This window comes from Gymnogyps californianus, chromosome 15 (assembly GCF_018139145.2).
Source record: "Gymnogyps californianus isolate 813 chromosome 15, ASM1813914v2, whole genome shotgun sequence".
Taxonomy (NCBI): domain Eukaryota; kingdom Metazoa; phylum Chordata; class Aves; order Accipitriformes; family Cathartidae; genus Gymnogyps; species Gymnogyps californianus.
In genome coordinates, this window is record NC_059485.1 from 1146228 (window position 1) to 1216068 (window position 69841).

The following is a 69841-nucleotide window of genomic DNA, read 5'->3' on the forward strand; positions in this document are numbered from 1 at the left end:
TTAATTAGAGGGATCAAAGGCCCCTTCTCTATATCCTCTTGAGCCCTCCTTTCCCAGCCCCGGCCAGGCCTGGCTGGCTGTGCATGGCAGCTATCACAAGATACAGACGCCAAGTTTCAGGAGATGGAGAGCCAAAATGGAGCACTTTTCCTCTGCAAACTCCCTGCACGGTTGTGCTAATCACTCAGGAGACGGTGCTGAGTTTGTGGAATTGACTGATGATGGGACCGTGGTGGTTGACTTTATCCCTTGGATACTGCCTTTCTTTGAGTCATCTTAGTTCTGAGTCACCAGCAGCCATTAATCCCTTAGAGATAACGGCCTCATCCAGCTCTTTCTATGCAGGTACTTTTCCCTCTGCGCTTACACTTCCAAAAAGGCAATAAATACGTGCGAGCTGAGGCCCTGGTGAGAGCACTCCAGGACACGCTGTGGGGTCACTCGTCACGCCAGCACTCGTGTCACCTTGTGGAGCCAGCACCTCCAGAGCCAGGGCTCTTGGCCACCCCTGCTCAGCGGGCTCGGGGGCTCCTGCCCCCCCTGGAACCACTGCTTGTGTGAGATTACCCTGCAGGTAAGCCCTGCCTGTCCCTGCTCCCCGCCGGAGGCACGGCTCTCCTCTCTCCCCAGCACAGCTCTGCACCACCAGAAGCAGGACCGCACCGCGCGGACCCACGAGCCTCCCCTGCGATTGATACACCCCCCTCCGTAAGGGCAAGCTGAAATCAAGCATTATTTCTACCCTTCATTTTAAAACCTTCTACCCATCCTTTGGTAAATTGTTCCCAGATTAATTTCACCCTTTGTTAAAATGCGTGTTTTATTTCCAGCTTAAATCTGTCTCAGTTAAACAACTTGTCATGCCATCCATTATCCAAAATTTCCACACACAGGTACCTGGAGACCACAATCAAGGGATGTTTTAACCCCCTCTTTGACAAGATACATAGGCTCACCTCTTTAATCTCTCTCTGTGGCAGATTTTCAGACCTTGAGCAGCTCTCGTAGCTCCCGCCAGGACTCTGCAGTTTCTTAACACTTTGCTGGGAGTACAGGCACCAGCACTGGCCACAGGACATTACTGGTCACACTGGTGCCGTACAGAGATAATATGCTCTCCGTGGATATTGCTTTGGTATTTCCCTGGTGGTACCCAGGAATGACGTCAGCCGCAGCATCACACCGGCAGCTGGTCCCTGCCCTGTGCCCTAGGGCCTTGCACAGAGCCACCCCTTCCCAGGACGGGCTCTCCTTTGCCCAGCCCCTCTCTCCTGGCGACGTGCCCTCACCCCTCCGCTGCACCGGCTGCAGAGCACAGCCGGCGAGGCAGCCCCAGCACGGGTGCAGGGGGAACTGACCCCCGGGAAACGCTCTTCAGTGCCCTCTTTTTTTTTCTTTTTAGTAGCTGCAGTTATACATGAAGCATCTGCTGTTTCCAGAAGAAAGCATCTCTCTTTCCAATCTCACCCGAGACCCAGACGCAGGAGAAAAGGCTGCAGCCTCTGTTGCAATAAGGCACATCCGAGCATCGAGCGCAGTCTGATCTGATCCCAGCCCATCTGCGCTCCCCTCAGCACCCCAGCGATGCTGCTGTGCCGGTCCCCAGCCTTTCCGACCAGCCTGGAGGGTGGGAAATCCTCCCTTGCTGGGGCTGCCCTGCAACGGGCTGCCTGGAGCTCAGCTGGGCTGCGTTGGCCTCACCCAGTTCTCAGGGATGGCTTTCTCCTCTATTATCCAGGGAGTGGAAGCCACATTTGTATGCAGAGTTTAACAGCTACTGGGCAATTAAATTGAATTCTAATTATTGTATATCACATATTAGCAATTTCTACCATGCTAATATTAATTGCTAACAAGATGATAAGACGTATCAGGCAGTCATGATGGAGCATGTGTTTGCTTGCTTGGGAGGGATGTGTGGAAGCAGGGTGTCTGGAGTGAGATGCAGAAATCGCTGCAGACATGGATATTCGGCGGCTGGAAGCCGTTGCCTGGCCTGGGAGCGCCGGGGTTTGGCATAAGCCTTCAGCCTTCCCAGGGCTGGAGTTCAAAGCAGGCTGAAATTTCCTGTTCTCAGGCTTGACTTCCTCAAGAAGCAGGAACATTTGCAAGGTCGCACTGCATGCAACCACGGACGGGTTATGTTGAAGATGTGCACAGGCCCTCCTGCCTGTCTCCGGGTGTTTGAGTGTATCTTGTTGCATTTATGGAAAGTTCAGTCGAAGAAGCCAATGACCAGCTGGTTCTCGAGATGCAGCTCCCTCATCCCTGTCCAGAGCCGCTCTCCCAAGCCCCCACACAGATGTTCTTCCAGACAGCGAGAGGGAGGTGGCAGGATGGGTACGGGGCAGCAGACCGAGCTGTTTGTCCCAGTGCCATCACGCCTGTCACATTCAAGGCAGTCGCTGTAGCAACCTGCACCTCTGCCAGGCTGGTATCACAATTAAAACACCACTGGTGCCTGTGGGGATGGACACTGGTGGCTGTGGAGATGGATACAGACGTCCAGCTTCAGCCGAGCGGTGGGGCTGATGTTCTGGTTTAGCAGGACCTGCTCTGAGCTTGCCAGAGATGCTCTAGCAGGCTCCGGGCTGCCAGCAAGTCCTCGCCCTGTCACAGCCAACATGTCAAACAACCTTACATCACACAGGGAAAACCAAAGAGATGAAAGCCGAGGCAGCTGGAACAGCCTCCGTGGATAAGCACATCCCTTTGGAGAGTTACTCAAGGACGGAATGAGCCCCAGCAGCTGTGAAATTAACCCAAACAGAAGTCTTGAAAGGGCCTGTGGGAACACAGAGCTGTTGGCTTGGAAGGAAACCCTTCCCAAGGAGACGGGCTCGGCGGCGGCTGCTGCTGTGAGTGCCGGTCGCTCGGTGCCCCTGGCAGCGGCCGGCCCCGGGGCTGGGCTCGTGCGGGCTTCAGGGAGGAAAGCCGGCCAGCCGGGAGCACGGGGATGTCCCCGACGGCCGGAGCAGCAGCTGTGATAAAATCCTCCGCATGTTTCTGTGTCAGGAGGGAGGAGCTGCTCTGGAGGCAGAGGGAGAGGGCTGTTGTGCAGGGGAGGCTGCCAGCACACGTGCGGAGCTCGGTGGGCAGAAGAAGGGCATGGGCTCCTCCGAGCATCCCCCCCAGGACTTGCATTTCCCCGTCACTCAGCCTGGGCCCCTCCTGCCTCGGGGTGTGGGCAGCTGCCCGGAGGGAGCTGCCTAGAGCAGGCTCTGTTCACCTGGAACAATAATGATTTAGTATTAGTTTCCTTTCAATGAGGTAATTTTGTCCCAAGGGTTATTTATCTGTCTATTGGGAAAAAAAAAGCCCTGTGTGAGTCAGACAGTCTGCACTACAAACCCGTGATAAATTACATTTGGACATATGCTAAATGACATTTACCAATAAATTTATGCAGATTTCTCCTGTAATCCTTCTCCTCCATCAAAAGTAGTAATACTTTCTCTAATGCAAATGCAGTGCTAGAGCCTCGCCACATCAAACAGGAGCTGTGCTGAATTGTTAAGAATTCTAAATTATAATCTTCATTGTGCTCATGAATAATCATTTCCTATAGATGATTATTTAACAATGCCTTGGAAGAGCCTGACGGCTCACGTCTGAGCCTCCTTCGAGGTACGGCTGTTCCGGCTGCCCAGGTCCATCAGCTCTGACGAACCTTGCAATCAGATTTCATGCTCATTTCCCTTCTTGCTTCATGCAGTACTTGTGTAGCATAAGATTTAATGGGCTCCACTAATGAGCCCAGAGAGGGAGCAGAGCAGCGTGCTCGGCGCTGCTGCAGCAGATTTGCAGTCGCGCTGGGTCCTGGGCCGACCTCTTCTCTCCATCCAGCCGTGGCTGCAGCCCCCGCTATCAAAACCTTCCCTCCCAAACCCAGTCCGGCTTGCGAGGCTCCGTGCAGGCTCCATCATGGGACCACACGGTAATTAAGACCGGGAGGGCCCAACACCCGGCTCAAACCATAACCATGGCACGCACCCACGTTCTTGACCAAAACTTCTGACTTTTTCTGAAGGCTCTGCAAAAACGCGGCAGCGACTGCTTCTTCAGCTGCTAATTCAGTTGTGTGCTGTCAGTTGCGTTATGAGGAAAGGCTCCCGCTCTCCGGTCCTATCTTGGAGCTGCTTTTCTGGAGAGGGCAGGAGGAAGCAGGTGGAAAGGCCGGGGCACCGGACAAGGTCTGGAGGCTCGGTGACACCTCAGGCACCCAGGGCTGAAAGCAATTACCCTGTAAAGCTACAGGGTGTCTGCAGGTTGGACAGACCAGAGATCGCAGCGAAAACCGCAGGGTGCCGGTGGGTGGCACGCTGGAAGTGCAAAGCCCTTTGCCACTTCTTATCAGTGGGGTTTATGGTTTTAATCATTTTTGAAGATGATTACATTCTGAGCAGCAATGATCTAAGCTAATGAGCAGCCTGCCACTTTGCGGCTCGGCAGGAAAAGTCATATTGCTGGAGTTGTGGTTTTTTCCCTTCAATCCCAAACGCAGACATTATGGAAATAAATGATTTCTTTTCACAGTTGTTTAATATAATTTTCCCTGTGCTGCGTTTTATGAGATGCTGCAGCTCATTAAAATAACGATCAGACCTAGGAATAGGACACAGGCGATGAACAGCAGCTCCAGCAAGTCCTGTGTATGTCATGTAGGTTTTACAGAAAGGCTTTGGCTCTCCTGGAGCTCAGCGCTTCTGTTACCAGAGCACTCCCGGCCCTGGGAAGTGGGACGTCGGGCTGGGCACTAAGGCATCCCTGTGTCTGCAGGCAGCGACAGCATGGGGACCCGGGGGAGCAGCCCCCGACCCGGAGCGGGGTTTGTGCGGGACCAGCCACCTCGCACGCGCTGGTGCGTGTGGCTGTGACTCCTCCGTCCTGCTTGTCAGCCCACAGCTCACCCCCCCTGCCTTGAGGTCTGACCCCAGTGAGCGGATGACTTGGCTCTTGGAGAGTGAAAGAACAGAATAAGCTGCTGATCTGTAATTCTGGTGGTGGAAGGAACCAGGACTCTCATGTTTCTTTGGTCTCCTTCTTGTCTTGTTTCCCTGAGAAACTGTTCTTTGTGGGAGAGTTCAAGGACCCACAGGCAGCAACGTGCTGGACGGAGGTGTGTGCCCATACCCTGGGAACAAGCGCTAACAGAGCAACTAGAATAAAACCTTGAAAAACATCCAGGCTGCAGCACAGCAGTTAGAGGCACCCATCTCAGGCAATAAACATTAATTGCAGGCCACCGAATTAACCGGGGCTGGGCCGGTTATCTGCAGCCTCTTGATCTCTGCCAGTTTTGTCTCGGCGTGTGAAGGCAAATTGTTCCAGTTGCAGAGGTTGATAACCACAATCAATACAGCCTTCCCGTGCGGCAGCTTTTCATTGCTTTGAACCCCAGCATCTCAGCCAAGCCCCCAGCACCTCTCCGACGCGTGTCCCGGGAAGCTGCTGTCGTGCCCCTCAGGTGCCGGCGCTCCCGGCTCACGCTGTGACTCCAGCCAGAGGGGACCCGGGGGGGCGAGCACATGCAGGGCAGCGCTGCAGCGGAACCCAGCTATCGCCCATCAGGACGGGCGCCAGGGGAGGCTCTGCCACCTCGGACAAGCCGGTTTTCTCATCTGAGCCGGCACAATAGTAAGTCTTCCCAAATTTGCCTTTGTCACTGAACAAACAGCCTAAATACACCCAGTCTGGGAAATCAATCCCATGCTTTAGGAGCGAGTAAGGTAAGGGCATGAAAGGATTTGCAAAAAGCACCCTCCCCCTCCCATTGCAGGCAAAGCAAGACTCCTGCCTGCTCTGCACGGCTCCCTGCCTGCTCGCTGCCCCGACGTGTGGCCGCTTCGCTATGCCTGTATTGCTGCTGGCACCGTCGTGGCCTGTCGTTGCTGCCCTGGCATCCAGGGGGTCTCAGTTAACCCAGGGCGAGAGGCAGCTCCAGCATCTCAGAAAGTCCCCTGCTGCCCGAATCAGCAGTGAGGAACGGGGAGAAAAGCAGCGTTTCTCCCCCGGTATGGCGCGGCTGCAGCAGAGGATGCTGAAGGGACCGGCTGGGTCATGGGCAGCAGCGCTCCTTGCACTGCAAGGGACAGGCGGAGTGGCCGCAGCCTCGCCGGAGAGCACTCACTCCCCCTTTCCTTCCCAGGCTAAGAAAAACTGCCCAAAAGGCGCCTTTCTGAGCCCAGCAGCACAGGCTGCAGATCCAACCTGCTGCTCAAAGTCTGTCCCCATTTTAGGAGAACTGGGACTTCTGCCTTCCTTGGTGTCTAAAAAGATCACGCTTTATAAAATGCATTTCATCCCTCCTTTTAGGGTGTTTAACCAGCGCCAAGGGTGATCCTGTGTCCCCCAGGCAGCTTGAGGGTTTGCAGCTTGGTTTTGGGCTGTGAGACACTTAAAGACCTCACGATAGCAAGAGAAAGAGTTCCTGCAGGGTTTCCATGATCTGAGAGGTTAAAAGGCACTTGAACCCCGAGGTGAGAGCCTCTGGGATGCACTCTGAGAGTGATTTATACCTTCTCCACCTGCCCAGAGCCAGCTTGCTTCCCTTCTTCTGCTTCTCAGACCTTCCTGCCGCAGGGCAAGCCACAAAGCATGGGCGGGCTTAGGGGCCCGTGATTTTACAACTTCCCAAATCAGGAGATATTTTCATATTACCTGCTCTGCAAGGTAAGTTCCTACCTGCTGTAACTGGATGAAAAATAAGCTTGGAAATGCGCAAAAACACCCCAGGAGGGCTGGGGGGCGGAAAGGGAGAGCCCAGCAGGTATTTGCAGTTTCTCAAAGGAGTTTGCAAGTTTGGAGGCTTGGCTTCCACCATTCCCACTCCCACGGGGTCGGGGGGGGGGCATGCTGCTGCGCAGGGGGAAGCGAACCCCCAAGGGCTGGGGCCGAGATGGCTGCGGGGTGGAGGGGAGCGGGCAGTGGGCTCCATCCCGGCCCCACGGGCAGCGGGATGCGGGGACAGGGGGATGCCAGTCCCCGCTGCTGCGTGGTGAGGCAGCCGGTGGCTGCCTGGGGGCTGGTTTCCATGCCCCTGCCAGCCACGAACGAGGAGTCCCAGTAAAGCTGAGCTCTCCCGGAGCTGAGCTCCTCGGCTGCGGCGTGCTGGGCCCTGGTATCAAATTTACACCTTTCAGCCTTCTCCTGCTGCTCCCGGGGCGTGGGGTGAGCAGCCAGGGCTGCGCTGGCCAGGGCTGCCGTCATCCCCCCGGTGCCCTCAGCACCCGCAGGGCACCGTGGAAAGCCAATGGCAAACCTCAACAGCAGCAACAGCAGAATTAAAAAAAAAAAAAAAAAAGGCAACAACAAAGAAAAAAAACCTGTGAAAGCAGCAAGACGAATCGCCGGCATGGGGGAGCAGTGCTGCAGTGAATTTGCAGAGGAGCAGAGCTCGTACAAATCAAAGCAGCCCTCGAAGCACTTTGAACTGGCCAAGTTCACATCGCTGGAGTTCAGCCAAGCCCTGCTCCCCTGGGAGCTAGGACGAGCACCGTACCTAGCCAGCCTAGCCCTGAAGATCTCCCACTGCAGATTTACTGCTGCTCATGCAAGAAACCATCCCCAGCGTCCCCAGAGCTCCCAGAGCACCCATGGGGCGGGTATCCCCCAGCACTGAGCCTGCCACCCAGGGCCGAGCTGCTGGGACACGCCGGCCGCCCTCGGGGGCAGCTCCAGTGGCCTCTCGCCTCTGGAGGAGCGTTTGGAGATGTCCCCAGACTCACAGAGGTGGAAGCGAACATCTGAGGGACAACAGGGCCGAGCCGGGGCACATCCCAGCATCATGCCGGTGATTGATGGATTATTTCTTCCTTGTGCAGTATCTGTAGAAGCCCAGGCCGCCTCAGCCAGGAGCCGTCCCGGCTGCCCAGGTTGTGCCTGGCAGTGGCTTGACCCTGGGAGGAGCTGCATCGCCTGACGCTGTCCTGCATCCTCCGGGCACAGCGGCTGGGCGAGGGCTTTCATGCTATGAAGTTCATGGGGCTGCTCCGGGCGCTCCAGCCTCCCACGAGCTGCTCTGACACGCTGGGACATGGTGTCGCACCGTCCTGCCACTGTCCCGGGGCCCCAGTACCGCCTGGAGAGCCACGGCTAGCATCTCTCCAGTGACAACCCATGCTACTGCTGTCTTCAAAAAGGAAGTTTCTAAAGATGCAGGCTATGAAGTCTTGGCCTTTGTATAAACATTTTAATTACAAGTTTCTGGGACTTCTTTCCTAAGATAAACACATTTTAATTGCAGATTGCTTCTGCTGTCTTTAACCATTCCCTAATACTGCGAGCAGCTGTTGTTTTTAATGTTTAATGAAATTGTCTCTGGGATGGGCTGGGATGCGGCGGCAGCCCCGCTCTGCCGGCGCAGGGGGTGGGCTCCTCTGCACGCAGCGGGGAGCCGGGTGACACCAGAGTGCCCTGAGATTGCACTGGGTGAACCCCAGTGACAGTCCGGGACGCAGGAGAGGGGCAGCTCCTTCATCCTGCAGAGCCACCCATTGCCAGGGAGGGACCCTGGCACAAGACACCTGGCTCTTAGTGCAGGGTAGCTGTGACACGTCCCACTGCCAAAAGGGACAGGGTCACCTGCAGCAAGCCGTATCCCACCCAGCGGGGCTCAGGGACTCCTCTGCTTGCAAAACCCGCTGGCAGCATTTCTTCCCCACCTTGCAGAGCGGGAGCTCGCACACCCCGTGCTCCTCCAGCACTGGGAAGGTCTTTCCAACCTGCTGTGCGTATGGAGACAGGGATGGAGCGCTGCTGGAGACCTGCCCAGCCTGTGGCGGAGGGGCTGGCTCCAGCCCCGGCACCCAGCGGGGTGCTGGGGGGCTCCGGGCAGTTTGTGGGCTCAGCCATGGCCACCCACGGGAGAGGGGCTGGGCTCAGCCGCCTCCCCGGTCACTTCCCACCGAGTGGCATCACAGTGGCAAGCAGCCACGAGCCGAGGCACCACATCCCCTGTGCCACCGCTGCCCGTCCCCGGAGCCACCCGGCAACAAGGAAATGCAATTAGCTGTTAACGTGCGGCATTTCACTGGCCGCCACTTGTAGGTCAGGTCTCTGCGGTGCAAGGCTCAGCCTGCCAGATCCAGGCCTTAATCCTCACGTCTTGCAACCATCAGATTAGCACAGAAAATTGCTCTGGCAGTGACAAGGGCTGCGCTGGCTCGGGAGGGGGGAGCCACGAGGGCTGGGGGCTGTCAGACACTGAATTTCATTTTTAAGCACTAAACCTCTCGGGGCTGAGCAGCCTGCGCAGGAGAGATGCCCCTGGCATGGGCAGGGTGCTCCTCCCTGCCTGCGCCAGCACTGGTGCCATGGGTGCCTGTCCCCATACCCGTCCCCATTCCGTCCCCTCCTGTCCTCTCCCGGCCAGCACCGCGGCTGCTCATCCCCTTGCCGAGCCGCTCCAGCCATGCCCCCGACCTGCATCCCACCGGTACCCAGCCCCTCTGCCCCCAAACCCCAGACGCCTGAAGGGTGGGGGGCTGCAGGCGCGTGGGGTTAATGCCACTGCTTTGCCCCAGAGCTCGCTCCGTCTGCCCTGGGCAACTTCCCCGCTGCCTTCAACGCCGGCCCCAGCCCCTTCGCACCAGCCACAGGCTTTGCACACACTGGGGTGACACCAAACCTCGCCCCAAATCCCTGGGGCTGCAGGGTGCTGTGGCAGGGACGGGAGCCCTGCGGCTGGAGAGGGACACATTGGGGCTGTTCCTGTGACAAGGACAGGGGACGTCACTGTGGTCAGAGCTACGGACAGCAAAGGACAGGAGGAAGGTGCTGCCTTTGCAGTGCTGCCCAGGCAGTGAGGACTCTGACAGCAATAAAAAGTAATTAGCTGGCTGCATATTGCTGACAAGGGGCAGGAAATAGAGGCTAATTAAGACCAGGAAGCAAAAGGAAATCACCTACCTGCTTTGAGCTCCAGGCTGCACAAGAAAAAATGCCCCCCGTTAAAAAAGAAAGAAAGGTAAAAAAAAATGAGCCTGCAGTTTTAAAATATTTGCTATTTACTTGGAGGTTAGAGAACGCTCATCAGCCTTTTCAATTATTTTTGCTGATTTGCTGCTAGGTTAACTGGCTTGAAATTCTCTGTGAAGATATATGATGCATTTAAAGAGCCTCTGAAAAGCTTGTCTCTGCTCCCCGGGGCTCTGGGGAGAGCGCGCTCCTCATTCATCCCGGCTGGCGATAGCGCTGCTCATTGTGCTCCCGCTTTCTCCCTGATTTTATAGGTTCAAATAGCAACCCTTTACCTGCTGCCGATTTCTTGCTTTTCTGTTTGCTGTAAGCCTGGGTGAGTTAAACTGGCAATTTCTGCTCAGCCGCGTCCCCGATACCAACAGTGCTTGCAGAGCTCGCAGCGGAGCGGGGTGACCTGGGACGAGGGGCTCTCCCACTCCTGGCACTGGCTCCACGGGGGCACCCAAGGGGCTGGTCCCAAGGGGATGCAGCAAAGCTCCATCCCACCTCAGCCCGCGGGGCAGGAGCAGGTCCCGCAGCCCCGGCTGGGTTCACTTGGTCCAGCCCCGCCAGCTGCCCCAGCCCCACGGTGCTGCTGCGGTCAGCGCTGCCCCGATTATCCCTCGCACCCTGATGCTGCTGTGCTACGGGCTCCTTGGAGAGCCCCTTGCAGTGTCAGGGGTGGTGGTGCCAGGCCAGGGGGGGCACCCATAGGGGCACCTTAGGACAGGGTGCTTCGGCTGCTTGGACAGCCCATCCGCAGGCTGTCCCAGGAGTCTGGGAAACGCTCCTGTCCCACGGACCGTGGCCGTGCTGGCAGCTGTCAGCGTGGCACAGGGCAAACACAGCCCTGCTCCCCGCACTGCAGGCAGCTTCCCACATCCCTCGCCCCCCAAGCGATGGGCCACCCCGCAGCCCTCCGGAGCAACACCCTCGGGCCACCCCGACCCCTTATCCCGGCTGCTGCCTTGTCCCGGGAACAGGCTGTGAGGCTGGAAACTGCCCATCAGCGACGGGCGTGCATCTGCCCGGCCGCTCCCGGGGGACAGCCCTCCTCGGGGCCCAGAGCTGCTGGGACAAGCATTTAGCGGGACAGTCATTAATGTAACCCGCATCTGCCCAGCTACTGCCCTTCTCCCCAGCCGGAGTCAGGCATTTCCCCACACCATCCCGGTGCTGCCTGCCCGTCTCCGGGGCTCTCACAGGCTGCGGGATCGCTGCTCAGCTCCCATTCAGCCGCAGAATTTATATGTGAGTGCCGGGATCTCCTGCCAAGTTTCATTACTACATATGCTCTTTTTTAAGGCTGGTAATAAAACACAGCGGTCATAGTTTACATCGATATGCAGGGGACATCCCCGTCACACAGAACTGGGCTCCTGGGGAGGCTCTTCTCGGCTGTTGTATCTGTTCCTCCGTGCTGTTAACGAGTCACTGCAGCTGGAGCCGGCGGGATTGCTCCAGCCCCGCAGGCTGCCGACGCGTGCAGAGGGACGTGCAGCGCTTACACACTCGGCAGTGCAGCACTGGCTCCCCGGGCTGCCACCGAAGCACTGTGCTCCCTTAGGGAATGGGCCACGGGTACTCACCACCCTCCCCGGGCCTTGGCGAGGAGTAGGCGAGGCTTTAAAGTCTCATTGGGGTATTTACTACTGTTTTTAATTGGTGAAAATGGATGAGTCTAAATACAGAGCTCCGATGGCATTTATTGCAAGCCTACTAACTACACAAGGATTGCTAGGAGTCACTGGGACAGAGCCAGTGATTAAAGGATAATCACCACTTTCACGTTTATAAACTGTGCCCTTGATTTGGAAGAGGAATATTTTTAGGTTGGAAGTTGGTGCTGCAAACTCCTGTGCTGCTCCTGCGAAGGGAGCATCCTGCAGCAATTACCCCTTTGCCAACGCACAGGAGGGGCTTGGAGCAGGGAGCCCGCCCGGCGGCTGCTCCACGAGGTGCTGGTGGCTGCTGCTGTGGCACCGGGCGCTCGGGCTGCTCTCGCTGGACATCTGGGAGGCTCTGGAGTCAGACATCCTGACCCCCACGGCTTCGCTCTCCGACCCGACAAGCATTAGAGCCCTGCGAGCACTGAACGAACACAAGCTGCCAGCTTCCACGGTCCGGGCAGCCACCCTCCCACAGCAGGTCCCGCGGGGATTATCGTCTGCGAGATGTCAGTGTGGCTTCTGCAGTGACACCCGGGCTGAAGCCGGCAGCCGGGCAGAGCTCAGGGTGTGCACATCTGCGAGGGACCACCGCAGCGCTGTGCCGTGGGGGAGCGCAGGGCGAGCCCCCCGCCGCCAGCCCCGGGACACCCGCCTGCAAGATGGTGCTCTGGCATGCGCGGCTGGGTCCCACCGCAGCCAGCCCATCGCTCCCGGCTGCCTCCGCTGCTTCATCCGCATTACACGAGCACGTGCTGCGCCTTCCCCAGGCACGCCATGCAGCCCGTTAGAGCGGCTGCCGGGGAGGCTTCATCCTGCCGGAGCCGCCGGCAGGACGCGGGGCACAGCTCTGCCCATCAGTGCGGGGTTCAGCTCCAGCACGGCGTGCTCTGCCCGGGTGCACGGCCAGCCCCCCGCCTCGCGCCGGCCGCACAGGTCCTTTACTGGCTTGTTTTGCTTTAAACCCAACCTGCACAGCCCCGCAGGCGCCGGGATCTCACGTAGGAAACCTGCTGAGCGCTCCCAACTGCTCTGCTCAGAAGGCGGTGGCGCCTGCTGCCTTTTTTTTTGCCTTTTTTTCCTTTGCCTTTTTTCCCTTTGCCTTTTTTCCCTTTGCTTCCCCCCCCTCCCCTTTCTCTCTTCAAATCTTCCTTTGAAACCAAAACTTCCTGTAGTTTGAAATGGACAATCAGGCCGCTCCGGCAGCTGCAGCCCGAGAGCTTCAGCTCTTGGCAGGAGGATCAGAACTACAAAACTATTTCTTTGAGGCAAATTATGCATTCATCTAGCTCATTTGAAACAAAATATGATTTGCAATTTAACTTTCCATAATGAGCTCCTGCTATTATACCGTTTCCATAATGGCTGGTTTCATTGGAACAGATTGTTGGTGCACATGGTTTACAAAACATTTTCAATGCAAGCCCCGTTTTTTCTTATTTTAAATAGCAACAGCTGCTAAGCATGATAATTATTGTATTTCATCAAAATAAACTTACCAAGTTGCTTCTTAATGCTACTCATTGCAGTTTTCCAACGGACCTACAGGTTATTAAAGAAGCTGAAACTTTAGCTGTGCAAAGAGAGAGCGGCACCACAGACGTGAACTCGGCGCCTGAAGGTTCGGGGCAGGCAGGAGCCAAGCCCTCCCCTGGGAATGGCAGGCTCCCGCTTCACCGCCCCTGTCCCCGACGTGCCTCCGGCCGTCCCCCTGTCCTGCTCTCCCAGGGCAGCAGGGCCTGCCCCTGCAGCGTCACCTGCAGCCTCCAGACACAAGATCTGCCGTCCTTGCCAGGGTTTTCTAGCACCAGTGACATTCCCACGCCGGCCTTGCCCACCCTCACCAAGCGCTTGACTTGGCACCGCATCCCAGCCCACCGCTAACTCTTGTGCTTGATGTATTGCCACTGAGCACTGGCCACCGCCACCTTTCCCCGTAGCAGCCGACGGGGCCAGCACAGGCATCCGCCGTTGCACGAGATGCCAGCACCTTGTCATCTCCCACTGCAGCCGCAGCCCCGGGCTGCTCACCCCCTCGACTCCAAACCACACGGCTCAGTCGCCCCACGCCTGCCGAGAGCCACGTCCATCACCGCCCGGCCGGGCAGCTGCCTTGGTGCCCTGGGCTCGTCCTGCCCACGCTGCTCCCGTCCTGCCCGTCTGCCTGTCCCCAGGGCCAGGGAGCCAGGGGCTCCCATGGCTGCTCCCTTTTCTCCTCCGCTTCCAAACGGCTTCTCAGCTCCCAGAGGAAATGCACCCCCCCCTCCCCAATTTACCGTCACAGGCCAGAGATCCAGAAACCCATTAATTAGCTCCCGGGTGCTGGTTGCTGGAGCCAACAGCGCAATGCAAGGGTGACGGTGCTGTGAAGCCCCTGGCACCGGAGGGTCCCATGCTCCCGGGGGCAGCACCCAGCCCTGCCCACCCGCGGGGACCTGCTTCGCTGGAGGGAGTACACAGAAAGCAGCGGCACCGTTTGCTGTGCACTGAAACGGTGCGTTTGCCCAGGCAAAAAAGCCAAGCCAGGGCAGAGCCTTGTGTGCGTGTCCTGGCCACCACCGAGCGCTGCTGAGGGCACAGCCTTCACCGGGCAGCTCCAGCCACCGCTGCTTTCACAGGGAGGAGGAGAAGCACACACCCATGGAGGCAGAGGCTTTGCAAAGCAGGTACTGGTGCGAGCGCTCCTAAAAACACCAGTGGCAGGCTGGGCAAAAGCCCTCCCGATCCCCAGGCTCTTTTCGGGGACGTTACATCCCCCGGGTCGTTTTGCACCAAGGCAGATGGGGACATGCACGCTCGCCCCTCGGCATCTCGGCAGGTCGGTCCCCAGGCAAGGGGACACACCGGGCTGGCGGCGGCCGCCCCTGCGGGGTCCGGCTCTCCCGCTCACGGCTGCTGGCACTGCCTGAGAGTCTGATGGCGCGGGAGACAGCCAATGCTGTGACAGTGGTGTGAATGCTAATGAGGCTGGAAGGAATGAGAGTAACTAAGGAAACCAAAGAGGATGGAAAGAAAGTTGCTTAACAGGAGAGCCAAAACCCACTGCAAATGGATAAAAAGAGAGCAGAAAGGTGCAGGCGGTTGGCCTTAGGGAGGAGGTTCGTGCGAGCAAGGACACGGAGTCTTCCACTCGCTTCAGTCACCGGTTAATTTGATCCTCTGTTCATTTAGACACAAACTTTGCAAATCAGATCATCTGTGCTATATATAATGCAAATTCCTCCCCTTCCTTGCACCTACGGCTCAGTCCGTGGATGCTTCAGGCCGATGCCCCTGGACACTGCCGAGCCTGGTGCCAGGAGGCTGCTGAACTGACAGAGACTGTCCAAAAATTTTAATGACAAACCACCAAAAAGATGGAAAGGGCGGACAGTTTGTGCAATCCCGGCACTATTTGTTATCAGTCTTGTCCCGCACTGGGCAGGGTGCGAGCAAGCCTGGAATAATTTATATCCTTGGCAGACTCCTTTTGACCAGTGATAGAAACCAGCTTATCAAGAAGAAGGGAAGAGTCTGCTTGACTTAAAAAAAATCTCAGCTGGCATCTGTGCAAGGTGGCACCTCAGAGAAGTGGCATGTACAAACGCTCCCGTAAATCTGCTCCCTCTGATGCTGTCTGGGGACTTGTCACCAGGGGCACCAACGCCAGCAACTCCCATGCGTTGTCACTGCTTCGCAGCATCGCCTGCGCCGGGCTCGTGGCAGGGCGAGACGGGATTTGGCAGGTCCCCGCTGGCGAGGTCCCCGGCAGCCGACACGTGGCCGGGCTGTTTTTCCCCTCTGGGAGCGCACACCCACGCTGACGGGACCCCGAGGGGGTTCCTGCAGCAGCGCTGGCTCCCGCGGGCTGCCCAGCAGCGTGCAATAGCCACAGGGGCCGGTGCTTTATTTGGGGCTGTTTCCTGAAAGATTCGACCTCCTGGAAGCCCCCAAGACCACAAACAACCTGCATGAGGGATGTAGCGCAGAGCGCAGCGAGAGCTCCGTCGCGAGCCCTCGGCCCCGTGTTGGGCTTTGCCGTAGCCGAGGACTTGCGGGTCCACAACAAACGCCAGCTGCCCTCCCCCAGCACAGGGGGCTGCCAGCTCACCCGGGGGCAGGCAAGGAGAACCAGCAATAATTAATTCCTAATTGCACTTACCTGCATCTCTCTTTCCCATGGCGTTCCCAGGGTACCCATCAGGAAGCACTGGGGGGTTCCCCTGGCTCCGGGGCAGCTCCAGAGATGCAGCCACAGGCAGACAGCACCCGTCCCCCACCCTCCTAAAACACCCCCAGCTCACAACGACCTGCTCTAACACAAACTCAAGGAGGCTTTTCTCCTCTAGTGACCAGCGGGAGATTAATGACAGAGGAACAAGAGTTTATTAGCAAAGAGACTGTACTGCGCAAGCAGGTGAAAGTCTTATTTGTTGAAAATTTTCTGGGGGACTTTTAAGAGCTGGGTTTAGTGGCTGTGGTCAGCTGAAGATCTACGGGTGTGCAGGCACTCACGGCAGATGATAACAATGCTGGAGAAGCTATTCCAGCCCCCGAATGAAAGGCTGCCCTTTAAAGCATCTCAGCGTTTGGATTTAGATGACATACAGTAATGGCACCACAGAAGCCATTACTGTCCATCAAGTAAATAGTAAACATGAGATATAAATTGTTTGGACTTACCTAGGCTTTCATGAGCTATTGCAAACAGTAAAAAAATCCCAACAAATCAAAGCAAGAAAGGGCAAAGGACAATGTCGAGAAACAAACAGCCAAAGACGTGGCTGCTCTGCAGGAACACGGACCGAGGGAGCTTCCCTTGCAGCAAACCGTGGTGAAATCTGTGTGTTTATCCTGATGTTAGATTTGGACTTGGGGAAAAAGGGTGAAAAGAAAAGCTATCATCTGCTGCAAACACAACCCAGCTGACATCTCCCCTCCGTGGCTCTTTGTGAGAGTGCCATCTTCTGCAGGCTGACAGCAGGCAGTTCGCGTTGGGTTTCTGTCTATTACAGCACCAATACAGCAATTAAAAACCTCCCTTGAGAGATAAACAGGAATGTAAGCCCACGATGACCAGCAAATGAAAGCCCCAGCAATGACTGGAAAGCCATCTCCAGTTCCCCTTGCTATCACTGGGTCCCCCTGCAGCACTGGGTCCCTCTGCACCCGCAGGGCTGCACCCAGCACCCAGCCGTGCGTGCATCCCCTGCGATGCAGAGTCCCGTTTTACCCATGGTGAGCTGCGAGTAACCCATGGGGACAGCCACCGTTACATCTGACATTGAAACACTAGGCACTGACCTTAGCGGACGCATTTGCTGTAGTACCGTAACTGGATAGATGATCTTTGTTTTGCCTGTCCGGCGGGATCGTTCCAAGGGCAATGACTAAATTACCCGAAGTCTTTTGCTCTGGCCAGACGAGCCTACAAGCTTGCGCTCATTTTGCACCATTTACAGTGATCACACGATGATCTAAAACTGCATAAAGGCATTGTAGGATAAATATAGAGCACTGCAGCACCCTTAAATCAGGCTGCTCAGAAGCAAGTGTAGGACTGGGTTCGTTTGTGTGATGTGGGTCCGCTGGGACTTGGAGAAGAGGGACCGGGTGCATCCGCACGTGACACCCGGCCTCTTCATCACCACCCTGGGCTGCCGTGCCTGTGATGGAGGTGGCTATGGGCATTGGCACAGGGATCCGTGCCCCGGCTTGCTCTCACTTGCGGGTCGGCGCGGGATGGCACGGCTGGTGTCGGGCTGGGCAAGGCGCCGTGAGCCACACGATGATGATGGGCTATCATACTGTTTATCAAGGTCTGGCGGAAAGAAAACAAGGTAATGGGGCATTTGCTGATTCAATTCGTTGAATTTGAACAAATCTTTTTAGTCTTCCTCCCCGAAGGATTGGAAAGGTCAGGAAACAGGCAGAATGTGCACTTTCAGGTATTGAAATTAAACTTGTTAAGAAATCCATATTGATTTGCACTTCTCTGAAAAATATTGAAGACTCCAGATTTAGCCTGGGTATTGATTTTCTCTTCCAGGGGAAAGACATCGGCACGAAGGAAAGATATTACACGTGGCAGTAAACACCTTCAATCACCGGCCGCCCGCTCTCCCTTCATAAACAAATGGCCCCGCTTCGCCCGGAGAGGCTGCAGACCGATCCCGGCACTGCGACACGAGGGTACTCAGGCAGAGCTGCAGCTGCCCGGGGGCCGCGGAGCTGCCAGCCCCCGGCTGACGGTGCCCCCGCCGCCGCTCCCTCCCCTCTCCCCAAGCCGGCGTTGGACACTTTGCCCGGCTCGGCCGTGTGCCGTCGTGGAACAATTTGATGACGAGTGCCGTGGTCCCGGCTGCGTATTGCCCAGTCACCCGGTCCCCTCCGTGTGTGGGACCGTGGCTCTCTGCAGCTTCCTGAGGAGGGGACGCGGAGAGGGAGGTGCTGGTCTCTTCTTGCTATCCAGGAACAGGACACGTGGGAATGGTGCAAAGCTGCACGAGGGGAGGTTTAGGCTGGACATGAGGCAGCGTTTCTTTACCAAGAGGGCGGTCAAACCCTGGAACAGGCTTCCTAGAGAGATGGTCGATGTGCCAAGCCTGTCGGTGTTTAAGAGGCATTTGGACAATGCCCTTAATACCATGCTTTAACTTTCAGTCAGCTCTGAAGTGGTCAGGCAGTTGGAGAAGATGATGGTTGTAGGTCCCTTCCAACTGAAATACTCCATTCTATTCTACTCTATTCTATTCTACCAGTTCTGTTCAGGAGCTCCTCATGCGGGTGCTGTACAGGTAGCCCAACACCAAAGGCACCACTGATGCAGCAGCTCTAGGGGTCTTCTCCCCGCTCCTCTAACCACTCCGGAGGTGCTTTACACCGCCAGCCCCGCAGCGAGCCAGCCACGGGACCGAGACGAGTCGCGGAGGTTGGAACCAAAGGGCAAAGGCACTAGAAGGAGCAGTGGCCGGAGTTACGCTGCCTCAGAAACAAACAGCTTCAGGTCATAAATTTAGCCTCAAGTTAGAGCAAACCGTTTGCTGTCTGACACTCCGGCACCCGCCTGCCTCGTGGCACCCAGCACGGTGCAGGGGAAGGTGACAGCCAGCACACATCCTGGGGCACCTCCTGCTTCGATTACTTAGGGGATAACTTGGTTAACTTCAGAAAATCAATTCTCCCTTTGAAATGAAGCAAAATCCTTTCCCCACTGATCTCCTGCCTCACTGGCCCTCAAGAAAAGCACTGGCATGACAAGTTGCCCTCGACGTGGCTTTAACGACACCTGAAGGCACCGAGTGTCCTGCGTGCGCACAGGACGTGGCACAGCAGCATCCCGGCCCCTGGCAAACGCTTGCTCCGATTTGCTGCCCCAATGGCAATCAATACATAATGATGGCAGTATCGATAATGATAACACCACTTTCAGTTCTGTTATCAACACGTGCCATGCCACAGGAGTTAATTTATCTGCAGCTTGCCAGGCATCTTCCTGGCAACTACCGCACCCCAATGCCAGGAGCCAGCCCTACCCCAGGGACAGTCACCCGTCCTGCCAAGGAGGGCTCAAACCGCGCCGGGGCAAAGCCCACCACCCAGAAAGGGGCCACCCACACAGCCAGGGCTTTGCTGCTGCTGTTGTGGGGTTTGGTTTTAATTAAGAAATGTACCCTGTTCACACGCTTTGCTTTGCCTGATAGAGACAAACAGGGGTTCTTACCTTCAGCAGTCAGTGACGCAGCCGGAGCCCGCTTTCTGGAGATTTAATTCTGAAAAAAAAATACATCTTTCCTTTAAGCCACAAAGCGTGCATGTGTATAAACTCTAGAGGCTGGTGATGCCTCTGCAGCCAGGCAGGGCTGTTATGCTGCCATGGCAGCCGGGCTCCGGGCAGAGGCTGCTCAGCGTGGTGCCGGAGCAGCCGGAGCAAGGCTCTCACCCGTGGTACCATAACCCCTCCCGGGGTCGGCACCGCTGCGGCTAACACTGCCAGCACAGGGGAGATGGTAAATGAAGGTCTCGGCGTGGCTTTCATGATCAGAGTCTCTAATGATCTGCTTAAAAGCGCTGCTCCGCGTGCATCGATCCCGGCAGTCAGCCCATCTGAGTTTCCCCTCCGAGCATCCCTCCTTCCCCTTGCCTGGTCGGGAACCATCACTCCCAGGCCAGGTTCCCAGCGCTCCCCTCCGGCAGAGCTGCAGGGTGGGGGGGCTCTGGCTGAGCGCGCAGACCTCCCTAGCAAGATTGCCGGATTAATTATTGGTAGGGATTTAATTTCAGATCTTTGTCAAGGACAGTCAGAGCTCTGGGGTGTGTTAATATGTTAATAAAGCAAACTCTGCATTTGCTCAGATGCTGTTTTCCCAGGGCAAGCCCCTGGTGAAAGAGGCTGTGGGAGGGAGCTGGGCAGGAGCCCTGGCCAGACCAGCAGCCACACGCCAGGTAAGTTAAAATGCAGCTTATTCCATATTTTACACTGCCAGTCCTTTCACTTTGTTTTGAAATATTTCCCTAAGATCAGAGTGCTACACTTCCTCCACTGTTTTTAATACATGCAATCAGCAACTATGGCAATTAAGAGGCCTAATTAGCATCTGAATCGGTCTTCTCACGCAAACCCACTTCGCAATAGTAGCAAATAAACGGTAACGGAGATGAAGAACCTGCACAGAGTCTGCAGCCCTGTGCAGCCGGGACCTGCCGAGGGGCAGCCGGCCTTTGCTGAGGCGGTTTGAGGGGCTCCGGCAGGTATTTCGCTCCAGCACAGCTCCCGCGCCGGGTTTCCCCCAGCAACCTGCCTGTTATTCCCGGGAAGGATTAGGATGTGCCCCACGACCGGCCACGCTCCAGCTTTGGGCGGGAGACCCAGGGCAAGGCTGCTCAAAGAAATGCACACCAGGCACCAGATGTTTCCCTTCTGCAGAGAGCATGAGTAAGTGAGAGCTCCGCTGGCCCCAGATTACCTGCGGCTGCCTAATGAGCCCCCCCCCAGGGCCTCCGTGGGAATCCGTCACTTTTGTCAGAAGGTTAAATAAGATTTCAATTAAGTGACACATCAAGTTGTAAGACCAGCTGCTTCGAAACCACCTCCATTTAGACGAGCTCTGCTCCGGTGAGAGAAGGCAGCTCAGTGTTTAAAGCCAAACCTCCGGCTGCACGCGTACGCCTTGGCATTTGAAGACTGACCTCCTCCCTGCATGCCCGCGCCGTCCGTCCCCTGGCTGTCACACTGTGCGGGCAGCGCGGGCAGCGCAGGCAGCCGGCACGTCCCCGCCAAGCAGCTCGGGCACGCGCTGACACCCAGCAGGCAAACGCCGCAGGGCAAGTGCAGTCGGGAGAGGTGCTCCCCAAGGAGGTCTCGCAGTTGGCTCCGAACTCCGGCATTGCCCTGGGAGAGGGGTCTCGCCCCCGGGGAGGGGGACATCACCCCACCACAGCCCCTTTTGGGGGGAACGGCTTTCTGAGCCGCTCTCCCGCAGCGCTCGCCCTGCCAGTGCCTGGGCTTGGGGGGCTGCACGGGCACACACACCTCGCCCCCACCCCGCAGTGCACCCCGTCCCCCACACCCCATGCGCCCTGCACCCCGCCAGCTGCCGCTGCCCGGCCGAGCCCCCCCCCCCCATGCAAACCAGGGCAGCACCACAAAGGGCAGGAGAGCAGGGCAGGGGCTGCGGGGGGCTGCTCCCCCAAACCCCCTGCAGCTGGGGAGCCCCGACCCCCGGCACCCCACGCAGCCGCGGGAGAGGTCGAGGCTGCCGTGAAACACCCGTGAGACACAGCGCACGGTTTTCCAGCTGCCCGCAGCAGGGTCAGCGCGACCTCTTCAGCCAAGTAACTTGCTTGCCAAACTGGACGATTTTATTGTTATTTTTTTCATCGATCTCCCAGCCATTATGGAATCACACACCATCCGCACGCAGCCCGCGGCCGGCGGCCCGGCCAGCAACCAACCCAGCTTCTCCTTCAGTACCACCAGGTCAAGCGTTGCCTCCTTGGTTGTGCCCAGACAGTAATTTGTGACTGCGTGTGTATTAATTTTAGGGAATTAATTCATTTTCTTGCAACATTAGAGGTTAATTAATCGCTGGCTAATTGCTACCAGTCATTGGAGGAATTCTGCTCCTGAGTCCTTTCATGGCCTGAATGCACCAAAGGAAGAAAAAAGGAAAGAAAAAAGGAAAGAAAGAAGGAAAGAAAGAAGCCCTTTCAAGACCACAGAAAATTGCAAAAGGATGTTTCTTCCAACCCGACATGACAAAATTGAATTCCAAGCTATTTAATGCATGCACGAAACGCCATAGAGAAACCCAGCCCGAGCACTCCGTCCACCATGACAGGGAAAGGGGTTTTGTAACACGAGCACTCGCTACGGCACCGACTCAGTGCTTCAAGCTCTGGACTTCCAGGCAATTTCGCTTAAATGTAACTACCGGATTAAGGATTCTCACAGACAGGGCTATCGCCAGCATTTCCATGGGACATACAGCTAAGGTAACACTGCGATTATGATCAACATTAACGATGGAGACCTCGGGAAGCCACTGTCCCGGGTGGTGATGGAAGCCCCGCTCAGTCCGCAGGGCTGGTCACAGCGCAGCCCCCGTCCCCTCCCCGCTGGGGACGGAGGGGCGCGGGGGTCCCGGTCCCACCGTGGGCGCAGTGGCCTGGCCCGGCCAGTGGCATTTCGGGAGTGAAAAACCAGCCCCGCGGGTAGGGGCACAGGGAGCCATCTGGGTTTGTCCTTAAAAACGGGATTTCACGGGTTACACCGTCACGAGGATGATGTCATGCAGCCTGACAAAACGCCCCTGCCCGCCTCAGACCGGCGTGGTTCGTCTGTTGGCCGGGTTGTTGTGCAAAGACTCCTTGAACTCTTTGGGGATGGAGTTATGGACCTGTAAAAAACCGTGGTCCCGCTCCGAGTTGAGCAGCGTCCCCATGGTGACCTTGGAGGGATCCCTGGAGAGGGTGAACATGGAGATGTCGGTGGAGGGGATGGTGCTGAACCCCTTGCTGACGGGCGACATGTCCCGGGACCGGGGCTCGGTGGAGCGGGAGCTGGACCGCCGGCGGAAGCGGTACCTGTAGGGGGGGAGGCGGGTGAAGGCCGACTTCTTCAGCAGCTCCGAGTGGGACTTGGCGCGGATCTGGCGGTGCTTCTCGATGTACATGTGCACGGCGATCACCCCCACCATCTCGGCAATGATGAAGGACAGGGCTCCGAAGTAGAAGGACCAGCCGTAGGAGTAGCTCTTCTTGGAGTCGCTCTGCCCTGGGTCCCCCGCATTGGCCGAGATGTAGACTATAATCCCGATGATGTTGCTGAGACCTTCAGGGGAGGACGAGAGGGAGAGGCGCTCGCTTGAGCGGCAGGAGAGGGACGGGGGGACAGCAGCACCCCGAGCCTGGCCCTCCTCCTGCCCACCACGACCCGCGGGGTGCCCAGCAGGCGGGGAGGGTGCTGGGGGCCATGGCTGCATCCCCACGCCCCATGGGGCACCAACCCCTCTGCCAGCACACCAGGGCCAAACCCCCTCACAGACCTCTGCTGCCGTCCCCAGCATACATATATATTCACATACACCCAGTATACACGTATATTCACTTATACTGGAGGGGCAGGAGGAACAACCACTATTTTGTTTAGAAAAGGGACATTTCAAGAGCTGGTTTTGCTTTGCAGAGCTGCTCGCTGAGCAATGGACCTCAGGAGCCTGGCCGGTGCTGGGCACTGAGGCTGTGGCCAGAGCAGAGCCAACCCGCGGGGCACAGAGGGGATCCCTCCGGCACGAATCCTGGCTTGCCGTGGCCCTGGGAGCGGAGGGAAGCAGGAATGGCTCCGTCTTTTTTCATTTCTGGTGGAGCGTGGAGGTTTTATTTGGGATCCGGGCAGTTTTTGCACTGCCAGCAGCACCGCGGGGCTGTGCCGCAGGGCTGGGGAGCGGCTGATGTATTCCTGGATTTACTTAATGAATCGATTGTGTTCTTTCTGTTGTTTTCTCATCTGCATCAGCAGCTCCTGCCAGCTGAAGGAGGGAGAGTAATTTGTCTCTTTGTGGGGAGAAGAAAAACACAAAATAGAGCAGTTCCTTGAGACAAAGACATTGTCATACGATAATCAGTGGAAGCATTGGGGAACAGTGCACAGAGAAATGAGCAATCCAGAAGGAACGGCCTCTCAAGAGAGTGATTTTCCTCGTAGGACTGCGGCAGCCCCGCTGCCTGCTGCCTGGTCCCGGCTGCTGCCAGCGCAGCACCTGCCCTCGCCTGGTCCCACGACCTGCTGCTTGGTGGTGATGGAGGGCAGAGCCCCCCAAAACCTGCCCCGGGGCCGGGTGCTCCCCCAGCGGGACGGCTGTGCTCCGGGAGCCCCTCCTGGGCTGCAGCACCCGCACAGAGACCGCTCAGGGCAGAGCAGGGTGGATGCTTAAAGTGCTGTCTAGCAAGGTGACCACTTGCCAGAAACCTCTGCTGGTTTTTTGCCTGCCACGAGGATTTTTTCCGCCAGGACATGACAGCTCACAAACCCCAGGATCCGACAGCCCAGGAGGACCCACAACCTGTCTCCAGCTCCCCTGTGTCCTCCCACACTTCTACACCAGGTCTGTGCTCCAGACCCCGCCGGGCAGCTCCTACCTGCAGAGACGAAGAAGATGCCGGCGCTGAGGATGACGTTGTGTTTGCTCTTGTAGAACTCGCTGGCCGCCACGCACAGGCCCCCGAAGAACAGCAGACCCACGCTGAGGATGGGGAAGATGCTGGACGCTCTCACTGCACCTGCGGGACAGGGAACAGGGCAGGGTCGGCCCCCGGCATCGCTCCTGCAGCGGGGGCTGCCGGCATCTCCCATGCCAACGGCAGCGCGCGGCAAGAATTGTTGCAATGCCATGCTCGGTTGCTGCCACGAGGGATGGGGGAGACCCAGCACCGGTCCCCCTGTGCATCCTCTGCTTGTCCCCGAGCTTGCTCTGGAGCCCAGCATCAGCCCTGCAAACCCTGTGATTCAGGCCTCCCGTCACAAAAACAGCTTAAACCCTGAATTTCTTTTTTTTCCTCCTAGGCTATTTCTTCCAGTCTTGTCACACAGTCAGCACTAGTGATTTACCTTCCCATTACCAAACACACCACCCACAGCTATGGATGTGACTCTGGAGTCTGCAATTGCAGAAACCCCCCCAGATCTCACCAGGCTGGCGAGGAGCAGTACTGCCGACCACAAGGGTCAGGACCTGTCCCTTGGGTCCCCAAACTATCGCGGCTGCTTCGAAAGTCAAGAATTTACAAACTGACACACCCGAAGTTCAACAAAAAGTGGTTTTCTGATGTAGGGGAGGAACCTTATCAAAACGAACAAAAAGCCCAAGACCCCGAGCCCACCACGCGTGATGCCGTGACCCCGGCGCTGGGCTCCATCCCCAACGGGATTAGCTCCGGCAGTGCCTGTCCCTGCACGCTCAGGAGTCACTGACTGAGCGCTACACAAAGAAGGGTCTTTTCTACATGGCCCATCAGAAGTTCAGCTTCCAAAATGACAGCAGAGAGTCATTAATGCAGCAACTCACTAGCTGCTGCACTGAAAATACACTGTGCCTTGGTTTGGGCTCCCATCCCTCTATTAGGGCCTTTATTAGAAGCACAGAAATACAGAGAAGCCCCATTAAAATGCCATTCTGGGGGCTTTAAAATAGACTTTTTATTTTAAATGTGGGAGGGGGTGGGAGAAGAACTTGAACGCTAATCTGCTAAAATTGCAAACCAATTCCATTAAACACGTTCCCCTCTTAGATGGGTGAGCAGAGCTGATGGCTCCCTGCAGAGTTAGAAAATGGGGAGTTCAGAGCAACATCTGGACGAGCAGCAGCTGTATCAGGCGGGGGCCGGGGCTGAGCACAGGGCGATGGGTGCCGGGGGTCACTTTGCCCCCGGGGGATTCCTCCCAGCCCCAGCGGCCCAGAGGGTGCCCAGAGACGCCAACGCCTCCGAGGCTGCCACGTGCCCCTGCTGCCTTATGTTCTTACTTGTTTGGAAATCTAGGTGTCCAAATGAACCTTTTGCCGTGCAGGCTTCGCACATCCGTCACACGCGCATGTGTTTGCCGACGTGCCGGGCAGCGCACGTCCGTGTCGCTTTGCATGTCAGGGTGTGCGTCATTTGTGTCCAGCCTCCGTCAACCTGCACCTCGGTGCTCCAGCCCTCGCTCGTGCACGTGTCTGCAAAGTGCTCAGGGGACGGTGCCTCTTCTCTGCAGGGTCAGCCTCACCCCAGCGTCAGGTCCCCCCATGTAAAAACCCTGCGGGTTCTGCCCCGAGGCTCTGCTGACCCCCGAGACAGGAGGACCCCGCTTTTCCCAGAAGAGCCGCCAGCTCTATTTTCACTCTGTCTCCCGGCACTCGGCTGCTGCCAGCAGAGCGCACGGCAGATGCTCATCGCGCTCTCCCGGTGAGCGCCAGCAAATCCAGCCTGGCTGCAGAGACCGGGGAACAGGGAGACCGGCACGAACACGGCACCCCTGCGGTGCCACCAAGGACCTGCGGGGTCCCGGTCCCGGCAGCCCTCGTGCCCCAACAAGCTCTGGCTGTGCAGCAGCTGCTGGGACCGGGCGCGGGGAGAGCAAGTGCCAGACAAATGTGCCATTAACGCTGCCACTGCGGCGTGACGTGGCCGTGCTCGGGTAACCCGGAGGGTCGCCGCTGCTGTGCAGGGAGCCTGGGGGCTGCGACACATCAGCCTCCTGCCAGGGGCTGGCGGGGTCCTGCTGGGTGAAGCTCTAGGGGATGGGGAGGGGGGTGCCAGCGCAGCGTGGGGGTCCCCAGGGAGTGCCCGCAGCTCCGCCACGCCATGGGAAAGCAGACTCACGGAGGAGATACTCGGCCGTGTCTTGCTCGTAATCCGCATCCTCGGGGAAGTGGTCGATTTTCTTGCACACTCCTCGGAAGGTTCCTGGGGAGACACAAGCCAGGAAACCTTCAATCCCCTCTGCGCTGGCAGGAGCTGCTGGATGTGCTGCACAGGGCCGGCACGGCAGCAGCCCAGGAGCCGCTTGGGCACTGCTCATCACAGGGCTGTCAGCGACCCCAAACTCTGCCCTTGGTCCCCGGGGACAATTTGGTCCCCGGCTGCTCTTGCACCCTCCAAGCACTGCCGGTCCCTCCAGCAGGGCTGCACATTTATATCTCAAACTAAGCCCTGCCATTCATGTCGCTGCTGAGCTGGGAGGAGATGCCCGAGCTGCCCGGCTCCCCCCGCAGCCCCACGGCAGCCATGGGCAAAGCCCCTCCACGGTGCAGCTCCCGCTCCCCTCTCCGGCTGCGCGGTGCTGCGAGGACCTGCCGGGAGCTCAGGGGTGCTCAGCACGGCACTGCCTCTGATGAGCTTTGCCCCCCTCCTTGGGTGCACCCGTGGACACGGCAAGGCTCGCCTGGTCCCCGTTTTCTCCAGTGAAGGGGAGGTGAAGCAGGGCAGGCACTCGCTGGCTCCCAGCACCCACCCACCCAGGCAAACCCCTCATCGGTTTTGACAGAGAATCGATGCCACTGTAAATAAACCTCCCGGCCTTCAGGTCTGAGCAACACCTTATTCAGATGCACCGGGGAAAGTGCTCCACGGCTGCAGCCCAGGGCTCATTCTGGGATGTCGGGGTCATCTGCTTTCACATCAAATTCCTGCTGGGGAGATGACAATGGCACCAGGGTCAGAGAGGCTGCTTGAGCAGAGCCCCCACCCCGGGCTTCACAGCACCAAGAGACCAGCCCGGTCCTCCCAGTTTGCCCCGGCCCCTCGGCCGTATGAAAGCTTTGATTTACTGCTGACCTGCAAACGCAGGGTACAGGCTGCCGCATAAACGAGGATCCTCAGCACATTTGCTAAAGTAACATCTGGGCCGCAGCTTAACTTCCGAGATGCGATTTTTTTGGAGGCACAGCTGAGTTCATTTAAATGACTACAAAAAGTTTCTAGCCTGCTTACCCTTCCTGCCGCTTCTCAGCCCTGCTTCGTGCCTGGGACACAGGCAGCTGGGGCAGAGGCCAGAGAGTCGCCCAGACGACCTGTCTGTACCCCATTTCCAGCCTGCTTTCACGCGTCCCCCACAGCACACACACACGTGCACACCCATGCACAACCATGTGCCATGGGTGGGCATTGCAGCTGAGCTTGGCACGGGCAGGAGTGCCACCCACCCCATGGCACGGTCCCGCCGGGAGCCTCCGGCCGCTCCATGCATGCTGCCTTTCCCCTCCTGCTTGCGGGTCCCCATGGCACAACTCGGGAGCGGGGGCGAGAGCAGCCCCACCACGGTGGGCACTGGCAACGCTGCCTGGAAGGCCTGGGGAAGGAGGCAGATGCTCTGGCATCTGCTGGCCTCCCACTTAGCATTTGGGAAAAAAAAGGCTCTTTTGCTGTGGCTTTTTTTTTCTCCTCCTGCCTCTGAAGCAAAACAAATGCATTTCACCTTTAAACGCCTGCCTGTTTGCTTTGGCTTTCTCCTCGCTGCGCTTTCAGGCTCAGCGCTCTCCTGTGCCAAAGCCGTGCAATTGTGCCATGAGAGGAAAAAGCCAAGGACAAGTCAGGCTCAGGCAGGTGATGTACTGGGGACTCAGTTACACGCTGCAGGATGTGGATGTGGGGTAAGAACAGGACAGCACAGCCGTGTCCACGCGGGGGAGAGCCTTATGGTTCAGATGTGTTTATGGGACAGCCTGGGGAAGGGACCGGCTGTGAACAGGCTCTCGCCTCTGCTGCTCATCCATCCACCAGCCCCGGCAGCCTGGTCCATGTGCTACTGATGGACAGGCAGAGAGAGATTAAAGGCATTAAAAAATAATAAAAAAATCCTGGCTATGCCCAGTTGCACTTATGGATTTGTTGTGATGGATGCAGCCCGTCACCTCCTGCGGACGCTGCGAGCCTGCTCCTCATGGCAGCCCGCCAAGACACCAAGCGCCGCGCTCGATATCTGCTGGGGACGGCTCAGAGCTCGGCTCGTGCCACGGTGCTGGACGGGAACACGGCTCCTCAGGGCCTGGGGCGGCAGCAGCCGCTTCTGTCTGCAGGATTCACAGAGCCGTCTTCTCCAAAGCAAGCAGCAAATGCTAATGCAAGAGTACGCACGATGCTTCCTCTGCGGTGCCGACAAATGCTTGATGTTATAAATGGGGAAACTGAGGCACAGAGTGTGACTTCTCTGGAGTGGCAAGGGGCAGGGCAAGGTGGGAGGAATACCTGCAGCATCTGCCAAGAGGAAGGGCAGCCCCCTCACACCAGTGCTGGAGCACGTGGTTAGGTCACGCTGGCTCTGTCCCCTCTCCCATGGGACCAGAAAGGACGTGCTGCCAGGGGACAGGGCTCAAGGAAAGAGAAGCCAACCCGCATGGCATCCCGCACGGCAGCACGCCGTCAGTCCGCACGCTGGCTATGGGCTCAGAGGAGCTGAGCATCGTGACAGGCATCAATTAAAGCCTGGAGATGAAGCTCTGGAGGTGCAAGCTGTCATCCAAGCGGGAGACACGGCATCCGAGGGAGAACTGCCTGCTCCCATTGCTTTGGGAACTGCGGGCGAAGAGGAGGCTGAAAGCAGGCACCACGAACGGGGCTGGGGAGGCACTGGGCATGGTGAGGATGGCAGCTGCATGGCACAGCCCCCTTCCTCCTCCTCTCAGCTTTCGGGTTTCCACCCACCTTCTCCGACCTTCTCCCCGTACCTGCCAGCAGGGCTCTGCCCCACGCACCCCAGAGCACCCCCCACATTTGTCCCTTTGCTCTCCAGCCATCGGGCACATGCTGCCAGAGTGGGACTGCACCAACCTGCAGCACCCCAAAACACCCCTACAACCCCGACGGAGCCAGGATGCCAGAAGCAGACGGAGCCGGCTGGATGTGCCTGGTCCCCCCGGACACGTCTCCAGTCTCACCCAGTGCGGGGCCGTCACTCCCGGGACAGCGCCAAGGTTTCTGTTTCCAGGTGGTCTCTAAACGCCTCGCTCCTCGCTCTGCCTCAGGGCCCCGAAGCCCCGACCTGCTCTGGTGGGACAGATCTGCCCTCTCCGACTTTTAATGGCTGCAACGCTGCCGTCAGCAAGGGACACCCGCACAGTGTGCAGGACTTTGCAAGAGCTTCTCCAGAGGCACCGTGACAGCGCAGGAACATCTCCCTCTGCAGCAACCTCCCGGGTAGGGTCGTGAGGCCAGTGTTCATCATCTGATTAGCAAGAGAAAACTTTCCCTTGGTGCCACGTGGGAAAGGAGTTTAGAGACTGAGTCAGCCCATCAGCACAGCATGCAAATGAGAATACTAATTTTCTCGAGCTCGATCTCTTTGAAGTTCTCAGAGACTCCTTGTGCTGCTGAGCCCCCACCGAAACCCAGGGCCAGCACCTCCCTGCCCTGAGCAGCAGCTGGACAAGCCAGGACCCCCGGGGGCCTTGCTTCTGGTGTACACAATGTCTAAGGTAAATCTCTGACCATGAGGGACGAGGGCAAGCCTTGGAGCAGGAGGCACCTGCAAGCGCAGGGGATGCCCTGTTCGGATGCAAACACACCCGGCCCCGCTGGCTGCGGCTGGCGGGGCCGGGGCACGGGGCTCACCCGGGGTGTGATGCTCATCCATCCATCCCTCACTCCCTCCTCATGCAGCCACCGGGAACACACAGAGCTGCACTGCATCTACTCTGTCCCACCAGGATCTGCAACCTCTCTCCTTCCCTCAGCCCTGCCTGTCCCACCCAAACGCCTCCTTTGCAACAGAAATGGGATGAAAAAAATAAAAAATAAAAACCAAGTGACTTTCTCAGGGCAGGGGCAGAGCCTTTGCTCAGCGTTGCTGCTGCAGGACCCGACACCAACTCCTCCCGCTGCCCATGGCAGAGGGAAGCGTGGAGCAGCAGCCCCGGCACGGCAGTGGCGGGAGGGGGAAAGCATGGCAGCATCGCTAATATTTGCAGATTGCTCTGACACTGCGGCGGGCGCAGAGCATCGGGTCCCCGCAGGCAGCGAGGCAGGCAGGCAGCGGGGCTCCAGCTGCCCAGTGCCAGGGGACGAGGACAACCTGCACATGCCCCGGCGGGGCTGGGGGCTGCACGTTTAGAGGCGGCAGAGCCGGGGCTTGCCACGCTCCTCGCTCGCCGGCCCTTCGCCCTGCACCTTGCAGGTGGTTTAGCAAAATCTGCCCCCCACCCCCCCAAGGCAAAGGGAGCCCCAGCCCGACCGGGGACAGGCAGGGCAGCACCACCGGCCCCCCACGCGGGGAGGGGGCAGGCAGGAGGGGCAGCCCCGCTGCCTGCCCCCGCTGCCCGGCTCCACTGCATCTATTTCACACACTGACATTTCTTTTGGCTCCTTTACTCCCTCTGTTCATTAACCGATGCTCGTCGCCATGGCAACCGCTGAGTCACCTGACACACAACTTCCCAGCCACCAAACAAATATGACAACAAGGCTGAAATCACAAAAAGCCCCCCCTGACCCCCAAAATGCTCCCTGAGGACAGAGCCCTGCCCCGGGGAGGTGCAGCTGGAAAGGGCTCCGGGGAAGGATGGGGCGGCCGCTCCCAGCCCTGGCTGGGGGCTCGTCCCCCCCCAGCAGCCGGGCTGCTCGTGCTCGCACCCCACGGCACACCCAGAGCCACTGGGTCCCCGTCCCCCGGTGATGGCAGATGGAATTCCGGGATCTTCTCTCCTGGCTTTACAGCTGGGCCCTGGTAAAGGCAGCGTTACAACATCACGGGCATAAAGGAAGCGGGTTTTGTCCGAGTCCTCAAACTCTGGAGCCTCCTTCCTCTGCCCACGTTTCCTTAGCAAGGACTGGAGGCAGAGGTGATGCCGGATCGCCTGCTCCCCGGCTCTCTCTGACCCCCTCCCAGAACTGAGGCCGCAGCTGCGAGCTCAGGCACGAGATGTCCCCTGCTCCCGGGGCTTGAACCCTGCCCGGCGCCGGGGCCGGCTGCATGCAGAAATCCGCTGGGGAGGACTGGCCAGCGCAGGACTCACCGGGACGCTGTCCTGACTCGGGTGCAGGCTCAGCCGCTTGCTCCGGGCACTCACCGCCTCAGCCCCTGCTAACGCCTTGCCTGGGCGGCACCGTGCCCCTTGCCAGCATCCAGCTGTAAGCCCTTGGCCTGGGCACGGCTCGCAGAGCAGCTCGTGCTGTATAGATGGGATGGTTGGGGTGCCACTGCCTCCCCCCGCAGTCACCGTTCCCTTTGGTGCCGGTGGTCGGGCTCCTCTCCCTTCACAGGAGGAAGGGAGAGCTCCCGCCGGCCAGGAGCACACTGGGCTGCTGGGGGCTGCTGGTTTTGGCACATCCCAGCCTGCTCGCGAGTAATTTCCCCAGCTGATACCCATGCCTGCGACGCGACTCTGCGCTGCGTGCATGAGTCACACCACCTTGGGTTTAATTCATCTGCTGGCCGGGAGAGCGCCAGCAAAGGCAGCATGTTGCTGTGGTTATTCATTCCCCGCTCAGCTGTCTCTGTGGTAGATCTAGGTAATTTTTTCTCCCTATTAGTGTGAATCCTGATTAGCCAACTTAGCTTATTACTGCACTTCCCTGCCCGGAGCCTGACGCAGCAGCAGGCAGCTCTGCTCACGGCAGCTCGTGCAGCCCGCTCCGGAGCCTGCTGGCTGGGAAGCGGGGCTGTGCCGGGGAGCCCCGGTCGGCCGGCACTGCCTCCCCTCGCCCACCCCAGCACGGGACAGCTTCTCCCTTCGCCTTTTTCTGTACCGAGGAACCAGACCTGCCCATCCCCTCCTCCAGCAGGGTCCTGCTTGAGAATGCGTGGGGTGCACCCAGCACACACGGCTGTCAGCGAGCTCAGCCTCCCCACGCGAGCACACACTCTGGGGTCCCCCAGATGCACAGGGACAGTGCTCGGCCAACAGGCACCGGCAAGGAGCCACGGATACAACGGTTCGAAGCAGCTGGATGAGCACCAGCTGCAAAGCCCGCAAGATAATCGTTTGTCACGTTACACGGCCCTCCTGTTTCGCTTTCCTCCCCTCTTCCCCGGAGGAGCATCCACGGCTGCACAACCCGCTGCCGTCTCGGTGCTCTCCCGTGGCCGAGGCAGCTGCCAGCCCCAGGAGCAGGGAGCTCCGTGGGCAGCGGCAGGGCAGTGCAGACCCACCGGCAGCGGGAAACGCTGCCGCCGTGCCCAGGGAGGGGAAGCATGGCCCCTGAGGGCTGGTACGTTGAAGTCTGATAAGTCAGCCAACACAGCAGTAACGTCGACCGGCGTAAGTGCCTGGGTGAGGCCGACCGAGCAGACGGGAAGCGGGAGCGCTGGGGATGAGCCATGCCTTCCCTGCGCTGACCAGGCACTCGGGGCGGCACGGGGCCGGCTGGCCAGGACAAGCCTGTCCTTCAAATGCTCAGCTGTGCAGCACGGCACCGTGCTCCCTGCCCAGGCTGGATTAAAACCTCCACCGCGTAGCTGAGCACCGAGCAGCACCCAACCTTCCGCAGCCCCGGCACCTTCCACACCGATCGCCAAGCTGCTCCCATGCAGAGGAGCAGCTGAAGGATCCCAGCCAGGAGCCGAGCCATCCGAGCCCCGCAGGAAGCCTCTCCCTCGCCCTCCTGCCTTGGGGGGTGCCGGGGGCACCCTGCCGTGGCAGGGTGAGCGTGAGCAACCCCAGCTCTGCCATCAGTTCGGTGCCACCTCTCTCCTCGTCCTTCGCAGCTGCCACAAACCCTTGGCCAGCAGCAGAGCTGCACCCATCCGTGCTCTGCACCAGTCTCAGCGAGCTTCAGTTCAAGCTCTCGATTTAACGGTCCCGCTTTAATTCAGGGGCACCCCGAGCACCCCCAGGCACCGCAGGGAAGCCCTCTCCAGCTGGCAAATCTTGCAGGGCATTTTCCACATGTAAGCACTGTACGTGGCAATGGGACTGTCAGCCGTGCAGTGCCTGCAGGGTGTCCCTGCCCGATGGCTTCAGGCTCGCCGCAGCAAGCCCTGCCTTTTAGGTAACATTGGATTTAATTTGGAAGAGATGAACTCATATAACACATTTTGCATTCGCTGGTTTTGTAAAGGCATCCCTTCCCTTCCCCTCCGCGGGGCTGTTTTTCATCCCGCGCTCCGCATGATTCTTCGATCCCTCTCATCCCCACCAGATCAGAGCATCCCCGAGCTGCACGTTGAATAACGTGACTAACGCCTGCCTCCTGCGAGTCACCCCTTCTCCCCTGGACAAGGGCTGCCTTACACAGCGTAACGTTTCATTTCAGCAGGATTTTGCCTCTGCTGCTTTAGTTCATTCGTATTTCAATGTATGTACTCTCTGCACTGCATTTATTGGAGAAAGCAAAGGCAATTAATTGATTTGATCTCAGGTCTTTTTCCTCTCAAAGCCCTTTTCCCCAGGGAGGGCTGGGGAGGGGGGAGGGGGTTGCGAGGGAAATGCAAGTCTCATGGTGGTGGAAATATGGCAAAGAATATCGATCCTAACCCAGAGAGCCAGAAGACTAAAGAGCTCTAGTTACAGTTTTAAAAACTCATTACTTTTCATCCAGTGGAACAGTTTTCCAGGGACTATTCTGGTTGTTACGCTCAGCGTGCAAACTAAGGCTCAGGTTTGGGAAGATGAGCTAACACTGTTCTCAAATGAGAAAAAAATTCCTCTCTCCCCTCGTGCTGGATGGCTCAGCCAGGAGAAGTCCTGGGGCAAGGTCACATTTCAGCCCTCAGCTCTCCACACCTCCCGATGAATTCAAGTGAGTTATTTCCTAAGTTGTGGTTTACAGTAATGGCCTTCCTAAAGATACCTTGTCACGCCAAATCCGTTTGGAGGAAGTGGTGGGGTCATTATGCTATACGTTCTCTGAAAATTAAGATTTGTTAGAGAATCAGAGGTCCAAGCTTAGCTGGCAAGTGCTGGGGTACGAGCCTGCGGCACATCCTCAGAGATGCTCAGGCTCTGCACTTCCTTGAGTAACAAGAGCAAGATACCTAAATATCTCTGAGGAACTAAAACTTCAGGGCTCATCTTTTTTTACCTCCCACCCACCTCCCAGATGCTTGGAGAGATGGAAAGAAATTCGTCTTTACTCTTTCCCTTCCCCAGCTTCACGCTCTGCGAGGGATCCTGAGGCTCTTTGCACAAGGTCCCCGGTGTGAGACTGCAAAGCTCTGGGGTTTCAGGTCCGCGTTAGACCCGTCCATCGCCCACAGACCCATGGCCACCGCGCAAGGCTCGCCCAGCCGGCACGGGAGCACTGGCACCAAGCAGCAGCTCTGTCCCGTGTCCCTGGGAAGGGCTGCTGGGGTCCCCGCCACCCCCAGCATCTTGTTTGCCTCCCACATTGCAAAGTCTTTGATACAGCCCGGTTTCAAAGACAACACAAGCAGCTTAGGAAGGCGTCAGGGAAGGCCGGTGGGATGGCTACAGACACCCCAGACCCACGGCTCAGAGCAACCCAGCTGGAAGAGTTGCTCGAGCCAAGGACGCTGCCCAATGCCGCAGCCTCGGGAAGGGGTCTGCTCTCCTCCCAAAGCCAGGGAAACCTCAGGGAGTCAGGCGAGCGACCGCTCCTCGCCATCAAATCGGTTTTGTGATTCCTCAGACCATAAGCTGTCACCACTTTACACATGCATCCGTTTGCTTAAACTCCATTGGAGAGCAGCTAAATTAAGGCAAAACCCATGTGTTGGTTTAAAAAAGCCCCCTGCTCTGTGTTACTCTCTCTAGTCAGCAGCTCTCTCCTTGTTGGGATGGATGTTGGCCTCCCCACTGCCAGCGGGATGAATCCTCTTCCCCAGGAGGGAGTCCTCCCCCGGCACATCCCCATCGCCCCACACCAGCTTCCCACCGGGGTACCGGCGTAATCTGGCTCCATCTCTACTTCACACCCTCTCCCCCTCTCTGCGGTGGTGGTTTGTGTCTGAGCAGAGTCACCTACACAGATATGCCTTTTCTGAAGGATTTTTTTCCTGTCGTAAAAAAAAAAAAACCACAGTGGAAAAAACCAAGTCAAATGAAACGAGCGCAGCAGCGAGGAGGCGGCAGAGGTGGGCTCTGCGGGGCCGGTGCCGGCTGGACGCTGAGGCCAGCGCAAACACATGTTTGAACACACGCACAGCAGTGCAGGAACGGAGCCCCCCCTGCCCCCCGTGTCCCCGACAGCTCGGTGGGGTTGGGGGAGCAGCGCCCAGCTCCGCGCTGCCCGTGATGGGCATCCCCGCGGGGGACACGGCAGGGCGGTCGTGGGCACAGCCCGGGCACTCACCCCCATGGGTGGACTGGGAGCTTCTGCCAGTTTTAGCCTGCGAGGCGCTGGCGATCAGCGTGTGTCACAAAGACTTTACTCCCTCAGCATTGCTAAAAGGAAAAAAAAAAAAAAATTAAAAATCTACATTTTGACAGTGACTCATCATCTCCCATTCTAGAATCTGTGGGGTTGTTGCAACCTACACAAGGCAGTTCAGCAAAGCAAAACAATTCTGAATAATAGAGGAGGAAAAAAAAGTTTGAAAATGATGGGTAATTTCTAGCACTCTGCTTCAAGGGTTTAGCTTGGTTTTTCTCATTATAAAAGTAATCAGGTAATGCACTGGAGCTGCCTTCCGGGGTCTCCCCCTGCGCTCCCCTGGCTTTCCTTCCTCCCTCCATCCTTCCTCATCGGTGGAGCTCATGGCAGGGAAACACCTCGCCGCAAACCCGGCTCCCGGGAAGATGCCGGGCTTTCCTGGCCAGCCAGGATGGGGTAGGAAAGCGCAGGGGGCTGCTGCCAGCGCGGGGGCTCGGGGTGGCCCCTTCCTTGCAGGGTGGCCAACGCGCTGCCATCCCCTCCGTGGCATGCTGACGGTGACAGGCAGCCGGCTGCCGATGCCAGGAGCCCTCGGATCGAGCTGGAGAGGAGAGCGCTCATCAGCATGTCCAAGGAAACTGTTTCATGCTTTATCTTTAACAGTGAATAAACAATGATTTTTATTTTAAAAGGTAATTGACATTCCTATGATAGCGAAATGAGCGCTGGAGCAGCCAGAATCAGCGTAAATAAGCCATGTGCTAGAAATTAATGAGCTTCACTGATTGAGTTTATCCATTTAAATTAATACAATTGTAGTAATTAAAAAAATAATAACCTTTTGTTTGTTTGCCTGCTCACAGACATTGATGGTAAGAGATGGGGCAGGAGCAGGAGCCCTGGCTGAGCATCCCCGTGCCCGAGGCGCCGGGACCTCCCTCTGCACAGACGCAGTCAGGGGAGGATCCCGCTCTCCTTCCTTTAATGAACGTTTTAGATTCACTTGGGTTAACCGATGAGCTTCTGGGAAGGGTTTGCCTTCCAGCCCAGCCTTCAGCTATCGGTAACAGGGGCAGCCGGCTCAGCCCCGGGAGATTCCTGGATCACAAAGCCTTTTACTAACAGGACATGGGGAAAGCGGGTCTGTCCCTCGCCTGCCAGACACCGACTCGATGGCAGCCAGGGACATGTTTGAGAGTAAAGATTTTATTATTGCTTTTTATGCCTTCAGCAAGTTGTCCTCCATGATCATTTCTGCCTGCCTTATAATGTCTCCCCATTTAACTTGTTGAAATTCATGCCCTTTTCTGTTTCTCTTATTTGAACACAACTTCCACGCATCAAATGATGTCTTTTTCTCTCCTTTGCTCTTTTACTATAATGGGTTTTTTTTTGTTTGTTTTCTTCACTGCTGGTGTACCTCTAGCCTGGCTCCATCGTGTTTGCAGCCATCGTACCCCATCAGCCCACTCTGGTCACTGAATAACCTTGCAGACGTGGGACGCAGGACTAGACCAAGACTCGTGTCCCTTGCCAGGCTGCTGAACAGCTCCTCCAAAAAGCATCCTTCACAGTGTCTGTAACTTCCATTTCTGTGCCACATCTCAGGGCGCCCTTTCTGCAGCCTCTGGAATAACTGAAGTTTCCCATTAACACGGTCCATCTTCAGCCTCCGCAGGCTCTCCAGCACAGCGCCGTGCCTTGTGTCAGCAAACCTTCAGCGGGGACCGGCACACAGCTGCGCTGCTGCTGCTGCTGCGAAGAGCAGCAGCTCCCGAATCCGCCCCGAGAAGGCTGGAGCTGGAGGTCACCGCTCCCACAGTGACGGCCTCCCCGGCACCGCTCGGCAACGCGGAGGCATTAAACCAGCAGAAAGAGAGGAGGGAGGAACCAGGGAACCACCGAGCCCTTCTCCAGCACAACATCAAGACGGTGAGAACAAAACTCACCACGGAAGCAAAAGGCAGCCCTTCAGCCGCCTGCGCATCCCAGGCGCGAGCTGGGATAATTAACAGAAGGATCCGGACTCGCTCGTTTGTTGGAGTGAGTTTGACCCACGTGGTGTTTGAGCCCTGCGGAAAGATCTATTTGGCCAGAACACTGAAAATTGCTGATAAAAACTGCCCAGAAGGGACCAGGTGGGAAAAACAAGGGTCAAGAGTGTAAAAACCTGGGATCCTCTGGCTAAACAAGTTGCCAGTGATTCAGACACAGATAATCTATAGGTACGAGGTGCTCTCGTGTCTGCTTCAAACCCCGAGCTGTGCCAGAGGCCAGATCATCCCAGAGGCTACTTAAGCACCTATTTATAATAAGTAGGAGAGAAAGCTGCATTATGATGGGAAGCTGGAGGTTTCACTTCGCCAGTATTAAAATGTCCTCTGAATTTCTGAAAACCTATAAATGACAATTTCATAGCTCTGAAGCGTGGCATCTAGCACAGGGGAGTGCTATTTTAGACTCTGTGTTGACAGCTGAAGGGGAATGGATCACAGAATTAAAAACTAGTTGCTGCTCAAGTCCAAGCAATCATGACTTGATTACGCTTCTTATGGGCAAACAGAGGCAAGTCCAAGGCACTAGCATATATTCTTGGTGCTTTGAAAGGTCAATTCACAGAGCAGAAGACAATCATAAGCCAAATCAGGAGAACGGATTTAAGCATAAAAGCATGACTGTGAATAGAGAATGATTTAAGAGTGTTTTACCCCAAAACTCATAACCGCGACAGCAGTTTGCATCAGTTTAAAAACTGCCTGGCTAATATGTAAACAGCTATAAAAATAAAAACATGCCCAACAAAAAGAAGAAAGGAGATATTCATAACTCCGAATATAAATCAGCAACTAGAAATTGTAGAGCACTGATAAAGGACACAAACAAACAGTAGAAAAACCATCAAAACATCTTTCCCCAATGCATTAGAATGAACAACAACAGAAAGGAGCAATGCTATCGCCCGTTACCAAACACAAACGGCAGAAGCGTTAGTCACAGGACCGAGAAATGCTAAATAACTGTTATTACAACTGCGACATTTCATATTCAGCATATTCACATCCCAGAGCTTAAAGAGACACGCTGAAGGAGCCGACTGAGCAATTAACAGCGATGCTTAATGCCTCGCCGGGAAGTTCCCGAGGACTGTGAGGATGGAGATGCTCCGCAGCAGGGCAGCAGCGGTGTGGCTGCCTGCAGCTGCCCGCCTTCCCCAGGCTCCAGCACGCCCTGGCCCAGCGAGGAGCCGTGCCCCGTATTCCTTCCAATGCTCCCGGTGCTCAGGCTGGTATCTGATGGCACAAGTGGGGACTCGGAGCAAGGGGACAGGCCACGGACACAGAGCGACGAGGTCGCCGGTCATCAAATTTGCTTTGGTGCAACCGACGGCAGGCTGCGGGAGCGTCGGCGATGGGGGCTTCGTGCCGGCGAGCGCAGACCCCGAGCTCGGGCAGCCCGGCAGGCGAGCAGGTGACGATGAACGTGATGGCCAAAAGAGCTAACCTGGTGCTTTGATGCACAGGAGCCTGGAACAACAGCTTCAAAGTTTTATTCCCTATTTCAAGGTGAAGCAGCTGCTCAAATTTGTGACTAATACCACGGTCCATTTTTCCAGGAGGATGTTAATAAAACCAGGGAGGGTTCAAAGAGGCAGAAGGCTCGGAAGGTGTGCTGGAAGGAGCCTGACAGGCGAGGGAGCGAATCCCTCCGTGCCCTCTGCACAGCCTGATCTCAGCCCAGCGCTGCAGATGCCGAATTGCATTGAGGGCTGAGAAAAGCAAATCATTTTCCAAAGGAGCCCCACAGTGCATAATATCAAGGCTAAAAATATGTAAATCGCCATGGAAAGCACTGTCAGAGCTTCAGCAAGACTCACAAGTTGCCAAAAGGCAATTTCGAATTTCCGAGCTCACATTAAAAAGGTCACTATTTCTGAAATAAGGATCTTTACAAATAAACACATTTGCTGAGGACTTGGTGAGTCATGCTGGAGCAGAGCACAGAGCATTTCCAACCTAATGCTTTTGACAGGCCGCAAGCAGGGCGATCTTTTCATGTTTACAGTTCATCAATAGTTTTTACAGCTGCACAGTCAATCTTTAAAGCACATTTAGCCTGGGAGGAGGCTCGGCAGGTTGTTTTCCTTGCAAAAGTGATATTAAATTTATTTTTTTCTTCCTCTTTTATAGCATTGATTTGAAGATAAGTATTTGAACTTCAAATACGTGACTGCCACTCAACCACCTGCCTTTTCTTTATTTATATATACTTCTGTCACATCTCCCTAACGATATAAATATTTGAAATTTTCAGCCGATGCGCTAAAAGGGACTCGATCCATCAGAGCTTATTTATTTCAGGGAATTCGGCGGGCATCGCGCTGCACGTTTGCTGGTGCGGGAGGTGGGGGGCTGCCGGCAACCTGCAGCCGCAGGCTCCCCGCTTTCCCTTACCCGGCTGGCACCAGGCTTGCTCCGCTCAGTGCAGCCCAGGGTCAGGGGCCGGCCCAGCCCCGCTCGCTATCGCAGGTACCGGAGCGCATCCAGCGCCGACGGATTTAGCTCGCTGCCTGCTGGAGGCAGAGCCGCCTCCTCACCATCTGCGGGAGGGGAAGAGAGCCCCGGGAAGCCGGTTCCAACGCCCCAGATGGGGAAAAGCGATATTCAAGAGTAGCGCCATAGTTTCACTCTTGGCTTTTTTTGGAGAACAAGAAGGGACTATCCTCTAGACTGAGCATTAGGAGAGGACTTTGCTGGTGAACGAGTGAGTGATGCCAACCTTGCCTTCCCCCTCCAAGAAATAAAAGATGCCTACCTATGCCCTGGTAAGCTTTCCAGAAATTCAGAGCAATTTCCATCGCACAGCACTCGCTCTGCCCCGCTGCCTGCGGGAGGGCTTCGCTGTTGGAAACTCCTCGACGCTGCCGTAGAGGCAGTGTGCTCCCTGCCCGGGGGCAGCGGTGAGGACAGCTACAGGAGGATGGTGCGTCCTGTCCATCATCCATCACCTTGGGATTTCACAGCACCGAGAGACCCCAACACATTACAACCAGCTTCCCTGCGCCCTTGAAACACTCTCCTGCCCACTGGCAGCATGTGGGACTCCTCTATTTAAGGCTCTCCCTTCCCCTGCCCGCACCACAGCCCCAGCACTGCGGGCTCCGTGTCCGCCACCCTTGGGAACAGGGACCACGCTCCCGGCTACAAACCTGTTCTGCTTTCACACGGGTCAGACCCGGGCAAACTGCCCCGCAGGTCCCCGAGCCGCTCACACCGTTACCTTAGCCATAAACCGGCCTCACCTTCCCCCAGCTTCCCAAATCTGACTCAAAGCACAAAACACTTTGCTAGAATAACTCTGGGGCTTCGAAACAACCCCAGCTCCCACGCAGCTCTGCCCTTCCAGGGCGCAGCAGCAGCCAAACAGAGATTTGAAGGGGGAGAAAAGAAAAACTTAAAAGACCCTGAGATGGATGGGCAAGCAGAGAGCTTCACAGCTCGTGCCAGCGCTTTCCATCTCCTTCCTATTTTGCATTAAATCACGCAGAAGAGCCCACCCTGCTGCTGTTGAAGCCAGGTGACGTTTTGCCATTGGCTTCAAGGACAGCGGGGCTGTGCCCCACGGCACAGCACGAAGAGCCAGAGGGGTTGTGCCTGCCAGAGGCACAAGATTCCCCCAGGCAGGCGGGAAGCCTCCCAGGACACCCGCTACTACGCCTGCACGGCACAGGCTGCCGGCACTGCCTCGGCACTGCCTCGCACTGCCTCGGCACTGCCCTGGCTCTGCCAGCACCGGCCCTCCCAGCCCTGCCTCCCCCCCGCTGCTTACCTGGGGCTGCTCCCACGGGTCTGTTCCCCCATTTTCAGCTCAGGCTCAGTGCCCAGGGTCCATCGCTTTGCCCTCAGCACTGCTCAGCCCACGCTGCGCATCCCTGCAGGGAGCCCAGTGCCCTGCAGAAGCCCTTTTAATGGGTCTGTCCCAGCTGCAGCCCAGCAGCTCCAGCCCGGTTAATGCTCCCGGCACACACCTGCCTCGCTCTTGGTGATGCACCGACAGTTTTGGCCAAAGGAGATGATGAGAGCTGCACTGAGGGCAGGGCTGCAGGGATGGGGCAGTCTGTGCAGCTTGGGGCCAGCCCCCGGGTGTGTTGGGTTACCAGGATTTGCTATGTTATCGCTCCCCATCCCTCGCCCGCTCCCACCTCTACCAGCTCCCTCAGGGCACGGCGCTTTCTGCCGGAGCTCTGTTCATTATCTGCGCTCGTGCTCAGCGTGCGGCCCCGGCCTCATTCACCTCGCCTGCTGCCGAGGGAGCTATTCCCCCTCCATGGGCTCCCCACTCGGCTCCGGCAGCATGGGAGCATCTCAGAGGCTCCTCCGGCTCCCACGCTGAGCCGGGGCAGGTGATGTTATCCCCAATTTACAGATGGGTAGTGGAGGACTGGAGAGATGCCGATCACAAGCGTCTGCTCATTTTGGGTGCTCAGCTGGAGCTGCGCAGAGCCTGGGATTTCACAGCCCTCGGCACAGCCCTGGAAATAGGCTCTGCGCGGGAGGTGACAGCGCTGCCGCCCAGCCGGCCGAAAGCACTGCCAGAGCCTGCGCCGCGAGCGGGGCTCATTATGACGAAACCTGGACCCCGAGGAACAAAGCTCCTGGATGCCGATGGGACGTTCTGCTTCTCCTATTTTCTGGAAGACTTTTCCTCATCCTCGGGGGGAGATCTGTCCAAATTGACAATGCAAATAATTTCTAAACGAGTGACTGAACTTGCGTACCCTGAAAAGCCATTGCTTAAGACACAGGGCTGCTTCCGAGATCCTCCGGTGAGCGGCACAGACACGATACCCGAGGTACGCACCGAGCTGCTGCAGTTTTACACGCACTGCGCTTGTGCTGAACCGCAGGTGATGGAGAGCAGCTCACACAGACCTAACGCCACGCCAGCCATGGCCTCTGCGTGTTTGAATGGGCAGAGAGGGCCATTCTGTTGCAGCGGTCCCGCACCCCAGCGTACCGTACCGCACCGTACCGCACTGTACCGCGCCGCACCGCACCGCACCGCTCGTTCCCTGGGGCCGAGCACTCGCTGCCTGCAGACGGGCTGCGCTGCAGGAGCATGGCTCAGGAGCGGAGGCACTGACACGTCTGTCTCTCACTTCAGCCGCGAGCGAGCTAGGACAAACAGGAAAGCCATACGGCACATACGGCACGCGTCTATAGGGATGCACAGAAGCTCAGCCAGGGAGGTGCCTCTGCCCCAAGGGGACGAGCTGGTGGCCCCTGCCCGGGGCAGCAGCAGCTCTCGTGCTGCCCACAGCAGCAGTGGGAATCGGGGCAGGTTGGGGCAATATGCAGAGTAGATATTATTTAAAACTATTATTATTATTTAAAATTATTTAAAACATGCGCGCCACCTCCCCCTGGCCTCACTGCCGTCCCCGTGCCCTCGCTGGAGCACGCTTCGACTGCTCGGTGACAGAAGCAGAAGACCCAGTTCCCGCTTCTCCCCCAGCTAAGAGGGCTCACACCCCGGGCTGCAGCTTTCCTACTTCCTATGAAAGGCGTAATCACTCTTGTCCTTCTTCAGCTTTTCACGTTGGAGGAAAGGCCAAAGACTAATGTATAGAAAACACTTTCATCCTTGGCTGAAGCGTGCTGAGGAATGACAAGAGATTCTCTCGGCGCTGAGAGAAGGAGCCTTGGGGCTGCGAGAGGCTTCCAGGCACGGTCAGCAGCCTGCCGGCTTGCTGCCGCACCGTGGGCTGGCAGGGGCGAGCGGCAGGTCCTCGTCCGGAGGGGACCCCGCTCCGCTGCCTCACGGGGTCCCCGTTTCCCCAGCCCGCTCTGCGGCAGCATCGCCGGCAAAGCCGTGCGGCACAGCTGCTGCGCCGCGATAAGGTTCGCTCAGCTGAGCGAGGCTGTTAAGGCAAATGGAGGGTTTGGCAAGGATGCTGTGCAGCCTGGCAGAAATGACTGCCTCGGCTGGCTGGTAAGGCAAAGCCGGAGCTGCTGCAGGCTCAGGGCGGCAGGGAAAGTCGACGTGAGATCGCAGTCTGTCTCATGAAGTGACGGTGACCTTTCCCGGCCGGACAAGCAGCCCCGGGGCCAGGGTCGGGCAGGAGGCAGCCCAGAGCGACGGCAGCCGCTGACTTTCGCAGCCCCTTGCAATTGCTCATGCGATGACGTCGTATGATGCAATTGATGATGCTGATGCATCAAAGCACTCTGACAGTTGCAAAAAATAATGGTAAGTTGGTCTTTAACATCCAGCCGAGCATCAGCCAGCCTGTCCCGAGGGGTTTCTGCTCCCTCGTCAGGAGGGAGCCCAGCCTCTCCAGGGGGGACAGAGGTGCCATCCCTGGGACCAGGGGTAGTTCTGCAGGACATGAGCGGCTCGACGAAGGTGCCAGCAGCATAAGCCAACGCTGATTTTAGTAAGTTAAAATCAGGAATACTTTAAAAGGGTAGTTGCTTGTTGGTAACCTCTTTGGGGGTTGCTTTCCCCTCCCCTTGTGATTCCAGACACAAACTGAGAGTAAAGGTATAATTAGGGGACAATTACCAAATCACCAGCGAAACTGGAAATGCAAGCGTTCGAGAGGCACGAGCACAAATGTCACCCTCAAATGCCGCCTCTTGTCACTGCTTGCCACCGCCCGAGTCCCACGGGATGTATTGCCAACACCAACACCCCCGCGGGCTGCCAGCAGCCCCCAGAAAGGCCAGGGGGTCACACATCCCCCTCCGCTCCCTGCGCCCACCCTGGGGCTCCTGTCCCGGCCCAATTCTCCTCCTTCAATACAAACCGCTTGGGAAAAAGCAAATGCACAAAGCCAAGCCCCCAGGGAGGGCGGTGGGACGGCAGCGAGGTGCTGCTCCTGCTGCCATGCCTGCCCTCTGCCTTCCCTTGCCTGCCTTATCATTTCTTTATGACTCTGTTTGTCTCTGTATGATAAAACAACACAGTTCCTAATAACCTGACGTGGGAAGGGCTAAGCCATCCTCTGCAGCCCGACAGCGCCAGGTTTGTCTATAGATTGTGGTGTCAGGAGATAAGAAACAGGCAATATCTGAGAAAATCATCATGCAATATCACCCGTCCAGCAGCCACAATCATTTCTCCTGGCTCTCCCCATGATGACTATGAAAAACCCTGGTATTTTCAAGCCTGTCAAATGCAGTCACTCACCCAGTCTGCAAGTGATTTTTGCCAGGGTTAGGGAGATGAGCAAAACCCAGGTGTCCCGCCACACGTTTCAAAAGGGAGCAAAGTCCTGTTGTGAGAAGACCTTCCCACCCCTTCTTCTTTGGGCAAGCGAGCCGCGGGGCGGCAGCAGCCCCGGTGCAGGGAGGGCAGCAGCAAGAGCACGGCCAAAGCAATGGGGAAAGGTGGGATGGAGGAACGGACCACGGCAGTTTTAGCATTAACATCCTTGTAAACCCTTGGAACTGAGACGGTGGTTAATGACGGCAAATCAGCCCTGCTGCTGAGGCTGCCTGCCATGGAGCGCGGCGGGGACGGGAAACCCGCCTCTGGGAGCCTGATTACCAACGATGTGCAAACAAACGCAAAACATCAAATTGCCATAAGAGCAACTCAATTACTATCTGGCCCTTTTGCCGGCGCTGGCCCAGAGGCAGAGCTGCTAAGGGAGGCTGGCCGGGTGTTCTGGTCCTGCCAAAGGCAGCTGGCTCTCCTCCGCTTGTGGAGTGTGAGCTAACCCGAATGCAGAAATCCCACTTTGTCCTCATATTTCTCCAGAGAGCACAGAGCGAGCAGACCTTCGTTTGTGCCAGCTGCTCTGCTTCCCTCCCCACCTCGGAGAAGAGAGGGACCGGACCAGGCGAGCGAAGCCATCGCTCAACAGCTTTACCTAGGAAAGCCCGTGGCCAGGCAGAGGTGTGCTGCTCATCACGCAGCGTGCCTCCGCTCCAGAGTGACCGTGAGAAGTCGATGCGTTTCTGTCCCCGATAGAATCACTCCAAAGGACATGGCACAGTTTAAAGCACGAAGCACACCCTGGCCTGAACTTTTCATTTTGAAGACACTGTCAAATACCTGCTGCAAGTAGATGGTTAAAAGATAACACAAATGTAAAATAAGAAAATTTCGGAAAGCGTCCCTGAGTCCCCAGGGCTGACCCACTGGCCCACGACACAAGCGGTGTTTTACGCCGGGGGTTGTGTAACCGACCTGCCGTGCGGTGATGCAGCCCGCTGCTCCTCCTCGGCACAGGCTGCGGAACCTCTCCTCCCCGGAGCCGCCGCAGAGCTGTCAGCACGCACAAGCTGAGGGAGAAGACACCAGTTGTCACCCCGGCACTGTCATTCTTTATCACAGCAGGTGCCTTCTTAATCAAAGACGTATCTCGAGATGCCCGCTGCTGCGATCCCCCCGAGCGAGCCACGGCTCATTACAGCCCGAGCGGTGGGACTGCGCAGAGCGAGCGGCGATGGATGCGTTCCCGGGGTGCCTCACCCCAGAGAAAAGCTACAGAAAACCTCTGGTGCTGAGCCTGAAGTGTCAGCCAAAGCAAACCCACCCAGGAACCCTTAGGAAGGGACGTGAAACCACCCTCTCCACACCAAGCACTAACCCAAAATGCAGTCAAACACCAGCTTCAAGGAATCTGCTTCCAAGTGTCATTTAAAAAAACGAAGTGAATTTTAGATGTTGTAGCACAATTGCAGCCCTTACTGACGGGGGAGCAGGGCAGCGGGCGGGCAGGAGCCCTCCCCGGTTCCTCCAACGCCGCAGGCGTGTGGAGAAAACCCTCGCCGAGCACGCAGCCCTGCTCGCGCCCCGCTGCGCTTCCCCGCTCGCTCCCCGTCTCCCCGCGGGCGCTTCGGAGCGACTCAGTAAACAAGGTGGGCACCTTTCCCCTCGGATGTCTTTGACTAACTCACCCCCAGCACCTACCAGCGCTGCTGGGCATTAATGACAGCGGGTACATTGCATCTGCATCCTGCCAGTGCGCGGCCGTGAGTCAGCCAGAGCCGCTCATCGGCAAGGTGAGCCAGGGACCAACCCCCCCTGCCAAGCGGGACCCCCCGGGCAGCGGCTGAGCAACCCCCCTATACTTAGGGGTTAGCGCATTTATATAACTTTAAGAGCAATTCTGATTTTCCTGAAAAAGGAGGTTAATGTCTATTTATGAAGCGCACATTGCGTTCACTAAAAATCCACGGTGAAATCCACGTGAAAAGTAACCACCGAGATGCGAGAAGCGCTGAGCAAGTTTAATACCATGGCTGTCTCACCTCATCTCATCCCAAATAGCACAGGCAATTGAAGAGCATCACAGGTCTCCTCACCTGGACCGTTACCCTGAACCACCTTGCCAAAGAGCACCGCGTGGTCCAGGCAGGCTGTGCCGGTGGGCAGGGAAGGGTCTTTATCCTACGGACCAGGGGGAACGGTGCTGTGTGCCTTTCCAGGAGCCGTACAAGTGCCAACCACTAATGAATCCACTCAGCCTCACATTACAAAAGGCAAAACTCATGCAGAGAGAAGGGAAGTGATTTACCAAAGGCCACGTAACTCTCGGCAGCGGAGCCAAGCATCTCTCCCCGCTCCCTGGCCGCTCTCAGCAAACATCATCCGCTGGCACCTCCCGGCCAGCCCACGCCAGCGTCCCACCTCCCCGGGGACCGGGGAGAGGAGGATCCGGCATCAATCCGTGGGGCATCCTCCCCCAAACCACAGCCACGCTCCCAGCCGCCAGCCCCAGCACCGGGACTGGCAGCCTTCATTAGCCATCCCTAATTATTTACAGCCGTAATGGAGACAGTGACCTTGCATGGGAAAAAAACCCACTTGAGCCTCATTCAAATTCAGACTTCCACCTCTATTAAACAGTAACAGCTCTTGAGATGACAGACTCTGCACCACGCCTATGCAGCAATAAAATGCCTGTTTCTGAGCTGTTCACAGCATACATTTTACTCATCACGTGCTGCTCACAGGCAATGTGGGAACCAGCTCTCTACACCACCCCAGAAGATGGGATTTTTGTCCAGATGAATGCTGCAGCATCCCAGGAGGGCAAATTCTGCACCCTCTGTTCGAAGCGACAGTTTCTCAAAGCAGAGCTGGTGGCAGCGAGCTGGAGCACGGCTCCTCTCCGGACACCTTCCGAACAGCAGCGAGATCCGAAGGCACGGCTGCCTGGAAGCGCAGCGCCGGCTGGCAGCGGCCAGGGCCCCTCTCTGTCCAGAAGGATTTTTACGGCTCTTGGCATTTGGCCACGTGCCACAAGAACATGGGTCTGGAGCAGACCGAGGGTCCAGCTAGCCTAATTTCCATCTCTATCAGAGGACAGTAATTAATGCTTATTCAATATATCCTCCACCAAGCTCAGGTTCAGGGATTTCCGAAGTCAGAGGTTATGCCTGGGGCATCGTATGTGACACCTCGCAGAGCCCCATGCTCGAGGCATTTGTTCGATCCTGTTTTGGCCCCGGTGACACAACTGGCCCCAGTGCCGGGCGCGTGGCCTGCCCCTCCTCAGTGCCGTCCTGGTGGAAAGGCTTGTTGGGGGTGGAGGGGAAGGGCTGTTGAACCTGCAGCGCGGTCATTTCATCAGATACTCTCAAATGGGTAACCGGTCCCTCTTCACCTTCACCCATCGCTATCATCTTACAGGCCTCCATCGTCTACTTTCCATCACACGAGTTAACCTGATGCCTCATAGCTCTCATATAATGAAGAGCAAATAACCCCTCCCCACCTCCCCACTCATCTCCCCAAACCTCCCACGCTGTCACAGACCTGTCCCGTCTCCCCCTCCATCACCTCCAGCCCATGCCGATGGTCCCCATCCGTGCAGTCCCCTCTCCGCACGGCCGTCATCCCGGGGCTCTCCTCGCCGTGGCGCCGGCACCGGCGGGCATCCCCGGGACAGAGCCGCGTGCGGTGGCGTCGGCGCGGGGAGCCGTGCTGGGGCTGCCGGGTCGGTGGGCTGGGGCGGGCGCCTGCCAGGGAGGTCAGCGCGGCTGCGTACGGAGAGCTTGGCAGCCGCAGCAGGGATGCCATCACCAGCGCTGGCGGCGCTGGCAGCACCGCGGGGCTGGACCAAGAGCACCGTGGAGAAGTGTTCAACTGCAAGACGGGTCGTTGATGAGAATCTATTACAGACACCAACCAGACAGAGGAACAGGATGAGCAGCTCCTTAAATACCTACCTATAATGAGTAGCGAGAAAAAGTGCTCTATCATGGATGATTGCAATCTCAGGGACATTTGCTTGGCGCTTTTAAAAATTAAAGATAATAACTTTCTAACAGAAACAATATTGCTGTCACCTTGGGGAAATTCTCTGCTTGGCCTCACTCAGAAGGACTGAGAGGAGCTGGAAGCAGGGGAAGAGCTGGTGGCTGTCCAGGGGCAGCTGCTTCCAACCCAATTTAACGCCTTCGGTGCACACCAGCTCAGCTCAGCAGAGCCAAAAGCAACCACAGACAAAACCAAGTGGGGGCAAAACGTACATGCAGAAGCACAACTGCTACTCAGGAGCAAGGGCAGAGCGCTTTCCTGGCGCCCCACGCTTCTGTCGGGCCTGCTGAAAGGGGAACTGAAAACTGCAATTAAAAAATCAAAAATCAGGGCTTTTGATATTGGAAGTAGCCGTTAGGACACACACGTGGCTGATAAAAGAAGCTAATGGGATCGGTTAAAATAAATCTGCAACCGAAAGGTTTAAGCAAAACAAGGAGGCATTCTTTAGTCAGGTTAGAAGAAAGGGGCTTTACTGCCGCTGTAAATCACTACCAGATCATGACGGTGCAACTGTCAGTCATGAAGCAGAAGTGACACACAATTATTTATTCATCAGATACTTCTGTTCTGTACTTGGAGACAAACAGGCTCCTGTATTCCACCAGGAGTTAGGGAGGATGCTAAACAGCGGCTATTAAGTGTAAACATGAAACTGGTAGGACTACAGAACTTTCTCCCAAGAGCGTTCAGAGAGCAGGCTGAGAAGTTTTCTGAAGATCTACAACGGATTTTAATAAACCTCGGCATTCTGTTGAACTGCTAGAAGACAGGCAAAGCTGGTTGAATGCCACGGGTGATGGCGATGGGCAGTGCTCGGAGCTGCGTCCCCAGCAACACCTATGGATCAGCTGAGGAGGGCAGCGGCAGGGAGGAACCAGGGGATGACATAAATGTCAAATAGCCTTGCAGAAAATAGATTTATCAAACTTCATAAATTCCTCTTGATATGGTTACAAATTCAGTTGATAAAGGAAATCAGTAACATAATACATTTAGAGTTCCACAGGGTATTTGATTTAGCTCTCCTGAAAAAGTAAAAGACCAGTATTATGCAGAATCAACAGCGCTTTATTAAAGGGACTGGGAGGCAGATTGCAGAGATCGTACATTGTCATCCGATGGGATATTTCTACACAGGATCGCCTGTTACCGGAATAGTGTTGAGCTATAACAATGTCTTTATCGAGAGTATTAAAGAAAACATGACATAATTGTGGGTAAAAGAGGCAAATGACAGAGAAAAGACTGACGGCAATATTAATGAGTGATGGAGGTGGGTCAGGCGAATTTGGGCAGCTCGGTACCGAGGACTCATTTAGCAATGGCCATTTTTATACAGCCAAGTCCAAGGTTTTACAGTTAGGAACTAGGGGAGCAAGTTACAGTGTGGGTGTAGGAGGGGATACCCTGACACTCAGCAGCACAGAAGGGGTGTGGGGTGGTGGAGGACCGCCACGCGCGGGAGCTCCCTGTGCGATGCTGTAGCTAAGAGGGGCGAAGTGACCCGCAGGTGTACAACCCAGACTAACAACAGGCAGAAATAAGGAAAAACAGCTTGCATGGCTACGTGAAACTTAAGTATCAGAGATTATTTCTTACGCCCGAAGGAAGTTGGAGGGGTTCATTTCTTTTCCCAGTGCAACAGCTGGCCTAGGGACACGGCAGGTTCACCCTCTGCTGAGGCCGCCGGGACTGACCATCTATCTAAAACGCACCAGGAGCCAAGCAGGAGTTGCAGGTCAGGTGGAGAAGTGGCTCGGCAGGGTCCCCGTGGGCTGTAGGGGTCAGCTGACAATACCCGCCATATTATGTTTTAATCTAGGCAGGATCCCCCCCCAAAAAGACCAAAACCCAAGCAAAGCTCTCCAGGTTTGGCAAGGAGGAATTGCCGGCTTGGCGAGGGCTGCGTCGATGCTGCTGCGGGGGATGCTGGAGCGGGGGGACCAGGACAGGTCCGAGAGGGACAGCTCGGCTGAGGAAGGGCTCTGGGTCCCCGCATCGTCGCACAGCCGTGTCCCCTGCAAACCGCCCCGCGTCCTGCCCCGGCTGAGGACGGCCCAGAGGGACGGCAGGACGCCGCGCGTCCTCCGGGAGGGAGGCAGGCAGAGCAACGCTCGTGATCCTCCAGCAATGACGGAGCACTTTATTCTGATGAGGGAAATGAAGGAGGAAAGGAAAAGTACCACATCGCCTTAAAATACAGTATTCCAAGCAGCCTCGGCCAAATCCTCCTGCTCCTTCTGCCTGTTTCAGATCCGCATGATGCCATGGAGCCAGTCCCGATCTATACCACGCAGCAGGGAGGACAAGGAGGCTCCCTGCGTTTAACGATGCTGAATTTAATTAAGTTTGATGAAAACCAAAGTTCTTTCACTTTCCTAAAAACAACACAAGCCTAAGCAGCTATTTCTCAGCTTCAGCTTTCTCCCTGAAGTGCTGTGCGTTTCCCTACCTTTTATATTAACAAGGAAGTCACAGAGGAAAACAACTGATGATAAACAGCCACAGGGGACGCACACCGACAAACACCGGTCACGTTTGAGCGGGAAGTACAAGACGACACCTCCTAAGCATTCGCACTGTGTAAAAGCGATAATTGGAATTCAAACGCTGCAATTTAAAACAGAGGCTATCCTAGCACAGCAGTCTGGGAACGCCTGCCTGGGCTCCAGATATTGAGTCAACCACTAATTTGTGTTTTCCAGTGTGGGTGTCTCTACATAGGTCTGCGGCGGCTTCATTCAAGATTTATCCGCTCTTGCCTATGGGCTTTTGACTCTCACGTGGTGCGAGCGGCTCCCACGCAGGCGCTGCGCGTGTGTGACTGACACGGATTTAAAGAGCATCTGCGACGGAGCGTGCACCCAGCACTCACGTCGGTCATTGTAATAATCTGCCACGCACACTCAGCCGCACGAGCGACTGGAGCTCGCCACTTAATTCCTCCGTCGTTACAGACATTAAACCCCCGTTAGCGGTGGGAGGTTCAAGGCCGAGGCGCTTCCCGACGGGCAGAGAGCACTGCCCAGTGCTAAAAGCATCTTCTGCACCATGGGAGAACCGGCCCTTTCGACTGACCATGTTCCTTCCTGACACAGGACGATAAAGCGCAACCTTTGTCTGTTTTTCAAGCCAGACACAATGAGTGCACAGAAACGAGAGACACAGCGAGGCCCTGCTAGCAGGAATCAGACAGGGTCTGCTGCACGTAAAAGCACCGGGTGCAGGGGCTCAGCACCCAGCGCTCCCCTGGCGCAGGGTGCGCTGGCGGAGAGAGTGGCCGAGCGGCCGCAGCAGCGATCCTCGGCTCCGGGGGGACCTCGGCCCCCGCCGCAGCACTGCCCTTCCTCCGCGGGGAACGCGTGTGAGCTCGGCACAGCTCGGCTGGGGGAAGTTTTCCCTTCCCAGCGCCGCATCACTTAACAGCCTGTGAGACGCCGGCTCATTTCTCCAGCAAAATTCAGGAGGGTGACGAGCTTCCCTGCCGCTTCCCCCCAGCACCATCGCAGCCCCACGTGCTCACCCCGAGCACCGGCTGGGACCCTTCCCGCCCGGCCGCCGACTCGGTGCTGCGTTCCCCCCCTGCAGCCCCCATTGCCCACCCGCGCTCTCACGCACATGCAAAGGATGACGGAGCCTGTGCGCAGTGCGAGGCCTCGATTGTGCCACGGGCACGGCCAAGCAGCACCGGCACGGCACTGTGCAGAGCCACCCCGCTCCCGCTCCCGCCCCGGCAACTGTGGGAGCACCGGCCCAGGGGAGAACATGCAGGGGGGAGCGATGACCCCCACGGCGAGCACGTGCCCCGCTGCTCCCAGCCCCGCGCCCGTGCGATGGACTGTGATTCAGCTCTGAGCTCTGCCATGGCACTGTTAAGCCCTTTCCTGAGTGTGCTGTGCCCAGGAGACCGGGGCCTCACCGGCTCCTTCCAAAGCAGTGATTTATCACAGTGAGGGGAACATAAAACATTCGCTGAAAAAAAATAAAGCCGGCAAAACCAAGAATTTTGGAAATTACTCATGCCTCCAGCGATCCCATCTTTCACAGCCCTGGCTGCTGCCTCCTTGGCTCCCTCAGCCCAAGAGGGGAGACAGATTATCTCAAATTATTTATTATGGAATTAGAGCATGATCCAAACCCTCCTTGAATCAATAAGAAAGCTCCGACTGACTTCACCAGGTTTAGGATGGAGCACCAGCAACAGACAGGGTATTTCTGCATCCGTGGCTGTGACTCACCGAGAACTTTCCAACGTGGAGGGAGCAGCTCGGCCGCCGCAGCTCGCTTGCCCCCACCATCAGAGGCGTCGCTCCTGGGCTGGGGGAGCCTGACGCCCCGGGGCCCCGCAGGACAGTGGGGCAGGTCCCCCCGCGCACACAGGACACCAACTGCTGCCGCTAATTTTAAAAGTTATGGCCCAGTGTGATTCCATCAGCCATTTTTTGCTGCGCAGGTACCAGCACCCGGCTCCGTTCAAGCTCATGTTTAAGCACAGCCTGTTGTTGCTCACACAAACCTCAACCAGCAGCTTTGGGCCAAAATCGCCCCCAGAGCGTGGCCTGTGCTGCAGGAGGGCAGCAGCTGCCGTGGCCTCTCCAGCCGGGCGCTGCTGCAGGAGGGAAGCAACCGGGCGAAGCGGTGAGGCTGGGCAGGCGGGAGCCTGGCCGTGGGGCAGCCGTGGCGGAGCAGCCCGGCCGTGGGGCAGCCGTGGCGGAGCAGCCCGGCTGTGGGGCAGCCGTGGCAGGCCGTGGAGCGCAGTCCCAAGGGACGGAGGGACAAGCTGCGGTGGGGCAGCAGCCAGCACACCTTGCCCCGCTCTGCTGTTCAGAGGGGAAGGGCTGGCACTGGTGGTGGGGCTCGGCTATAAAAATGAGGGGTGCGATGGGTTTCCCCGTGACAGGGACACGGTGCCTGCGGAGCCTCGGAGAGGGGGAGAGGCTGCGGGGCTTTGCTCGCTGAGCGCTCCCCGTTAAAACAGGACCTGTGGCCTCTCAGCCCGAAGCTCCCCGTCTCCCCGAGAGCAGGCACACGCACCGCGGTGCTGGGAGGACGCACAGCGCAGCTGCCCACGGACAGCGCCGGTCCCCGGGCACGGGGGGACCCCAGCACCCCGCGGCCGCACCCGGGGCCCGGCTCCAGCCGGACCCCGCGTCCTGCGTGCAGCAGCCACCCGCGAGGTTTCACCCTCGCCCGCGGCGGTGCCACGGCAAGCGCCGTCTCCGTGCCCGGCGAGGGGAGGGCGGCAGCCGCGGCGGGGCGGCGGGGCCGCGGAGCAGCCCGGCCGGGAGGGATGCTCCGCCGGCCGGCCGCGGGTGCCAGGGCTCGCCGGGGCCCGGCTCTGGGGTGGGGGGGGTCCCGGGATGCCCTGCCCTCCCCCGAACTTTTGGGCAGGGCCCCCCCCCCACCCCCCGCGGGGCCGGGGGGGGGGGGGGGGAGGGTGGGTGGGCGGCGGGTCGCCCCGGCGGGGCGGTCGGTACCTTCCAGGCAGCACGTCCTCCAGAGCCCCGAGTGGGTCATCACCTCCTCGTTCTTGCGGCTCGTGTCGTTGTCGCTCGTGGACTTAGTCCTGCACACGCCGCGCGAGTAGAGCCAGTAGTCGGTGCCCACGGCGATGGTCATCAGGCTGAAGGCTGCGAAGGCTCCCACCGTGGTGATGAGCATCTGGACGCCTCTGTCACACATCCTCATGCTGCTTCATCCTACGGCGGCGGCTCGCAGGGGAAGGGCCGGCGCCGCCGCCCGCCGCCGCGCTCCGCGCTCGGCGCCTCATGCCCCCGCGGCCCGCGGAGAGCCGGGCCCCCGCGGCGGCGCAGCGCGGGGCCGCCGAGCCCCCGGGCGCCCGGCCGGCATGGCCCGAGCGGCGGCGCGGGGGGCGCGGAGCGGCTCCGCCGTGCGCCCGCGGCGGGAGCGCGGCGCCTCTCCCGGCGCCTCCCCCGCGCCGCCCGGCCAAGGCATCCGCGGGGGCGGCGGGGGCGGGGGGCAGCGGAGGGCGGGCCGCGGGGGGGGCCGCGCCGCCTGGAAACCGCCCCCGCCCGGCCGGCGGCGGGGACACCGCCCGGGGATGGGGACCGTCCCGGGGGGGGGGTGGGGGGGGAGAGACGGACACGGGGATGGGGAGCCCACCCCGGGGTGTCGGGACCGGGAGGGGAATGCCCCGGTGGGGGGCCGGGGGTCGGGAGGGGGGAGCCCGGCCCGGGGTGCCGGGACCGGGCGGGGACTGACCCAGGGAGGGGACCGGGACGGGGCGAGGACGGGGACCGGGAGCGGGACTGCCCCGGTGGGGGACCGGGACCGCGCCGGGGAGCCCACCTCGGCGTGCTGGGACCGGGATCGGGACCGTCCCGGGATCCGGGACCGGGCGGGGGACCCCCACCCCGGGTTGCTGGGACCGAGACTGCCCCGGGGACCAGGCCCGGGCGGGGGACCCCACTCCGGGGTGCTGGGACCGGGACCAGGACGCCCCGGGGTCCGGAACCGGGCGGGGGACCCCCAGCCCGGGGTGCTGGGACCGGGACCGCCCCGGGGTCCGGGACCGGGCGGGGGACCCCACTCCGGGGTGCCGGTACCGCCCCGGGGGTGCCGGGCAGACACCCGCCCCCAGCCCCCGGCACGGGGCTCCGAGCACCGGCTGGCTGCGAGGGGCTCGGGGCCGCGCACCGACACAGCAGCCCCCGGCCCCTGCCCAGGCTGGCACGGAGCTTGCCCCGAGGAGACCGGCTTTTATCGCCTGCCCAAGTGCCGTGACAGACCAAAACCAACGCCGGTGCCAGCAAACAGACATTGTACCTTGGGGTGTTTTCCACATCACGCTCCTTAATTGTTTGCCACCCGTTAAAGCCCTCACTCTCTCCCTCTCTGCGCCTCTCTGCTGTCTCCTCATCTCTCTCAAACATTTTTGCAGCCAGTTGGATGAGCTTATGACTCATGCGACCTTTCAAATAAGCCCTATAATATACCCACCTCTTAAATTAATAGTCTTTTAAGGGCTACGGATGAGACGGGAACGCATATGATTTACCTGATAGCATGTACTTCCACAGTTCTCATTTGTATGCGCTCACATGTAAATACTAGTTATTTACTCCCAAACTGCAAACAGAAAATTATGAAGGTTACCAAAAACTCAGGTACTGAGAAATTAAGAAGTGTGAAAATCAAGTAGCCTCCTCAACCTTAAATCACCTTCTTTGTGCGTACTCCTTCGGCAGGGCGTGCTGATTGCAACGCCGCAGCGCTGCCTCCCCAGCACCCTGCCCCACGCACTGCGCCCGCTGTGCTGGCTGCCCAGCTGTGGATCACCCCGGTTTATTCCCCTGCTTCACTACGGGCCCTTTGCCTCCTTTACCGCCTCCGTTCAGAGCTCGGGCTGGAGGCGCAGGCAGGTCTGCCCAGGCTCTCCGGAGTGCACAGCACCAGTTCCCGCTTTTCCAGCGTTTCCACCCAAAGAGCTGCAGCGCTCAGCGGGCTGGGGGCCGACATGATGAGGGTGAGGACGGACGCTCAGGGATTGTGGTCAGAAGCATCCACCTGAGCTGAACCACAGGGCTTTTGTCTGTCTGGTTTTTGAGGAGGGGTTATAGCTGCCCGGTTTCTGTGACTGGCGTTGGCAGCGGCACACGGCGGTCACAGGTCACACCTTGGCGTCACAGGCTGGACGCCGAGATGAGCCCCGCGCGTGGCTGCACCGGGACGCTGTTCCTGAGTGATCTGGTGGGTACCACGAAGGTAGCTCGGGGCAAGGTGCAGGGAGAGACCGTGCCTCTCCGGGACAGCTGCCTCAGCCATGGCATTACGCTCCCTCGTCCTGCCACCCCCACCGCTCCCACCGCCTGTCACCCAGCTCCTGCAGCGCGTGGGGCAGAGCCTGACACCAGCACCCTGCCCGGCCCCCATCCTGCGCAGAGGCAGGCGTCCCGGGGAGGAGGCAGCAAAGATATCTCCCACCTACAGCGAAGGGGCTGCAAATTGCATTCCGAGTGGGGGATGTTGCAGCCTTAATTGTGTTATTTTAACATAGCGTGTGTAGGTGTGTGCAGAGTGCACATGTGACGTTTCCTAGGCTTTTAACAAAGCAAGCTCAAACAGAATCAAAGTCCGTGTCGGATCATGTTGGCCCTTGTAGGGGTTGGTGGCACAGGGCACCCCTCGCCAAGCCCTACGCCCCTCTTACCACTCGTTGCGTGGAGTAGCCAGTCCCAGGAGTGAGGCTGGAGCTCTGCCCATAGCAGCCACCCCAGGGGACATGCAGGGGGTTCACTAAGATTTGGAGCCAACAAGAACATGGGGACCTTGTGATGCCGCTTTGCAGCTCAGGCTCCGGAAGGCAGTGTCCTCTGGCGGTCACAGCCTGGTGCCCTGCCCCGTGCAGCCTGGGCCCCTCCAGCTCCCGCCCCGGCCACCCCTTGCTGTTCACTGCCTTATCCATCATCATCTACCTCCTCACGGATCCGGACCCTTCTGAGTTCGGCAAAGTGGAAACAAATAACAGAAACCAGCTCACGCTGCAAAGATTGTACAACTTGTGCAAAAAAAAGCTGTCCTTGCAGGCAAAAATGTCCTAAACCGAGATCTGTTAGGCTTTGTCCTTCCAAATCCAGCGATGAAAGCTCTGCTGCATTTAAATTGGCAAGGTGACAGAAAGTAAGTAGTCAGAAATAATCCCTAGCTGGATTAGGTTTTTTCCTTGAAGGAGGAGAGGCTCTGAGACAAGGCGAGTTTAGGTCATTAGCAATGCAGTGAGATGCTGAGCTCTAGCCTTGCCTAGTCTTCACTTCATTTCCCTGCTCCCAGGGGCTGCAAGGGGATAAGGACTCCAGAGCCTTTGGCACATGTGTTCATCCTTCCCCACTCCTACGAGGGGATTATTTATATCTGCACATGCTTTGGAAACGCTGGTTGCAATCTACTGGCTCTAACACGACTCCAGTGGTGAGGCTGGTGTGTCCTTACGTGATGTGCTACTCAGTTCAGGGAGGTTCTGCTAGATGCGACACGAGTGAGCAATGCCATACGTCCCACCAGCCCAAGCGCGTGTGGCACGAGCTGGCTGACTCGGTGCGAGCTTGTGCGGTCGCCTACCAGCTCTGCAGCTCCCTGCTGGACTTCCGACAGTTTAGTACCAATAAAAATAGCAGGGGAGAGAAACAGAAATCCATTCTTATTAAGCCTCTTCACCCTGGGAAGATGCTAAGGGAGCGCAGGAGTGGCCATGCATGGGCTAGCGAGCAGCACGCAGCCTCCTGGGAGACCCGGGTGAATGCGCTTACAGCAGCTGCATGCTAAAGGCCACCTCACTTTGCCCACACTTCTGCTTTCGCACGCACCAGCTGCACACGCTGGCGTGCCCCTCCATTGCATCTGCTCTTTTTTCCTCTGTACCGGTACCCTGGGTGGACAAAACAAGTCCAGGAGAGGGAAGGGGATGACACGGGACTGCAAATATCACACCAGTGCCACAGGGTTCCCCCAGCTGCTCCGTGCCGGCTCCGAGGGTACGGGGTGCTGCGTGCAGCTCAGCAGCTCCCCATCTCAGCAGCCCTGCCGGGGACATCGCAAGCCCCATCCTGGGCTGCGGGAGGGAACCCGAGGGAATCCCTTCCCCAAGGTCATACGAAGACCAGCCTCTACCTGGAGCAAGCCTGCATGGGCTGGGTGAGAAAGGAGGAAGATTATCAAAGGGATTCTATGAGGCAGCGGTACCACAGAAGTAATAAAAGAACAAATAGCAGGAGATGAAAAGATATTTTGTAGTCTGAGTCCAGCTGGACCATGCTGAGCCACCATAAAAGGTTTGCTGCTGCTCCGACCCACCGCAATTTAATTGATTTGATTTAAATTCTTTGAAGAAGAAGTGGGTAACGAATAACGAGGCAAACAGGATTGTAATGCAAGTGAAAGAGATGAAAGATGGCTTCAGGGAGATGGCTCTTGAAGGTCAGAGCCTAACGCAAAGCTGCTTCTGGTCACTCGTTCAAACATTAATGAGGCTGTGTTCCTCCTGATGCCTTTGATGGATGGAGGGACGGCTCGGGAGGCAAACGCCGTGCTGATGTCTGGCCTTTATTCTCCTCGCTCCAAGTGGATCATCCCCTTGCAGCGGTGGGGAGGATTTTACCTGGCATGTTGTAGGGACTTGGGTTTCTGCTGCGCGTTACACTGTGTAAGCAGACTTCTTAATCGGGTTTTTCCAGATACTCCGATGGAGACTCTAACTTCAGAATTAATTAACTTCACTGTCAAAAGCTGAGTCATTTGTCACAATGGTTTTGTCATTAGCTCCAATAATTAAGGAAAGTGTCACAAAACCAAATGTTTCACTTACACAAGCCAGGATAGCTGAAGCTCAGCAGCATTTCCGACGTGCTGGGAATGGGCACGGCAGCGAAGCTGGGGAGGGGCTCGACTGCCCACCCCGAAACCCTGCGCCGGGGCGGCAGGAGACCTTCCTGGCATGGCCCCGCAGACCACCCCGTCCTGCAGCTCGCCCTGCCCCCGGCCAGGGGCTCCGGGGCAGCAGCAGAGAGGCAGCGGTGCCGGCAGCAGGGGCTGCCGCTCGGGGAGCGGGGGGACACACCAGGACTGTCCAGCCTTGAGGAGAGACGCTGGGGGTGTGCGGGCAGCGCCGGGGCCGGTCGAGCCCCGTGGTTTTCCCACCCCGACGTGAATCAGGGTGGTCCCTGGTGACTACCAGCCACGCCAAGTGGGAGAGACGAGGACATCTTCTTGCTGAAGGCTTAGCTGAAGTCCCCAAAGGGAGAAGGCGATGCCCTTCCTAACGTGCTCACCAGCTTTCACAAGGGCACTCCCTAAAAAAGCAAATTTCCTCGATGGAGAAAAGCGGGTGTGCACCACGCAGCTCTCCGTGCAAGCGAGCAGAAAGCTGCGTAACAGCGCGCTTGGCCAGGAAACCCTTTGCAGCCTGGCTAGGAGCACGTGCAGACGCGGGGGGATTCGCAGAGCCCCGACCCTCCGAGCCTGCTGCCCCCCTGCCCTCGCTGCCGCGGCAGGGCAAGGCCGTGCAAAGCGCCCGCAGAGGGTCTGCCCGGCACCCGACCTCCCCAGCGCCAGCCAGCTCACCCCCCGCAGCCCTGCGTGACCTCCAGGGAGTGGGAACCAGCGCTCATGGGGGTGGGGGAAGAGCATCTGCAATAGTGTTAATTAACTCCTCTTAATTAGCAATTAACTGAAGATACAAGCAACCTACACCTTCCCTCCCCCTCCCCATTGGTCTATATGTATCTTTAAGCGCCGCCACAGCTGCAGGTCTCCAGTCCGGGACCTGCATTCAGGCAGGCTCCATTTGCTGCTATTCTCTAGCTGTACAGATATGCGTCTTTTTTACAGAAAAGCTGCAGCGTCTCAGCGTTTGCTGCTGTAACAGGGCTCGGCGGGGCACCGCCGGGTGACCACGCAGGCGGCCAACAGCCAGAACCAGTTGCCGATTGCCGGGGATCCCATGGCACACCCAGCCCGCCGGCTTTCCCCCTGCACGCCGCCGGAGTCTCACGGGCAAAGGAAGTCAAGCTCTCAGGGTTTCTTTAAAATTATATATTTTATTTTTTCATACATGCAGCAAATAGAATAAAGAGTATATGCCCATCTAAAAGGAGGTCTTTATGAGAATCTTTTGACAACACACAGCAGGTAGTCTAGGATGTAGAAAAGTCATCAAATACTTGCAGGTGAAATCAAATTCACAAACACAAACTGTTCAACAATAAACATTTTCTTTTTTTTTTTTCCTTGTTTTAATTGCCACTTTGAACGTGATCAGAAATAAACACCTTGGATGACACTTCCATGCATGGAGCAGGATGCTTGTCACTTCTTTTGCTGTTGCAGGCTCAGTGGCTCACCTGCTCCTGCAAAAGCAGAGAAGCTGCAGCACTTGTTAGTATGAGTTAGTTCCACCCTCCAGATGTAAGCCCTACCTTTTGAACAGCTAGATCCTTGCACGCTGCGCGAGAAGCCACCCTAGTTCTTCACTTGTATTAGAGCTCCTGGGAGTCACAATCATCAGAGCATACCTACTGCCCAGAGTGCTCGCTCATCTTCCCATCTTTGAGACTACCTATATGGGTTGGCCACTGTGCAAACTTCCATTTATTTATTAGATGCACCAGTAACTCCTTTGCTGATGGCTCTCTTATCAAGAGAAGGCTGCTCGGATGTCCAGCCAGGGGAGACAAGAGCAGCAGCAGCAGCTGGTCCCCCCTGCCACGTGCAAATGGCATCGCAGCGGGGCAGTCCCCGAGCACGCACTGGCTGGAGAGCAGCTATGTTTGGGCCGTGCGGCAGCGCTGACAGCCCTGGCACAGGCTCGCCCTGAACTGCTGTGTAACGGCTGGGTCGGGACCGGCTGTATCCCAGCCAGCCATGTGCAGCTGCAGGACAGCAGAGTCGGAGCGGGTCAGGGTTCCCAATCCCCCCTCACCTGCCCACAGCCTCCCAGCCCTCAGCAGTGCCCTGCAGATCACCAGGACCAGGCAATTCCTCAGGCTGAGCCCAAGCAGCCGGCCCTGGCTCTGCCCCTGACTTCAGGCAGGTCCCTGCTCAGGCTCTCCTCCACTCCCTTCGCTCTTCCACTGTCCCCGTCTGCCATGCAAGCTCTCCAGCAGCGCTCCGCCGCTGCGGGCACCCGGCAGCCTCCCCACTGCTCCCCAGCTCAAGCCGGGCTGTGCTTTAGACCAGGAACACGGACAAACAGCCGCAGTCCTCTCTCCTTTTCTTTGGCAAAATGTCCAAGTGAGGGACTAGGGCATGCCCAGGGAGCACCGGCATTTGCAGCCCTAACATCCCTGCAGACAGGAATGGGAATCTGCTCCGGCACCAAGGTATGCCGGCCTATTTCCAAATGCCAGCGTTGGGAAAGAAATCCTTAACCAGTGGGTAAATGCAAGCGGTTATTTCTTCACCTCCAGGAGCCTCAGCCCTCCTGCCCCGTGCCATCTTCACACAGCATGCGGTCTCCTTTGCAAAGCCCGCGCTGCTGCTCAGCCCCCCGGCTGGGTGCAGGAGCCATGCAGGTTCTGCTGCCCGCAGCCCCGGCTGCAGCCACTGACCAGCAGCAAAGGGGCCAGCACAGCCCCGGGGCGAGGGGGGACTGCCTAATCCATCCCGCCCCATGGGGAACCACCTGAGGAGCCTGAACCCCACTTACCTGCAGCGTTCAGGTGTAATCCAGCCCGGGAGAAAGAGTCAGGACTTGCCATCCTTCACGGGTGGGGTGACCGTACGTCCTGCCTCCTCGGTCCCTCCTCCTGCCTCCCCTGGGGAGGTGCAGGGCTCTAGGTCCCACCCTGCCACCACCGCACCCCACTGCCCATCCCACCGCAGCCAGGCTGCTCAGTGTGGGACGCTGGACTTGCAGCCAATCCCCCCGCCCCCAGCATGCAGCGAGCGGTCGGGGTGCACCCTGCAAGCCTCCTCTGTCCCCCGTGAGCATCCTTCTCCTGTCTCACCCGCTGCTCGCTCACACTGTCCCCTTGTTCCCCCAGCACCGCACTGCTGCACGCAGCGGTGGGTGCCCTGCGTGCTGGCAGCGCGCTTGGGTATGGTTTTACTGGGCTTTATCCGTGCATCAGAGCACCCGGGGGCTGACCAATGGGGCTCTCCAGGAGCCTCTCAGCTCTGAGCATCCTCCTGAAGCACTGCTTTCCCCATCCAATAGTGAAGATTAAATCATCAAATTACAGCAAACAGTGAGTCAACCACTGTCACTCTGTCCTTCCTTGGAAGAGTTCATACAAATCTCAACGTCTGTGCAGGGCCAGGCATATCCCATTTTACATTTCTCCACAGAAGAAACAGGTCATCTGGAAATAAACCTTGAAATAAGAGTTTGGCAAGTAGCAGAATGGACGACGTCAGAAATACTCAAGGTATGAGTCCTGCCAACAGGACCTAGCCTTTGCTAAGCTGTCCCTGGAGCATGGATCACAACCCTGCAGATCCCAAAGATGCCACCGAAGCTGCCCGGCGGCACAGCTGAGCATGGCCGTGTGCCGGCCCGGCTTCCCTGCCGGGCCCCGTCCGAGGCTGCCCGGCTCGCTCGGCGGTTCAGCAATGCCTGCTCCATGCAGAAGTGTCACCCCAACACATACACAGAAGTCCCAAACAGAAAAGACGTAACTCCCCCCACCCCCAGCAGCCCCCGTGTGTAACCACGGCCCCGGGGTGCCCCTCGGCACGGGAGACCGTACAGCAGCATCCTGGACAGACCCTGGGAGCGGCTTCAGAGCTGAAGATACAGAAATTAAAAACATTCACCACTGAAGTAACACTAATTCTGCAGCAACAGGTTTGAAGGTTACAGTAACGCACATGCTCTGAACATCAACTGTGGTCTGCAGAGGACGGTGAGACGTCTTCTGAAACGTGTGCTGGAGTTACGAGCACCCTCACCAGAACCTCGCCCACGCACGAGGCTTCCCTGGGCTTCGTCCGATGCAGAGTGTCTCATAAACCCTCTCGCCAATCTGGCACAATTTGCAGTTTTTCTGGGTTTGGTTTTGTTTCCGCCAGGCCAGGTCAGTAGCCGAGACCATGGACTCGCGGCTCACAGCCCCAGCACGCACAGGGCACTGCCTGCCTGCAATTTAATACCGGGGCAAGGACACCTAGCCGGCCGCTCCCCGGCAGGCGGGACATCAGCTTTAGCTCCTAGCAGCCTTTTTATCTCAATGAATCATTAAAAGAAGAAAATAATTTCAAAAGGTAGAGTTTGATGTTTATAAAAGATCTACAAACCAGAATTTCCTTTATAGGATTCCTCGTGACTCATAAAATTCCACCCCCATTTTCCCCTATAGGCATGGAGTAACGTGTATTTACATCAGAATTGGTAGTCGTTCAGAAAATATACATATGGGGTTTTTTTTTTTTGCAAACCAACCGAACTGGTGTGTAATAAGAGAGGGATAACAGCCAGTGACTCAACGGATGCTCACACTCGGGGCTCACCCTGCTGCGAACCCAACAGCGAGCGAGAGTCGCAACCCGGCTGCCGACGGGCAGCCCCTGCCTGCCCCTGCCTGCCCCTGCCCTCCCGCACGGCACCGCTGCTGCACGCACAGCACGGCTCTGCCTTACAGACAGCTGCTGGAATTGTCTCTTCTGATTCAGAATCTTTTTAAATGATGCAGAAGGTCCTGGATTACTGAATAAAACCCCCAGGAATTTTGGCTGAAATCAGGTTAATCAAGATGCCTGTGAAATTCATGGGTTTTGAGCCTTTAAGATAATAGCAGAGGGTGTAAAGTAGAAAAGTTACCTTTATAAATAGCCCTCAGTACAGCCCTTTTGTAGCGGGCATATTTTCAGTTGGTAAATTGTAAACCGAGAATATAAATGTGTTTTGTTTTGGTAGAATATTAATATCCTTTACAGAGCTGTTAAATTTCGACAGTGTCTGTGAAAAAACAGGAGAAAGATTTATGAGAGTGCCGACAGAGTGTATCAAAACTGCAAACTGTTCCAGATGTTAAAAAAAAAACCCCACCTTTCATTTAGAAAAAGATTTGCTCTGATTTACAAGAACTGGCATGGAATTCGTTTGGAGTCTTAATGCCTGAGTGTAGGAAAGGCTGTATGGCGAGGCGCAGGCTTGCGGGAGGCGAGGGAGGAAGACGGCTTCGGTGAGCCAGGCTGACGGTATATACAATGCATTTAAAAATATATGTCTATAAGCAGACTTTTCCACACTGATCAAACGTATCCATGTCTTGAACAAAAGGCTCCTCTAAGACAAGCTCACAGTCATCGCAAGCTTCAGCACAACGGTTTAAGATATCAACCATGCTTAGCATTCAACAGAAATGATTTGTGAGTAGCTAGGGTCACTGGAATCTCAGCATCCAATTTCAAAAATTACAAAGACTGTAGCAATTTGGTATATTTCTGTTTAAAAACTCTATTAGTCACCACCAACTATAGCTCCTAGAAGTATTACTGACTGTTAACTCGAACCCCAAACATCTCCAGCTAGGGAAACCAAGCTAGCAAGTGACACAGACATAGAAAGGCCTCCTAAAACAAGCGGTCGGCGTGTTTCGCATGAGGGTATGTATGTCTGCACTGCTAATCCCGGAAGACTAGTGTCGGTATGTACAAGGCGATCTGGAGTTTCGGACTGCGAGGAGAGGGCGGGCGGCGGCTGCGCCGTGACTACACGTTAATGACAAACTCGGGGTTAGTGTAGGAGAATCCAGCAAACTCGTTCTGGTCCAAGTTCATGATGAAGAGTTTGTCCGTGGGCGTGAGCTCCACCGGCTGCCGGGTGAACTCTTTGTCGAAGTTGGAAGTGTCTCGTTTGTCCTTCTGTTAAACGGAAAGCACAGAGTTAAACGCGGTAAAGGGGGGAGCGCGAGCGAGCAAGCAAGCGAGCGGTGGCAGCACCCGAGGGCGCGCGGCCGGGAGAGCTCTGCTGTCCCCAGGAGAGCTCCGCTGTCCCTGGGCTTCGCACCCGGCGCTCAAGATCTCCGCCACCGGTTTCTAAAGCCGCCGCCGATGAGGAACACCCACCCAGTCGGGCAGCGGCAGCCCCTGTACAACAGAAGCAACCCCACACCGCAGGCAAGAACGGAAGAAGGCTGGTTTAATGCCTTGAAACACACAAGCAGAAAGTAAAGAGACGCAATGAGAGCACGGGGCGTCGGGGAGGGCTGCGGTGCTCCCAGGCCGAGCATCCCTCCTCTCCTGGCCGCTGCGAGAGAGAGCAACAGAGCAGTTTCTCAGCATGCAAAACCGTCACTGCAAACAGAGAGTCGCAATACACAGGAGGAAGGAGCCTGGAGGAAGCAACATGCCTCGAAATGGAAGTAAACATTCAATACGATTTCAAAATTTGCACAAAATAATCAGCTGTAAGAGGTCCTTTTGCTTTAAGCTTGGTTATTTTAAATTAGGCTATGATATGGTATTGACCAACGCAGTGTTTTATTGATTTGAGGATGTGATTTGCTCCAGGGCTGTATATAGAAAATATATAGTAGTTCAAAACCTCAAAGAATGAAAATTCCACATATGCAACCTTTTATCACTTTAATTTCATAAGAACAACTTTGCAGCTACATCCTGAAAGAAGGTAGATTTAGATTAGCTGTAAGGAAGAAGTTCTTCACTGTGAGGGTGGTGAGGCACTGGCACAGGTTGCCCAGAGAGGCTGTGGATGCCCCATCCCTGGAAGTGTTCAAGGCCAGGCTGGATGGGGATTTGAGCAGCCTGGTCTAGTGGAAGGTGTCCCTGCCCATGGCAGGGGAGTTGGAATGAGATGATCTTCAAGGTCCCTTCCAACCCAAACTGGTCTGTGACTCTATGACCCAAGCCAGAAAAGAAAAAAAATAAAAAGTTATTGTCTCGATGAGCGCTGGCGACCTGCTGTCGGCACTGCCGGGCCCATCAGTCGGGAACGCTTGGGCCATTTTTATAAATGGGTGTGCATCAGAGATTGCCCAATTACGGTATGTTCTGGCTGCGGGGGGTCACGGTGCCTTGGCTGAATAGGAAACTGGAGCACTGAAGGTACAAGATGAGCACCCAGGATCCTTCATCAGTAAAGAAAGCCTGCGGAGGGACGCCCCGCTCCCTGCAGCACAGCAGCGGCAGGAGCAGCCGGGCAGCCCGCCGGCTGGGAACTCGCTCTGTTTTGTCTCGTTATTAAAGCAAGCAGGGACAAAACACTTTCCCCATCTCTTCTTCCGTGTCTCTATGTAGGAGCTAAAACGAGACGGGAGCACAGCCATTCCCAGTCCTCTCCCAGCATTTCTAACTACCTGTAAAGGCTGCGCCCAGGGTGGGGATGCTGCCGGGGGGTGATGGGTGGGAGACCCATCGCATCGCCCCGAGGCCGGACAAGCCTCACCGGAGAGCACTGCACTTTCCACCGCTTCTTCATTTTCACTGGCAGGCGCAGCCACCCCCCATGCCCCGACTCCGTGCTGGAGGTGACCTTCCCCTGACGTGACGCTGGCAGGACCCCGACACAAATTTGGTGCCTCGCAGAAACCCACAAAATGGTCTTTTTTTTTTTTCCCCCCAGACTCTGCCTTTGAACCGAGGCCCCCGCAGCGCCGGGAGCTTGCCTGCGCTCTGCTACAATGACAGGAGATTTCCAGCTCTGACTTATTTTGTCAGCTCGTGGCAGAGGGCCCAGAGGGGTACCTGCGGGGGGGCCCCGCCGTGCTCACACCCCTGCCGCTCCATCACCGGACACACGCGTGGTGCCGGCTGTGGGAAGGACCACGCCGGACCGCTCTGCGCCCCGGCCCCGCTCCCTCCCGCTGCGGCCATCCTCCCCGCTGCTCTGTACTGATGAAGCACCCGGCGGGCGATACGTTGTGTCCTCACTGCAGCACCTCTCATCCCGCCGGCTGCTGCTGTCCAGGGATGCTGAGGCAGAGCCATCCGCACCTTCGTGCCTCAAGCAGGAGCACGGCCAGAATACGGCCAAGAGCGAGGTCCTCCCTGCCCTCCTCCCGCCAGCTCGGCCAGGCCAGGAGCACCACATCACAACTGCAGCCGGGTCGAGCCTCTGGAGACCAGCCCCGACGCCAGCAGTGGACCAGGACCTCCATGGCCGCTCGGAGACTCCACTTGCCGCAGGAGGCATCCCGTCGGGACAGCTTCAGCCTTGCAAGATGAAGACCAGAGAGAAAAGAGAGCCAAGGGCAGCTGAGAGGAGACAAGGTGGGAAGAAAAACAGGGCTGGAGCTCAAGGAACAACGAGAGAAAAGCCAGGAGCAGAGCCAGGACATGGCCGTGCCATCAAGCCAGCGAGGCTTTGAGCACGCAGCGGTGCTGAGGGCACTGGCGTCCTGACCTGCCAGCGCCTGCGGGTCCCAGCCTGTCCCCGAGCCGGAGCTGGGTCTCTGCCTTCGCTTTTGGACAAATGACACTCGGGAGCCGGCCCAGTCCCTGCAGGGCTCCTCTCCCCAACACAGAGAAGGAAGCAGCAGCAGATTTGGGGGCACAGAGCAGGAGTGGGGAAGGGCAGACGGGGTGAAGGAGCCGACTTCAGGTGCAGTTCTGCCAGCCAAAGGGCGAAGCGATTGAAATGCAAGCGTAAGCCCACCTTGATGGAAGGCAGCGTCCCCCCTAGGACGAGAGGGGCTGGTGTGGAGCCATGGAAGAGCAGAGGCACTGCCCTTTGCTGCGAAGAGGCCATTTCGAAGCGGTTGCACAGGGGCTCTCTCTTGCAGCCCCAGCACATGCAGAAGGAAGGAGCTGAGGGTGGCACCAGGCTCCTGCCCCGCTCCTAGAGGGATGCTGAGCTGACCAAATGGTTCCTGAAGGCCACGTCCACCTGAACCAACGTGTGCCAAGACAACACCGTCCTACCGAGCCACGAGCTTCTCCTGAGCAGGAACATGTCGGATGCTGCAAAGAGGAATGAAATGTCCACCTTTGCCGCTGGCGCAAATCGCCATCGCAGTCCCCAGCCCTTCGGAGTGGCCTCTGCTGATGGCACCAGAGAGGGTGAGTGCTCAGCCTGGGAGCCCACGGGTGAGCAAAACCTCCTCCTGCTTTTCGGCGGCAGAAAGCTCTGGCGAAGGCTGCGACGTGCCTGGGAGGGGGCTCGGGGCAGCCCACCTCCCCTGCACGGTGTCCTCCGGCAGCTCCCCCCCCCAGTCCTCCAGGGGCTCGGCAGGGAAGCGCGGCACCAGGAGGGCCCCGCTGGGAGCGCAGCAGAGTGGGCTTTGCCCATTTCTTACCTTGAATTTTGCCTGAAATCGGTGGCAATTGGGCCTCTGTCAAAGATGATGAATAGCCTGGGAGCAGGTAGGGAACGGCTACGTGGATCTGGTAAACAGAGAGAGGGGAAGGCAGGGGACATTCAAGGCTGAAAATGCCTCCAGCAAAGGGCTCATTGACTCTGGGAGGTGACAGGAGCACGGGAGGGACGGTGTGGCAGAGGCACCCCGGGCTCCCGCATGCCCAGGGCTGTGTGCCTTCAGGGCACGTCTGGCCCAGAACAGCATTTGTGCCTGGACCACAGGGGACAGGAATCCTCCCCGACCACCGCCGCTGCCTCCGAGCCCCTTCCCCGCGGCAGAGCTCCGCTCCAGGGCTGCACGGGCGGAGGAAACTGGGGAGCAGCTCCTGCTGGTGCCGTCGGTGCTGCCATTCGATGCCTTTCAGAACAATCCTGCAGAGTTCAGAACTGCAGCGATTCAGCAGAAGCGGATTTCCAAAGGCAGAAGGGAAATTCTGCATGTGCTCAGGAGAAGGGAGGTTAACAGGAACCTGTAATCCCTCTTTAGCTGAAACTGCCGATTGCTTTTAACAACTGCTCCTCTGAGAGCGCACAGGCAGGGCGATGAGTCACCGACACACGGCGCTGCCTCGCCGAGAGCCTTGCCTCTGCAGTCTCCAGAAATCCGAAGCGCATACCGCAGTTGTCTCTGTTCAAGGCATTTAAAGAGATCCCCAAGCGGCAGAGCTCTGCTCGCCTCGGCAGCGCCCCGCGGGAGGGCCCCGATGCCTCAAATCATCCTTCCTCCGAGGGACATCGGAGAGAAACTCCTTTCCCTGTCCGCGTTAGAGCGGCACGAGCGAGCAGGGTCGCCGGCTGCGCAGCACGAGCTGGTGCAGAGGACATGCAGGCGTTAACTCTCCGCTTGGAAGATGCTTCCAGTACGTCGCACCTCGGTTTGGGGACAAACGCTGCAGAGGACGAACAGGCCACGGCTCTGCCGGCGGTGCAGGAGGCTGCGTTG

The 69841-nt window shown here is 57.4% G+C and overlaps 2 protein-coding genes across 2 annotated transcripts in view; both read right to left on the minus strand.

The window, feature by feature from the left end:
- Positions 1-22229: 22229 nt before the first annotated feature.
- On the minus strand, positions 22230-54815 carry CACNG3 (calcium voltage-gated channel auxiliary subunit gamma 3). The gene is made up of 4 exons (XM_050906130.1): positions 54605-54815; positions 26466-26549; positions 24246-24386; positions 22230-22938 (listed from the first exon to the last, which is right to left on the minus strand). The coding sequence occupies exons 1-4, from the start codon at positions 54813-54815 to the stop codon at positions 22427-22429; spliced, it is 948 nt and encodes a 315-aa protein (XP_050762087.1). The 3' UTR covers positions 22230-22426.
- A 10476-nt stretch (positions 54816-65291) lies between these two features.
- Positions 65292-69841, minus strand: part of PRKCB (protein kinase C beta) — a 134095-nt gene continuing 129545 nt past the window's right edge. The window contains exon 17 of the mRNA XM_050905958.1: positions 65292-65444. Coding sequence (XP_050761915.1) covers positions 65292-65444 — 153 coding nt within the window. The remainder of the gene's footprint in view (positions 65445-69841) is intronic.

Excerpts from the sequence above, each read along its gene's own strand:
- CACNG3 (XM_050906130.1), bottom strand. The coding sequence starts at position 54,815 with ATGAGGATGTGTGACAGAGGCGTCCAGATGCTCATCACCACGGTGGGA. Across the intron at positions 26,550-54,604 it reads GAGGACGTGCTGCCTGGAAG|GAACCTTCCGAGGAGTGTGC; the intron begins GTACCGACCGCC and ends GTGTCTCCCCAG. Across the intron at positions 24,387-26,465 it reads CACGGCCGAGTATCTCCTCC|GTGCAGTGAGAGCGTCCAGC; the intron begins GTGAGTCTGCTT and ends CCTGTCCCGCAG.